The 58762-nt window shown below is 42.6% G+C and overlaps 3 protein-coding genes across 8 annotated transcripts in view; 2 read left to right on the plus strand and 1 right to left on the minus strand.

Moving 5' to 3' along the window:
- The first annotated feature begins 253 nt into the window (after positions 1-253).
- Positions 254-28357, plus strand: EFTUD2 (elongation factor Tu GTP binding domain containing 2). 2 transcript variants are annotated; one of them, XM_016202073.2, is made up of 28 exons: positions 254-305; positions 2876-2984; positions 5381-5546; positions 6095-6173; positions 7551-7626; positions 8105-8170; positions 8930-8965; positions 9984-10074; positions 11206-11288; positions 13571-13737; positions 15492-15616; positions 17102-17165; positions 17541-17631; positions 18782-18917; positions 20100-20227; positions 20957-21150; positions 22092-22203; positions 22619-22759; positions 23387-23488; positions 24449-24531; positions 24990-25076; positions 25346-25472; positions 25671-25758; positions 26368-26486; positions 26574-26668; positions 27139-27292; positions 27472-27579; positions 27900-28357. In XM_016202073.2, exons 2-28 carry the CDS (start codon positions 2880-2882, stop codon positions 27993-27995), a joined length of 2919 nt encoding a protein of 972 aa, XP_016057559.1. In that variant the 5' UTR covers positions 254-305; positions 2876-2879; the 3' UTR covers positions 27996-28357. The 2 variants fall into 2 exon arrangements, with proteins under 2 accessions (XP_016057559.1, XP_016057560.1); XM_016202074.2 differs by lacking the exon at positions 254-305 and adding an exon at positions 576-782.
- Positions 28358-28856: 499 nt separating this feature from the next.
- Positions 28857-30439, minus strand: HIGD1B (HIG1 hypoxia inducible domain family member 1B). The gene is made up of 3 exons (XM_016202075.2): positions 30340-30439; positions 29599-29733; positions 28857-28963 (listed from the first exon to the last, which is right to left on the minus strand). The coding sequence occupies exons 1-3, from the start codon at positions 30437-30439 to the stop codon at positions 28899-28901; spliced, it is 300 nt and encodes a 99-aa protein (XP_016057561.1). The 3' UTR covers positions 28857-28898.
- A 10099-nt stretch (positions 30440-40538) lies between these two features.
- Positions 40539-58762, plus strand: part of GJC1 (gap junction protein gamma 1) — a 25693-nt gene continuing 7469 nt past the window's right edge. Inside the window, exon 1 of one of the 5 annotated variants that reach the window (XM_016202076.2) lies at positions 40539-40716. The gene's annotated coding sequence lies outside the window, so the exon portion shown is untranslated. Of the gene's footprint in view, positions 40717-40758; positions 41049-58323 lie in introns of those variants that run through there. The other 4 variants (XM_087826055.1, XM_016202078.2, XM_016202077.2 and 1 more) reach the window with 4 other exon arrangements.

The following is a 58762-nucleotide window of genomic DNA, read 5'->3' on the forward strand; positions in this document are numbered from 1 at the left end:
CCCGAAGGCCCCCCTTTCAGTGCGGCCCCGAGGCGCCTGATCAGATTCAGGCCTCTTCAGGCCTCACTCTATTTGGAGTAGCCCACGCCTCAGTTTTGGGGCCCACAACTCCACATCACCCGTTCCTGTGTCTACGGTGGCCATTCTTCCGAGCTGGCCCTCAGGCAGAGGGCTGTCCTTCGCGTCAGAAACGCGACAGCGGCGTCGGCGGGGTCCTTCCGGGCAGCGGGCGCAGGCGGTGCGGCGGCGTGGGCCGGAAGCGCGGTCGCCGTTGGGCTTGGAGGTTTTGGCTGAGCCGGAGGGAGGTGAGCTGACGGGGGTCAACGGCCTGGGAAAGTTGCTCCGGGTGGGATGGGAAATTAAGTAATGTCAGATCTGGAAGAGACTTTATATGCGATCTGCCTCTTTCACTTTACAAGTGAGTAAATTGAGGTGCGGAGCGGGAAAGGAATGAAAGCCCCCCCCCACACACACACACACACACACACATTCCAGGATTCCCTCAGTGTCGGCTATCCGTAAAACCCCTTCCCTAGGCAGGGGTCATTCTCTCACTGTTCAGTCCCCTCTCTCCGGTTCCATCTGTGCCATCTTCGCTCCTCTGCCAAGCTCCCTCCGTGCCTGCATTATAGCGGGAAGCTGCAGTGAGGTTTGGTACCTAAGGTTACTAGCTTTGTGCAACTGCAGGCAAGTCAGCTATCTTCTCTGCTTTGTCGGCGTCATTCATTCATTCATTCAACAACAACTACTTATTGAGGCCCTGTATTGTGTCAGGCACTTTTGTAAGTGAAATCAAATTAAGTCCTTGCTTAAATTGTAGTTAAGGAGCTGACTGAACCCATGGATGTATTTCAGCTAGTGATAAATGTTAATAATAATAAAACAGTGAATGTGGGGGTTGAAGAGTGTGTGTATAGGGGACTTTTATAGAGTTACAAGTGCAGGTTTCTCAGAAAACGTCACACTTTCATAGAGACTTGAGTGAAATGAAGGAACAAGGTATGAATATCCAAAGGAAGAGCATTTCACATTTCGAAGGAGAATGCGATAGCTTTTTGGAAGTGTAAAGAATCTCTATGCATATTGAAAGGTACCATAATAATTTACATTAGTTACTGGTTCTTGTAGCTCTTAATTCTCTATTTTATCTACAATCAGCACTCGACAGGGTGCATTGAGGGAGGTAGAGGGATTAACAGTGCAAGAAATAACAGTATCTTAAAATTAAATATTCCATTCACTTAATATTTAACAGTACCTACTTATGCAAGGTGTACTGGCAGGTACGCACAAGGAACACAGGGTTCCTGTATTCAAGAATAGCCAAAAAATAATGCTAGCTAACATTTATTGAGCCTGGGACTCTGATAAATTCTTTACACAGACTATTTTGTTTAATTCTCATAACCCTTCATGCAATGAAAGGATTCACATCCAAGTCTTTCAACTGTGGAGCCCAGGCCCTTAACCCATGCTCTGGTTTGCTGCATATTACTTACAAGCTGTAGAGCTGTTGGTGAGGGTAATTAGTACAGTTAACTACCATTCAAGACAGTTAAATGCTAGTAAAGGAGCAGAAGGCTATAGCAGCATAGGGGAGTGAGAAATTGAGAATGTGGAAAAGCTTGAAAGAGGTGGCATTTGAACTGTGCTTTGAATAGAATTTCAATAATTAAAGTGGAGAAACCCCACAAAAAACGTATTAATTAAAAAGAGAAAACAGATAACTTTACAATAGAAAAGTCTGGCAGACACTGCTGTAATCAGGTGGTTAAAGTAACATCACCACTAATGGGACAAATTAAAATCATGTACTCCCTGATAGAAGATGCACTAAAAAGAACACATCACTTCTGAGATATTCCTGCCAGAAATGCATAACCTTAATCAATCATTAGGAAACATCTGACAAACCCAAGTTAAGGGACATTCTACAAACTCACTAGCCTATAATCTTCAAAAGTTTTAAGTCATAAAAGTCAAGGAAAAACTGAGGAATTGTTCCAGAGTGAGAGAAACTAAATACACGGCAACTAAATGCAAACATGCAATCCTGGATTGGATCCTTTGCTATGCAGGACATTATTAGAACAACTTGTGAAACTTGGGGTCTGTGAATTAGGTGGTAGTAATGTGTCTGATTTTGATAGTTGTATTGTGATTTTGTAGGGGAATGTCCTTGTTTGTAGGAATGATACACACTAAAGCAGTAGTTGGCAAACCTTTCCTATAGTAAATATTTTAGGCTTTCTGGGCCATATGGGCTCAGTTGTAGCTACTTAATTCTGCTGGTACAGTGTGAAACCAGCCATAGATAATATAAATGATTGAGCGTGGCTGTGTTCCAATAAAGCTGTTTTTATAGACATTGAAACTTGATTTCATGTCATTAATTTTCCTATATCATGAAATAATGTTCTTTTGATTTTTCAACTATTTAAAAATGTAAAAGGCATTCTTAGCTTGAGGGCTTTATAAAATCAGGCAGCAGATAAATTTTTAAAATAAAATTAAAATCAGGCAGCAGGCCAGATTTGTCCACAGGCCATAATGTGCCAACTCCTGCAGTAAACTTTTAGGTGGTGATGATGCATTGTGTCAGTAACTTACTCTCAAATAATTTAGGAAAAAGAAAGTTATTTGTACTGTTTTTAAAATCTTCTGGTATTAAGTTATTAAAAAAATTTTTAGTATTAAAAGAATATGTAAGCAGAGACAATGAGAAAAAAGAGGAGGGGGAGCTGTCAGTAGGTTGGTGTAATTGGAGAGGAGATGTGTGAAGGGATACGGTCAACTCTAAGCCTAGACATGTGGGGCCATGTCGTGGAGGCCTTGATTACCTTCTCAGAATCTAACTCCTCTTCTTGAATTTTAGCATCATGGATACTGACTTGTATGATGAGTTTGGGAATTATATTGGACCAGAGCTAGATTCTGATGAAGATGATGATGAACTGGGCAGAGAGACCAAAGATCTTGATGAGGTAAGATAATATATTGCTTTTTTCTTCTCTCACTTTTAAAAAAACAACAAAACTTTTAGTATTAAAAGAATATGTAAGCAGAGACAATGAGAAGAAAGAGGAGGGGAAGCTGTCAGTATGGGAATCTCCTGTGCTCCCATAATACCTGTGTACATTATAATATAACTTAATTGGGGTCTCACACTGCCCCTAAGAAAACTTTGCTACCAAAGTTCCAAAAGGAAATATAAGGTAGTTACCTTTGCCAAGTGCAGCTGTACTGGGACCACCCTCATAAGCTCAGATTTTGAAAGATGAACAAAAACAATAGAGAAAGAAGGTACAGGTTCCTGTGCCTCCCTTCAGGAGAGCTATGGAAGATGAAGTCTGAGGCTTGCAAAAGACACCGAAGGTGGCTGTTATGATTTAGCAGAGTTCAGAACGAGGGGTAGGTGGGCCCCCTGCTCATCAGTGGAGGTGTGACATTAATAAAACAGCAGAGAAGCAAAACAAAAGTCCTGGCTGCCATCGGTAATCTCCATCATGGAAAATGTCTTTCGAATTAGATAAAAGTAGAAAGGAAAAAAACACTGGAAAAAGAAAACTGAAGCCATATAGGTGAGGTGGAAAAAGAGCATCTTGCGACTTTAGATGCATTCAAGTCTCCAGGCCCAGATGCATTAGGTCCTGGATAGGGGAGATCTTGCAGAGGTAAGCTGAAAGCCACTGTGGTCATCTTTAAGAAACTGGGACTGGCTGTGGTGCTAGAAAGGGAATCAGGGCCTGGTCGACATGGCTTAGCGGTTGAGCATTCATCTATGATCCAAGAGATCACATTTCGATTCCTGGTCAGGGCACATGCCCGAGTTGCGGGCTCAATCCCCAATAGGGGTCATGCAGGAGGCAGCCCCCTCAAATCAATAAAGTTTTTTTTTTTAAAGTGAATCAGAGTCTCATCAGGCTTTGTAAAGATGGAGATAAGGCACTGCATTTCAGAAACTACAGGCTAGTAAGTGTGGTATGTGTGCATGGTAAAAATTATGAAAGGAATTTTAAGACAGGCGACGTTGAACACTTAGGAAGCTCGTGTGAGTTTTAGATTTTTTATTTTATTTTTTAAATATATCTTTATTGGTTTCAGAGAGAGGAAGGGAGAGGGAGAAAGAGAGATAGAAACATCAATGACGAGAGAGTCATTGATTGGCTGCCTCCTGCACACCCCCCACTGGGAATTGAGCCTGAAAACCCAGACATGTGACCTGACAGAGAATCGAACCTTGATCTCCTGGATCTTAGATCTATGCTCAACCGATGAGCCATGCCCAGCCAGGCATAATTAACCTATATATATATAATTTTTTATTTCATTCTCATACCTGTTACCACAGTAATTGCTCTAATGTACGTATGCTTTTTTATTTGTGTGAGTTGCAAAATGTGTAGTTACATTGTGCACATGTGTTAATTTAAGTAAATGGAATCATATTATCTGCATCATTCTGTTTCTTACTTTTGCCCACTCAGCGTGTGATGAGGGATGCATTTTAGGATCCATCTCTGTTGCTGTGTGTATGGCTAGTCTATGGCATCTGACTGATGCTCAGTTTTCCCTGTGTGTTAGTGATGGGGACCAAATAACCTGCCATCAGCCTTCCCTCAACACAAATAATACTGCAGCGAATAGTCTCACTTTATGCATCATGTGAAAATTTCTTTGTGTTATATTCCCAAAAGCAGAGTTGCTGATCATAGGATCATATATATACTTAATGTGTTTATACTTTGTTAATGTGTTTATACTAAGTACTGTCAAATTACACTTCAGCATGGCTGCACTAGTTCATGTTCCTAGCAGACTAAGAGTTCCTATAACCTCCTAGTCCACATGGGATGCACAAATTTTTTAAAACTTCTTTATTGAAGGCACATAACAGTAGGAGATGCATAAGATTTTGATAATGGAGACAGGAAAGAAGGCAGGGCATTCTGGAAAAGAATATAGTGAGCAGGGGCCCAGAGATTGTGTGTTAAGAGGAAGTGATTTCTCCTCCTGATTTCTGAAGCACAGCTGCTGGAGGATGGCTGTGGGTGTGAAGCAGAAGGGGAGGGGCCAGACTATAGAAGGCCTTGAATGGCGAACCAGGAATAAGGGGTGACATGATCAAAGCAAGACGCTGGCACTGTTCCTTTAGTGAAGGGAGTGTTGACAGGCCTGCAGAAGTTCATCACAATGAAAGGACGCAGGGATGTAGATTTGGGCCAGTGCTTGAATGTGGGGCAGGGAGAGAATGAGGGGAGCTGGATGACCAGATGAACACTGAAGCTGTCATGCATGGGAAGTCATTGCTCTTAACTCATGTAATGTCAGCTATTGAGCAGGAAAAGTGTGTGCCTCTTACAGCCTCTCTTTCTTTTAGATGGATGACGACGAAGATGACGATGATGTAGGCGATCATGATGAAGATCACCCTGGGATGGAGGTGGTGCTGCATGAGGACAAAAAGTACTACCCCACAGCTGAAGAGGTGTATGGTCCTGAGGTGGAGACCATAGTTCAGGAGGAAGACACCCAGCCTCTGACAGGCAAGTCAGGAGGCACTGGGTTGTGTACGGTGACAGTAAAACTAGAACTCTTCATTTCACAGCATTCAGCAATCTTGAGAGTTCTGGATTGAGATTCCGTTAACCCTGTTTTAATATTCAGTAAAACTCATAGCTTTTTCCTAAGGAAATAAGAGTTACTTATTTATCTAATATCTATTTAGGTGCTTGAAGACTCCCATCCAAATAATCTCAACTCCTTTAACCAGTCCTCATGATGCTTATTTTCTAAGTAGTTGCATTTTATAAATGCAAGGAGAGTTTTTGAAGTGACATTGACCTCAACCTATATCCGGTCCCTCTCCCTTTCTCCCACAAAATGAAGTTCAGGCTCAGTCCAAAATTCAACATCCTTTACTGTTTGTGTGAAACAGCAGTCTCAGAACTTTCTCAACATCTGAGTGATTCTTGAGAATAACATAAATTGATATCATGTATCAGACATTCTGAAAGCTCAGCCTAATGGGATAGAGCTCTGTATTTTTATGTTTTCTGCCTACCTGCACATCACTACTTTTTTTTTTCTCTAGAACCCATTATTAAACCAGTGAAAACCAAGAAATTTACTCTGATGGAGCAGACGTTACCTGTCACAGTGTATGAAATGGAGTAAGTTATAAATAAGGTCTCTCAGCCTCTCTTCATGAATAGTGTAGGTTCGTTTTTTTCATGGGGATGTAGGAGGTGGTTTGTGTTTGAAATAGCCAGTGAATTGCAAAAGCAAAATCTCTCCCTACAATTTGTCAAGATTTCCTTTCAGTTTATCTGGTTTCTGGGATATTTAGTTTCATTCTTAACTTTTCTCTTGGCTGTCATTCATATCTCAGCTGTTTTCTCTTCTTCCAAATTTTTAGTTTGGTATTGAAAGCCAGCCTTTCAGACAGTGAGTACTAAGTAGTATAATTGTCATTGGGCTACCAGAGCCTATTTTGACTCAGCAAAATTGCTAAATATTTTGGAAACATGATTCTATTTTGAAAAGAAGGGTACAGGTAGGTAGATATACAGGTGGGGCAAAAGTAGGTTTATAGTTGTGAGGACACGAAACAGTTTATTTATATTTTGTTATTATTATTTACTGATTATTGTATTATTTTCTGTGCGAACAACTATAAACCTACTTTTGTCGAACCCTGTATGTATAGAATAATTTAGACTCTTCAGTCTGTTTTTGAAAATATTTAAGTTGATGAAATGCACTGGTATGGCCCTCATATATTAAAGTGCTTGTGACTCAATATTCGATAATGAAACCTTTTTTAACCATGTTGTCATCTCATATGTCCAAGAGTGTGGTCCCTTATCAAATGTTCAGTTCACCTACCATCATTTAGGCATTTTTGAAGCAATTTTTCAGTTATCTTCAGAACTCACTTCATGTTCCTTTCTGTTCTCAATGGTGATGTTTTAAAATCTCCTGTCTTTGAAAGCAGACTTGATATTTTTGAAGAGCCAGTCATGTGAAGGCTACTTACCGTGAGTAATGTGGGTGCTAAGCAAGAAAAACAGTGCTGATTTTGGTAAAGATGAAAGTTCTCTGCTCAGCATTGTTAATGAGATGGCATTTTTTTATTAACTAGCTCTGATGACAGTTTCAAAAGAAAAGCTCCCAAAGTTATTTTAAGTCCCCTTAGCATCAAAGGAATAAACGATAGCATTTAGCCTGACGATTTTGAAAGGGACAGTACTTGTGTATGTGTGTTAGTTCTGGTATTCGTTTTTGTTTTGTTTTTTCCTTTTTAAATCTCATTATTATACTGTTGAAATCCTCATGACATTTCATGGACTGCGTCACCCTCATGGAGAAGTCTATTCCATTCCCAAAGCCAGAACTGTATAGATGTAGAAATTCCCATCTGCCCCTAAGCACTCTCTTGTTGGTCTGAAAGTTGATCCTGAACAACTAAAAATACCTAAGACACTTTTGCACCCCTTCCCATTTGAAAACTTCCAAATTTCCTTTTCTCTTTTCCTTCTTCCTTTCAGTTTCCTGGCAGATCTGATGGATAACTCGGAGCTCATCAGAAATGTGACCCTTTGCGGCCATCTCCATCATGGCAAGGTGAGAGAGCTTTTAGCTACTTGGAAGAGGGTTTCTCTTCATTCCTGCTCATTTTTTCAGCCCTCAGAGTCACAGGTTGGGATTTGAGCCCACAAGGCTGGAAATCCTGACTCTGGGGGCCTCCATGCTTATTGCAAAAGCTCTAAAATTCTAGCTTTTCCTAAGCAGCATGTGGAGCCTGTTAGTAAGCCACTTGCATGCTTGAGCCCTGTGTCTACAGCTGGACAGAAAAGGGAAAATTGAGCCTTACTCTGATTTTATACAAGCATCCCTGGGGATGCTTGTCCAAGAAAGATTGCATCTTTCATTTGAAAATAATCCTGTGGCTTCAGTGTTAATTTTTTGCTGTCCCATAATCCTCCTTGTTTTCTTCCCCCTCTCCTTATCCCTAAATGATGTGGTGTATTGGGAGCTGGGGGAAGGATAAAATAGATTTTCCTCTGTGGTTGGCAGGTCTTAACATTCTCTTTCCTTTCAGACTTGTTTTGTAGATTGTTTAATAGAGCAGACTCACCCGGAAATCAGAAAGCGCTATGACCAAGATGTAAGTAGAAATTCTGTTGAGGATTTAGGGTGAAGCATTCAGAATATACAGAGTGTGTCTCTCTCCTTCCCCTTCCTTTAGCCTTCCCACTCATTGTAAATAATGACACCTACAAAGTGCTCTTTATGATTGTAATCTCTATTAATTGCTTTAAAGAAAATAATTGCAACTTTCTCGGAAGCATAAAGAATATTAATCTGCAGTAGTTTTGGATGATCTATTGGGCACTTGGGATCCCATCTCTGTTCTGATATATCCTGACTTTTATAGCCTGTTCTTTCCTGTCATAATATTAAAAGCTTCTTCTGTAAATCTAATACAATTGCACTTTGTTGTTTGTGTGATACATTTACATGCCTGTGAATGAGGCCAATTGTGGCTGCAAGTCTCAGTGCAATAAGTTATTCAGTCTCTGCCCGATTGACTGTTTTGACATATGGGGGTTCCATGAAAGCTGAATATGTTTCCTTTACCAAAGAATTTGGTGATTTGGTGCATTTGATATAATTTAGCTCTCCAGCCCTACCTGGTCTTCAGTGGCCACCCCCACCCTCCCAAAACACACACATTGAGGAACAGTTTCCATCTGTGAAGGCTCTGGTCTCATTGTCTGGAATTTCTGTAGGGACACCCTGCTCTTTTCAGCCTATCCTCCTGAGGTAGAAACCTTGAGTTGGGAGGTGGTGAGGGAAAGTGATTGATGATTTGTGTGGGAGAGGAATCTGAATTCATTTGGTAACAACAGTTTATTTTTTTCAGCTGTGCTACACTGACATCCTCTTCACAGAGCAAGAGGTAAGTGTGCCTTGGGAAATCCAACTGTTGCCCACACCAGACCCAGCAAGAGCTTTATAGGGAGTATAGGGAGCCTTTATGATAACACTTTGGTCCATGCCGCAACCCTTCTCTCACTCCCGCCACTTTATCTCCCTGCTTCTACCAGTCATCCCATGATCTGTAACTTGAAAGAGCTGGGTAGGCAAGCTGTAGGGTAAAGGGGGGGAACCCTTCTGTCCTTGACTGGGTTTAATGTGGCCTAATGGGGCAAATACTAAGAGGTGATGTGTACATTTATGTTATAAGTTATGCAGAAGCACAACATGATGCTTTAAATGACATCATGCTTAAAATCTGTAAGATGACTTCCATATGATGATGCCTTTTTAGGAGTAGCTTCTCTCTTTTATTCTTTTATATAAAGCTTTTTTATTATTTTTAGAGACAGAGAAACATCAATCGGCTGCCTCCTGCATGCCCCTTACCAGGGATCTAGCCCACAACCCAGGCATGTGCCCTGACCAGGAATCCAACTGGTGACTTCTTGGTCCATGGATTGATGCTCAACCACTGAGCCACACTAGCCAGGCACTGCTGTTGTTTCTTAATATATTTATTTGACTAGAGTTTAATAATTACTCCCTGTTAAAGCTGTTATTATTTTTTTTTATCCTAAAATGCCCCCAGATTGTTTCTTTTTACTTACCTGAAGCTTGGCTATTGTTTTTGTTTCCAGTGCATGAGGAGAAGACTTTTAGGGCCCTGGATTCTCCATTAAGGTTTAATATTGCTTTGCTTGCTTGCTCATTTTTAGTTTTACTTTTTTTGTGTGTTTGAAGAAAACCCCTCCAAAAATGCTGTTTAACATTAAGATACTTCATCTTCAAGGTCATTCTGGTTGGATGCTTAGATACAAATCATATCCACTACAAAGAGAGAAGTCAATGTAATTTATTAGCAACTGGCAAGCCAAGAGCAGAATGAACCCGTCTTGCATAGGAAGAAACCTTGAACACTCTCATTTTGTGACTTTCAGAGAGGTGTTGGCATCAAAAGCACTCCTGTGACAGTGGTTTTGCCAGATACCAAAGGAAAATCTTACCTCTTCAATATCATGGACACGCCAGGTAGGACATTCTTTGGCCCTATCTCCTTTGTTTCTTACTAGTTAATTGGCAAGCTCTGTGCTCCAGGCCTTTCATTTTGTTCCTCTCTTTACTCTTCTCTAGGATATTTAAATTTTAGGGAATCTCATTCATTTATTCACTTGGGCCTGTGTCAGGCCCCATGCTAGACACTATGGTAACAAAGATAAGTCAGGCATGGTTCCCTGCCTCAGGCACTCCCAATCTTTTGAAGGAGACTATGGGAGAAGCACACCAACTGCTTGCTGGTGGACACACAGGTTACCATGGGAGCAGCATGCCTTGCCCTATAGCTGACTTTTTATCTTTTGGCAAAGACCAAGTGTGGCAGATTTTTAAGTAGGAAAATTTGAATCTTTACAGATTGGCCTTCCTTGCCCAATACCCTCATACCTGTCAGCCCTGCCCCCCACCAGCATCTTGCCAGATGCTGTCTCCCATGTTCCAGGTCCTCCTTTGCCTTTTCTCCTGCCTCCAAATTATCTTCTGTCCCACAGAACTCTGCTTACTGCTGATTAGACTAAGCTGGTATGTGAATGTGAATATGTTATACCCTCCTAGGTCAAACACTTCCTTCTTTTTGTTTTTTTGTTTGTTTGGGGTTTTGTTTTGTTTTGTTTTGTTTTAAATCCTCACCCCCGGAGTGAGGATATTTTTTTCCATTGATTTTTGAGAGTAGATGGAAGGGGAGAGGGTATTTTAGAGAGAGAGAGAAAAACATCGATGTGACACAGATACACCAATTGGTTGCCTCCCACACATGCCCTGACTGGGGGGCGGATCAGACCTGCAACCCAGTTATGTGCCCTTGACTGGGAATCGAACCCTCGACCCTCCGGTGCACAGGCCGATACTCTAGCCACTGAGCCACACCGGCCAGGGCCACTTCCTTCTTTTTGTTTGGGGATCTCTTGTATAAAAGTTTAATCCAAGGATGTGACTCTAATGGTGGAATTTTATATACTGCAGGGAGCTGTGGGGAGAAGGGAAAGGGATACTGGGACTTCACATGCTTTATAGTACCCCTCAGACCATCTACTAGTTACTGTGCCTTATCCTGCCACCGTACAAGTGGCAGCTTAGTTGGTGACTTAGTTGGTATTTGCTTTACAGGACATGTGAATTTTTCTGATGAGGTCACGGCTGGCTTGCGCATCTCAGATGGAGTGGTCCTTTTCATCGATGCTGCCGAGGGTGTGAGTCTGGGCCCCTCCTCCCCATTAGGTTTGCCCCACACAGTACCCAGAGCACTGAGCAAGATGGGAGCCAGAGAACATGAGAGTCTGTGGGATTAGGGCTCACATTTGCTCTAAAACGAAGGCAACAAATGAAGGTCAAAGTTAGTTCTCAATGTGAGTTCCTCACCCCCTGCCCAGTGAAGCTCAAAATGATTGATAAGACCCATTGCCATTCAGAAAACACAAAGATAAAATGACAAATAAAAGGGAAGGTGGAGAGTATATTTGTATAAGTGGATTTTAAATATTAATGAGTTTTCTAATCTCAAGAGAGATTGGAGGCCCAGCGTGTCTTATATTTATTTCTTTTTTTAAAATTTCTCTTTATTGATTTCAGAGAGAGGAAGGGAGGGAGAGAGAGAGTTAAAACATCAATGATGGGAGTCATTGACTGGCTGCCTCCTGCAGGTCCCCCATCGGGGATCGAGCCTGCAACCCAGGCTTGTGTCCTGACCGGGAATTGAACCAAGGTCTCCTGGATCCTAGGTCGATGCTCAGCTGCTGAGCCATGCGGGACAGCTGTCTGTCTTTTATATTTCTAAATTGAAAGATGAGGTAATTTGGCTAACCTCATTCATGTTGTCATTAGTGAGATAGCCAGCAGAGGGAGCCAGAATTGCCTTTTTAAAATTGACTTTGTTTTGGAATAATTTCAGACTTACTGAAAAGTTGCAGGTACAAAGAACTCACCCTCATTTGCTTTGTCATTCTTTCTGTACATATACACACATACTCACACACATGTGTATGTTCTTCCCTTGAACCATTTGAAAGTAAAATATTTCAGAATGTATTTCCTAAGAACAAAGACATTCACTTACATAACCATAGTACAGTTACCAAAATCAGGGACTTTAACATTGATACACTGTTATTATATAGATCTTTTTCTACAGAACTTAGTCTCACTAGCTGTCCCGGTAATGTCGTTTATAGTATTTTTTCCTAATCCAGGACGCTGCATAGCATTTAGTCTTCATGTATCTTTAATTTCTTTTAATTGGTTGGAACTGTTCTTTTATCTTTCTTGGCATTTTATGACATTGGCATATAGCATATATACCGTTTATTTTGTAGACTGTCTATTTGGGTTTGTCTAATGTTTCCTCGTGATTATGTTTAGGTTATTTTTAGCAGGAATACTACATAAGTATAGCTGTGTTCTTATTACTCCATCTTCTCAGGAGGTCCATGATGTCAGCTTATCCCATTGGTGATGTTAACATTGATCACTAGTTAAGGCAGGTCTGTCAGCTTTCTTCGGTGTAAAGTTACCATATTTCCCCCTGTGTAATAATTTGTGGGGGATATCTTGAGTCTGTTATATATTCTATTCCTTATCCAACTTTACCTACAATTTTTATCATCTATTGATCATTCCTAGCTTGTTTCTATAATAGTTGCAAGTGGTGATCTTCTAACTCTTACTATTCCTTCTGTATTTATTGGTTGGAATTCTTTTGTAAGGAAAAGCCTTCCCTTCTCCCCCATTTGCTTATTTATTATTAGTATGGATACATGGATTTTTATTTTATTCTGTGGGTTATAATCTATTTCTGTCCTTATATATTTTGATACTCTATCCTAGACTTGGCTAGTGAGAGATCCTTTGGGCTGTCTCCTTTATCCTTTTGGCGTGTCCCATCTTTTTTTTTTTTTTCTCCTTTTAATACTTCCTACTTTTAGGCACAAAAAGACGGTCTAGACTCATCTTGTACTTTCCCTGTCCCAGTCCTGGAATCAGCCATTTCTGCAAGGAACTCTGGCTTCTTATAGTGGAGACTGGTATTTAGAAACAGATCATTGCTACTGGGGTGCATTGCATCTTGGTCCTTTCACTGAGCACAGATCATATACATCCATGCATATCTGTAACTATTTTTACTCATGTATATTAAAAAATCATTAGCACAACAAAAGAAAGAAGAAAAAAGAATTAGTTTATCCTAATTCTGGCAACTGCATTTTAGCACCATAGGTTCTTCCTAATTCTTCTGTTTCTTCTCTAGCTCTGAGAAACCTGGCTCCCAACATCATCAGTGTATTTATTCATTTTTCAGTCCTGCTGGTACCTTCTTAAAGTTCATCAATCTGCCTTTGGCAAGATAACATCTGTTTCCACCCAACAGTCTATTTCCTCAGGTCCTCTTTTCCTCATGCTTCATATTTTAAAATAGTACCCTCTTGAGTTTGCTCTGGACTTTTCTGCTCTCTTTGCCCTGACCACCTTTGTCTCTCAGGTGATGCTGAACACAGAGCGGCTGATCAAGCATGCAGTGCAAGAGAGGCTGGCAGTCACTGTGTGCATCAACAAGATCGACAGGCTCATCCTGGAGCTGAAGCTGCCTCCCACTGATGCTTATTACAAGCTGCGCCACATTGTAGATGAGGTCAACGGATTAATAAGGTATATGGACCCTGGCAGTGTCCTCAGGGACTCTGGCTTTTATAAAGCTTAACCTTGAACTTTGGGGGCAACTCTGATTTCTTGGCATGTGTTGATGAGCTTGTTGGGCAGGCCTAGAGGCTCATTCCATGGCTCTTCAGGGACTGACTCCACAGCCTGGCCTCCTTCATTTTCTGTCTCAATCAGTTGTGCACACGTCTTCACACATCTTCAATTTAGTATTGTGGTCAACCCCTTGAACTCTAGAATCAGTCTCCTCTTCACCTTATACCAACTGTGTAAAGTTGGGCAAATTACTTAAGCTTGTAGAGCCTCAGTTTCTGCTTCTGTAAGAGGTAGATAATAATATTTGCCTAATGAGATGTCACAAGAAATTAAATAGATATCTGATGTAACATACTTAGCACAGTGCTTAGCAGTAACTGATCCCTGAATAATGCTAGCTGTTATTATATTATTAGCATTCAATAAATGAGGGAACTGTTGGCTGTTGTTTCTGGATATAGCTGCTTTACCAGATAGGTTTACAAGGGATTCATTAATAAGTATGAGTGGTGATTGGGGGACTTTAGAATATAGTATCAAGGTGGCTTTGAAGAATAGGTTAAATATGTCTTAAAGACAGTTTCATCTGTAGGCTGAAGAGTGTACTGGATGACTTCTTGAGGCCCCTCAAAGGGCATGGGAATAGACCGTTTGAGAGAACATCTCTCCAGTTGAGGACTGAGGACTGTACCTACGTGGCCAGAGACAGATTTACGTTCATCAGCTTCTCTGGTTGCAGCACTGATTATCAACAGGGATATCTTCTTCCTGTCTCTGGAAGAGCTGAAAATGACTAGAGCCCAATGTAGTATCAGGAATTTAAAATATGAAGTGATAAACTTCTTCAAAAAGGGAGATGGGGTGGGATAGGGCTAAATCCCGATCTACCAAAATAGGAAGTCATGATGTCTCAGCCTCTAAATAAGAAATAGCAATATAAACATATTGTCTAGAAATATGGAGGTAAATACTCTAAAAGCAGCTTTAAAAGAATTGAAAGCAGTTGCCTCTGGGGAGCATAACTTGGGAGTCGGGTAGAGTGAGGTAGGGAACTGCTCTAAATTAAGAAATTCCATAAAACATTGTGTAGTAAGGTTAGGGTTGTGGGTTTGATCCCTGTGTACAACTGATTTTGTTACAAATATTAGTGAACTTGTGATGCTGTTGCTTCTACATGGCTTTTAAGACACAAAGTTTTAACACAAAATTGTAAAGCAAGCCAAACAAACAGAAGAAAGAAGAAAGAGGAGCATGGTGGGAGCAACATTACTTTTTCTTTTATTTATTCATTCATTCATTCATTCATTCATTCAAGCAATCATTTATACTGGTGTTTATATCTATTTGTGTTTGTAAGATTGAGATTTCTCCAGAATGTATATCTCTGCAATCACATCAGATTCATTTCCTGTGTTCTAAGACCTTTGTCTCTGTCCTCCAAGTTTTCCCTTGTCTGCCAGTGTAGTTAACTCCTCCAAGATCATGCAGAGTGTTCCCAGCTCTAGGAAGTCAGCTTGTTACTGGGAGTTAGGGAACAACTCCATCATGTCACTTTCTTGGACCAGGCTGTTGGCAGAGCTGACAGTACAGTATTATGTAAGCCCCATTGGAGGGCAAGGGCTGGAGAGAGGCTGTGATACTGAATCCCTGCCCTTTACCCTTGGCAGTGTGTCAGCCTGGCTGTGCGCTCATGACTGTCTCTGTTTCAGCATGTATTCCACCGATGAGAACCTAATCCTGTCCCCACTCCTGGGCAACGTCTGCTTCTCCAGCTCCCAGTACAGCATCTGCTTCACATTGGGCTCCTTTGCCAAGATCTACGCTGACACGTTTGGTAAGCTCTGGCTGGCAGTCTCTCTCACCAGCTTCTCCAGAGTCATGTGTGCCTTTCCTGCTGAATGGTTTAGAAATTGGCTTCATGCTGGAGTCCCTGTTTCGGGGAGCATTTTATCAACTGTTATTCTCACATTTGGGGCTCTTTTTGGCCCCTAGGCCCTTTCTTCAGGACGAGTGGTTTCTAAACAATGGAACAATAAGGGTGACTAGGAAGGAAGAATGAAGAAAGAGCTCATTTAGGAATAAGGCTCTCTCCTAGAGTTAGACAGATTTTGTCTAAAGGGAATCAGCCATGTTCACAAAGCCCCTTCAGCTCTTCCTTGGAAATGGACTCTCCCTCAGTAGTAGTGTTCTAGCTGTCTTTCCAGCCATGTCTAGCAGGTAAAAACTTTGTAGGCCTACTTAACTCATGTTGGATGTCCAGTCAGCACAAACGAGCCTCCAGTGGATGCCCAGTTGAATGATTTTATGGGTCTCTGGAGCCTCGACACCAGAACCCTAAGACCAGCTTCCCATCTCAAGAGGCTCCTGCGCTCCTCTCCACCTCTGTTGCCTCCCCAGTTCCTTCAGATTCCAATGGGAGCCATGCCCTGAGCGTCGTGTGTCAAATACTATACTTCATTAGAAGGGCATTATCATCCTGGGTTTTAATTCTCACCCAAGGATATGTTTCCGTTGGATTTTAGAGAGAGGAAGGGAGAGAGAGAAACATCGGTCGGTTGTGCGCTGTATAGATGTACTATCACTTACCACTTTTCTCATCATTAAACATATATTTTTGTTGTTTCCAGATGATTCTTTAAAAAAAAAAATAGATGGACGATGAGTGCATTCATCTGAACAGGATTCCAGTTTATGTGTTTCTCAGTGTTTTCTTGTATCAGCATGTAAAGCAAAATCCAAGACCTTTTTTTTTTTAACATGTTTTTATTGATTTCAGAGAGAGAAGGGGAGAGGGAGAGAGATAGAAACATTGATGAGAGAGAAACATCTATCAGCTGCCTCCCGTACACCCCCTACTGAGGTTCTAGCCCGCAACCTGGACATGTGTCCTGACCAGGAGTCAAACTGGTGCATGGTCAGTGCTCAAACAACTGAGCCACAGTGGCCAGGGCTAGGTCCATCATTTCCGGAAGATGGGGTTTAGGTGCAGACAAAGGGTTGCATATAGGCTGCAGTTGAGCCTGTTCCATCAAAGGCAGAATAAAAACTGTACCCTTGTCTGTAGCCCAGTCCCATGCTTGCTGGAGATGGAATGCTACCTGGGGGCTCATTTTGGCTCCAGCATAGCCTTGTCAACTTTGGGCCAGTCTTGTCCTTTGTGCGTCTGTGTCCTTGTCTGCCTGCCTGGGTAGAAGGAAATGTCTGGACCTCGGAAAGAAAGGTGCAGAAATTTCTCAGCTACAAACTATTGTGGCACCTGAAAGAGAATTTTGAACAATAGTTTGCTAAGTAGATTATAATTGTATGGCTTCTCTTATAGGTGACATTAATTACCAGGAATTTGCTAAAAGACTCTGGGGTGACATCTACTTCAACCCCAAGACGTAAGTAGGATGTGGGAAGTGACGCTAAAGGGGTGATCCATTTTCCCAGTAAGTGAGGGCAGTCATAAGAAAGTTCTGAAGATTAAAACCTACTTTTTGTTAGACATGAGCTACCATGTTTCCTCCTCTAAGTGAGCTGGTTTCATGAGCTCTAACAGGGTGAGCGGTTGTTTCTCTTTAGGTTTTTACAGTTTAGTGCAGGCATCCATGAAAGTAATAACCGTATGCCGTCTCAGGAGTCTGGAAATTTATGCTCTCACACACACATTTCTTCCCCTTGGCCCTGTTCAGATTCAGAACTTAGGAAATACACCCTGGAGGTCAGTAACACTGCCTTCTTTCTCTTGGATCACCCGTAACTCTTTTTCTCTTTAGGCGAAAGTTCACCAAAAAGGCCCCAACCAGCAGCTCCCAGAGGAGCTTCGTGGAGTTTATCTTGGAGCCCCTGTATAAGATCCTTGCTCAGGTAAGTGTGTTGGGCCACCTGGTTTAGATCTGCCCTTCTAAGTACTGTTGGATTTAAAGGGGGAATGTATGAAAGAAAGAAAAGGCACAACCAAAACAAATTTTGTGCAAAGATTTTGACTGCTCAAAAGAATGTGACACTTGAGAACTTATCAGTTCAGTTGTGGAATTTAAATTACAGCTGTAATTGTGAAAGTCCTCCAGTTTTTAATATATTTGTTTGTTATGGCATTATTTATAACAGTAGAGAACATTTTTTTTAAAACCTGGAAATCAGTTAAATGTTCATTAGTGAGTGGTAGCATGAGCTTTGTTCTAGGCACACAGGTATGCAATGTTTGCCAGATTGCATAAGATGCATCAGACAGTGGTAAGGATGGAGTTAAACATATGGGATGCTCCAAAGAAAAGAGGATAATGTTGCATTTGTATGAATTTGTACTCCCTAAAAGGCAGAACTAAAAGTAATAATGTACAAGAATTTTCATACAGACTTCTCCTGAGACATTTATAAAATATGCAAGTGTTGAATAAGTACTGTGTACAGTGAACACACGCATATATACAAAATGTGTGGGGCCATTCCAACTTTAAAATAGTAAAACATAGCAACAAGACAAAATAACATGATTGAAATTTATTAGTGCTAAAAAATACTATCTTGTGTCAAACTGTAATGGATTAATAAAAGAAATTTATAGAATCTGTCTTGGCAGAGACCTGGAGTCTGCTGAGGATGATTTAGCTTGGCCCTGTCTTGACAGAGGATGGACTGCTAGGTGACCTTTTTTGGTTCCTTCCAGTACAGCGATCCTCTAAATCCAGTCTCTAAAATAGGGAAGGGTAAGGATTGCCAGAGTAATGCTGCTTTTTAGACACCAGGGGGCAGCACTGATAGCAATCCATCTAAGAGTGCCCGGTTTATTGGCTGGTGTGGGTCTTTAACCAAGCCTGCTTCACCCAGGGTTGGTTTGAAGGGTAGGTACCAAAGGTTTCCTTGAAACTAAATTGTTCTTGCTGAAAGCTCTCCCTGTAGACAAGAATCTAGTACAGCGACCCTTCAGATTGCCCATTGGCCTTTCCTTGGCCTCCTCCGTAGCACCACAGTGGGGCTATCACTACAACTGATATGGTGTCTGGTACTGTCACAGGTTGTGGGTGATGTGGACACCAGCCTCCCGAGAACGCTGGATGAGCTTGGCATCCACCTGACCAAGGAGGAGCTGAAGTTGAACATCCGTCCCCTTCTCAGGCTGGTCTGCAAAAAGTTCTTTGGCGAATTCACAGGTAATAAAGAGCTCATGGCCTCCTTAACATCACCATCATTACGTCCTGCCACGTGTTGTGGAGAACTTTTCCCTAACCCACAGTAGTGGTCAGAGATCTGAGGCTCTTTCAAATAAACTACAGGTCTGGATACAGAGCACTTGGGTTTTTCCTAGCTGCTTTCCTTAGTGGATGGTACCAAGAATTCTGTGCTGGGAAACAAAAGCAGTTAAATTTCCCTACCAGGAGGAACATGTGAGTAAAGGAAATGGGAGCGCAGATCCGAGGTTCTGGCATTTTTGCCAGGAGACAGTCAAGAAGGTGGACTAGTAGGTGATGTGAAATAGTAGGAAAAGCACCAGGCTAGGATTTGGGAGACAGACTGTAGATTCAAATTTCTCTTTCCCCTGAGCTTGTCTCTCCCATATTTTAGTTACACGGAAGGCAGGTGATACAGAAGAACAGGCCTTGGACTGCTCTGGGCCTTGCTCTTCCACGGGGTGACCATAGGCCAGTCATAGAGTTCTTCTATGACTCTAATTTCTCATCTGTAAAATAAAGGAGAGTAAAACGCGATGGCAAAGGACCCCCTCAGCAATTTCTTGATTCTGAGTCTAGTGGGATATTGGTGTCTGAGTCTGCGCTGTACATAATTTTAGTAGTTCACTCTGGGCTGGCCATCAGTATGACATGGGAGACACCACTAAAAGTAGACATGCCTACCGTAGGGTGGTAACGGACGTTCTCTTTCGCATGGCTTATTGACTGTTAGAAAAACAAGATAACTTAGTGAACAGAAACCTATGTGATGTTTGCCAAAGGGGAAAAGTCAATTCAAGGATTGTTCAAAGTAGATCTTGGAAGGAGAGATGGGATACTTACTCAGTTTCATGTAAGTGCTCGTAGGTTCTTATATTTAATAAAAGGTCGTGGATTGATACAGATAACTGAAAGTTTTTGTCAGCTGAGTTCCAAGGAACCACTGAGACCTGCTTCTTGTTCTTCCTGGCATTAGTGTGACTGCAGCCTTTTAGCAGCATACTCCCAGGAAATAGGGTATCACTTCCCCTTAGAATCATATTGTCACAGCTTTCAGAGCAGAAAGTCCTCTCCCTTTTAGGTTTCTGACCATCATGAGCTGATAAGTCACTGCTCACATCCCCCTATGAGGGTGTAAAATAATGGCTTTCTCTTCCTCTGCAGGCTTTGTGGACATGTGTGTGCAGCATATCCCTTCTCCAAAGGTGGGCGCCAAGCCCAAGATTGAGCACACCTACACCGGTGGTGTGGACTCCGACCTCGGCGAGGCCATGAGCGACTGTGACCCTGATGTAAGGGAATGTGGCTTCCCGGTTCTCTGATTTCTTCCCTCCTGTGCGAGGATACTGTTTTCTGGTCACAGAAGTAATGCCTTTTTCCCCTCCCCATGAGCACGGTCAAACTTCCTGAATTCAAAGCCTGATGTTACTGCTACTAGTGGTATGATCTTGGGAACATTATTCAGTCTTTGAGCCTCAGGGTTTTGGTCTGTGCAATGAGTTAATAATATGTGTGTGGTCATTATGAGACTTAAATAAGATTAAGAAAATGTTATGTCACCCACTAGGTAGTAAAGATTCAATGAATGGTTGCTAATCTGGTCAATCCTGGCTCTTCAAAAACTCTTTCCCGGCCATTCTTTTGGCAATCTAGTTTCTCAGCATAAACATACAGCCGATTAAAGTTTGTGAGTTACATCTTCAGAGGAAATTTGGGGCAAGTTAGTCTCATAATCTTGCAAGTTAACAGTGCCAATCTACCATCCTAACCCTGCTTTTCCTCCCTATTGCCCTCATCCCAGAAAAAAAGGAAAAGTGGATTTTTTTTGCTATGCCTTTGACATTTATTAATAAGTAGGGGGAAGAGCATGGTTGGAATTTTCCCAGGAGATTGTCACATTTTCTCTACATCTGGGCTGCCTCCTCATAGCACTCATGTCATTGCTATGAGGAGAGGTGGAGACAGTGGTACTTACCGAGAGAGTATGTGTGGTTGAGGCTGCACTCTGTCCCCTCCTCCAGGGTCCCCTGATGTGCCACACTACCAAGATGTATAGCACAGATGACGGAGTTCAGTTTCATGCCTTTGGCCGGGTGCTAAGTGGCACCATCCATGCTGGGCAGCCTGTGAAGGTGCTGGGAGAGAACTACACCCTGGAGGATGAGGAAGACTCTCAGATATGCACCGTGGGCCGCCTTTGGATCTCTGTGGCCAGGTACCTCTAACCAAAGCCCCTAGGGGCCTGCCTTGTCCTCTACACTGGAACTGCCCCAAACAGCTGGAAGGAGGTGGTCCTCCCTGGAAACATAGTTGCTGCCTGGCTCCCCCCAATAGGGGCTAAGATGACTCTCCCTCAGCAGATCTATTGACTTCTAGTTCTTGCTACCCAGTGTTGCTAGGGCCAAAGGCAGCCGCTGTTGGGATAATGCCAAGAGCCTTGCCTTTGTTTGGATGGCTTATATGAACTTTTGTAGCAGCATTTCTGTTTTTACTCATCTTAATCCCCTCTTCCTCTTCTGTGTTCCTTAAGTCACAACCGTTGTGTTTCTTCCCAAAAGAAATTGTTTCCCAACCTCCACTGACTATTCTTTGACCAAGAGAGAAGACTTTGCTGGATCCCTTGTAGCATCCCCATCTGCAGAATCAAATTTAGCTTGGGCCTCTGGGCTGCTTATCAGTTCCTAAGTGTAGCACCTCATCTGGGAAGCAGAACTGGGCAATCCTATTCCTAGTGTGGCTGCTGCACCTCGTCGAAGCCCCTTTTGCCTCCTCCAAATCCACCCCATTCGCTAGAAGGCAGAAGAAAATAGAAGAACTAGGACAGCTGCAGTATGTTCTGCGGTGCTTTTGGCATCTCCTTACATCCTGTGCCTTTGAGAGCAGCTTGCTTACCACCAACATCCAACTGGAATATAGTTTTCCTGTCTTGTCCTCTTTTAATCCCTTGCAGTTTCTTTTTATGGCACTTACCAGTTTGTAATGACGTATATGTGTGGTTATATGATTGTTTATTGCATCCCTCCCCTGCTAGAATCTATCTGTTTAGCTGGCCCCTGCTCCTGGCTCAGGGCCTGGCACGCAACAGGCACTGAGTACATTTTTATGGAATGAAGACTCTGCCCAGGTGTCATTGCTGCTTATTGGATGTTGCTTCAGGTACCACATTGAAGTGAACCGAGTTCCTGCTGGCAACTGGGTTCTGATTGAAGGTGTTGATCAACCAATTGTGAAGACAGCAACCATAACTGAACCTCGAGGCAATGAGGAGGTAAAATTTCTGAAGAGGTGGCTGAACTGGCTTAAGCTAGAGGGTCACAGGACCCACGGCACACGTGAGCAATAAGCAGCAGAACTGGTAGGGAATTAACCCAGAGCCACTGCTACTTCCTGGTTCCAGTCCTCAGCCCAGGCTCAGCCTTCTAGATCTGAGCCTGCTGCAATCTCCCTGTACTCTGCTCAGGTGCTAGAAATTAGGAGGAATGCCTTTTATTCTTTCCCTTCTCTCTTTGTTCTGCCAAAATACATGGGAATAAATCCCCCTTCAGTTTGCCTCCAAGCAGCCCCGTGGCTCCTGGTTGGAGAAGAGTCTGCCCCTAAGTAGGTCCTCAGTTTCTCTCTTACCTCCACACCGTCTGTACCTACTCAGGCCAGGTGTTCTCACTCCTCTGCATTTTGGATCGCAGGCTCAGATTTTTCGGCCCTTGAAGTTCAACACCACGTCTGTTATCAAGATTGCTGTGGAGCCAGTCAATCCCTCAGAGCTGCCCAAGATGCTGGACGGTCTACGCAAGGTCAACAAGAGCTATCCATCCCTCACCACCAAGGTAGGCTCAGGGCCTGCAGCAGCTGCCAAGCCCTACTTGCCCCAGCTAAGTGGTCTGTGCTGCCTGCTGCTTCGTGTCCATCAGGTATCTGATCTGCTTTCAACAGTTTGTGTCAGGACTTAATCCCTGTCACTGTCATTTAAAGGCAGGGTGAGACCCATTTGGGGGAGCTCACGTGTGTGCACGCACACAGCTTTCACAAGTGTCTAGGTAGAAAAGATATGTTCTCTGTACAGTATACTTTGAATTTATTTTCCAGAAAAATTGAGAGGGAAAAGTGAGTCACTCTGACCCTTCTACACTCTTGAGCCTGCCAACATACCTTTCTGAGTAGTTTGCCAGGGCTAAAAGGTCAGCTTATGTCCACAGACATAGGGCATGGTTTTCCCTAGATGTCTAAGATGGCAGTAAAATTAGTGACCTTATCACACCCAGTAGCACTGTGCTGAGTGACCCAGGTGTCTTGAGGACTTTTCTTGAAGAGGCCAGGACCGATGGTGAGCAGTGGTTGTTTATGAAAGTGGATTCAGATACCTCCTCCTGGGGTCCATTCTTGATTCTGTTTCTATCTACTGTTGCTGGCACAAGAGAGTCCAGGCTGTGACCACCAGGGCTGTTGTGTTTCAGGTGGAAGAGTCTGGCGAGCATGTGATTCTGGGGACTGGGGAGCTCTACCTGGACTGTGTGATGCATGATTTGCGTAAGATGTACTCGGAGATAGACATCAAGGTAAAGCAGCGGCCCCTTTCTTTCTTGAGTGCCTGCCTGACCAGGGGGCTTGGTTCATAGCTTCAGACTGATTTCTCAAGCAGCTAAACCCTAGATTCCCCTGGAAGGCTCAAGGGAAGAGGGGTGCCCTACTAGAGGAGATCTGTTTCAGAAAACCATGATCTGTTGCTCCCTAAATGGGAAGGTATTTGAGATCTGGTTTTCCCCCTTTTACAGGTTTATTCTCAGTGTCGGACATTTAAAGTCAAGTCTCCCAAGCCAGAGTTATTCTTGGTCATTTGTTTAAAAAAAAAAAAAAGCAACTTATCTGTGGTGATTAAGGCTCAGAGTGGATTGTTCCAAGGAGGGAATGGGGCCTGGCTCTCCTGGATTCATTGTCAAGTCTTAGCCCCTCAATTAAATTGCCCATTTCATGGCTTCAGTCTCCCATTTGAGAGACACATTTTCTCCAAGGCCCTAGGGTGGTGGGAATGAGTACCCTCAAGTACCCCTCTTAGACTCTTCTACTGATGTGCCCAGGACTGGTGCTATAGAAGATACTGGATTTCCTGGGTACAAGAACATCAGGGAAGAGTTATGCTACCCAAAAGTCACAGTTTGAGAACAGAATGGGTACTCCCCAGTCAGTCTCTAGTACCAGCTCTGACAGACCTGCAGGAGTGATTCAGTGAATGGTGATGGGACGGCTACATGGATGTCAAAGGATACGTTGAGGGATTGTAATTTAGATCGAATTTGATCCCAGATACTCTTCGCTTCAGAACATAAATACTGTGCTACACTAAGTTTTGTCAGGCTTCTCAGTGATAGTGACTTTTAGCCTTCTATTTGTCACTGATGCTGATTAAGGTGGGGGCTTCTCACAGAGGTAGTGTCAAGGGGCCCTCGGAATTCCCTTTGGCAGGAGGTGGTTCTTCCAACAAAATGAGACCTGGCCTAATAATTTATTTTGTTTCCCAGGTGGCTGACCCCGTTGTTACCTTTTGTGAGACCGTGGTAGAAACATCCTCCCTCAAGTGTTTTGCTGAAACACCCAATAAGAAGTAAGCTGGAGGCATAGTGTCCCTTGGACTGACATGCTCCCCTCCCCACCAACTCCACCACAATCACAAACACTGTGGAAATAGAGACCCTGAATTCTTGGGATGGGGGTGCTTAGGATACTTGAGTTTTAGCTCAGGCCCCTGATCCATTATGCCTTTAGACATGATCCTGTGAAATCCTTTGCCATAAGACTTTCTATTCCAGGATGACTTGCAGTTGTCACTTCTCCTTTCTTTATAATATGACCATCTTAAAGTATTTCCTCAAACCTTACTTTTAGGAAGAGTGGTAGATGCTAATGAAAGAAGACAGAAGATGAGCTCTTTTGGCTCTACTCTGCTCCTGTGGTTTTCACTGATGTCATTGCCTTAGCTGTTCCTTTGTCCCCCTTTTCTTAGGAATGGCCCTTCTGCTAGTCCTGCTCACCCACCTCATTACTCATTTCCTTTCTAACTAGGAACAAGATCACCATGATTGCTGAGCCTCTTGAAAAGGGCCTTGCTGAAGACATTGAAAATGAGGTGGTCCAGATCACATGGAACAGGCGAGAACACAGCTCTGATTCCAGGGCTAAGGGGAGATGGGGCAGGGTGCCATAGCTTACCTGCTGGGTCTCTAATACCACACATCCTTCTGGGAAGTAATTTTTTTCTCCCACTTTGCTATTGTCTTGGACTATAGCACTTTGCTATTGTCCTTTGCTATTGTGGGCGGTGGGGTGACTTGACTGTCTCCAGAAAGGCAGGATCCGTGGCCCCAGGAGCCAACAATCACAGAGCTGGCTGAGCCCTCCATTGTCTCCTCCTTCCCCAGGAAGAAGCTGGGAGAGTTCTTCCAAACCAAGTACGATTGGGATCTGCTGGCTGCCCGTTCCATCTGGGCTTTTGGCCCTGATGCCACTGGCCCCAACATCCTTGTGGATGATACCCTGCCCTCTGAGGTACAGGAGAACTGATGGGAGCCATGTGGCGGTCTGTTAGCTCAAGTGGAAGAAACTACAAAATGTTCTTTTTTTCCTGAAAGTATTTTGTGTCTTCTGGTGAAAGAATATCCTCTTATAAGTGTACCTACCTTCTCCTCCCTCTAAACTCTGGCTATTGCCAGGGTCACTACTAAAGAGCCCTTATGTTCTGTGCAGGTGGACAAGGCTCTTCTTGGCTCAGTGAAGGACAGCATTGTTCAAGGTTTCCAGTGGGGAACGAGGGAGGGACCTCTCTGTGATGAATGTAAGTCTACCAGTTTCTTGCCTGCCATACCTTAGTCCTCTAGGGTCCTTGCACCTGGGTGTAGAAGGTGTGGTGGGCTCATCTTTGGGACCTGGCAGGAGAAGCAGCAGGGCCATCCAGTGTCCTGAACCACCTTCCTGCCTCTCTGCCACCCTATCCTTTGCTAACACTTAGTACGTCCTGGAAATAAAGTCATTTCCAGATTGACATTCGTTCCTCATTCCTGAGAAGGAATATATTTGAGCAGATGTTTCAAGAGGAAGATGGGATTAGAGTGGTTTATAGACCAGGATTGGACTTAATAGGAACAAATATGCAATTCCTAGAATTTATTCTATACCCAAAAATAACTAGATGTCTGCAAAAGAAGCACGTAAACTTCTAGAGAAGCTTTATGATACCTGAAACAAGCACTACAAATGTGTGCTTAAATGTTTGCTACAGGCCTTGCATATTCTATCAGAACACCCATCTGTAGGGCAATTTTGTACCTTATCTTCTTTGGCCACAAGATAGCTGCAGAGCTATAAGAAGCTCCTTGCTGCTCTGGCTGTGGACCCTTAATTGGCACCAGATCCACTCCTTAATTAGCTGTCATTTCCTTTTCAGTGATTCGAAACGTCAAGTTTAAGATTCTAGATGCAGTGGTTGCCCAGGAGCCCCTGCACCGAGGCGGGGGCCAAATCATCCCCACAGCCAGGAGAGTTGTCTATTCTGCCTTCCTCATGGTAAGTGAGTGGGGCTCTGCTGCTCCAGGGCATTAAGTCCTCAGCCTTCCCCAAGCTAAGGATCCCTTTCTTGTTCCTCTGTTGCAGGCCACTCCTCGCCTGATGGAACCTTACTACTTTGTAGAGGTGCAGGCCCCTGCAGATTGTGTCTCTGCTGTTTATACTGTCCTGGCCAGGCGCAGGTGAGCAGCCCCAGGCCTGTTTTAGGGAGAGCACAGAGAGGAAGAGCAAAGCAGGAAGTCAGTTGGCTACCATGGAGGGATCGGCCTCCCCACCCTCTCCACTCCTGAAACCTAATGAGCTGAGTTTTCAGAAGGAAGTAGAAACGGGAATGAGGCAATCCCCCGCTTTCCTGCAGATTAAAATTTGAGGTTCCTTATTGGGCACCCCTTCTCAGAGCTCATGGGGAAAGTACTGCAGTGTGTCGGTGGTGGGACTGTCTATAAAACCTTGTCCATCAGTGTTCTCACTCTGGCCTAGAGGTTGCTGCCCCTCTGACCTCCACAGGGAATTACACTGAGAGCCCCAGCCTTTTCTGTCTCCTGTAGTGCATTCACAGTTACTCTTTCTTTGACAGTAATTCTGTTTTGGGGTGTATTTGGGGGCAGATTGCTTCTCTGCTTTTGACCCAGCCTTTGTTGTTCTGTCTCAGGGGGCATGTGACTCAGGACGCACCCATTCCAGGCTCCCCTCTTTACACCATCAAAGCTTTCATCCCGGCTATCGACTCTTTTGGCTTTGAGACTGATCTGCGGACTCACACCCAGGGGCAGGCCTTTTCCTTGTCTGTCTTTCACCATTGGCAGGTGAGAAAATGGTGCATGCTGGCCAACTTGGCCTCCCACCTGTACAAGGCCAATCCCTTCTGACCTGTTCCCCTTCCAAGTCCTGACTGAGATTTTCCAACCTCCTTGAGAAGAGTCCTGCTTCCAGGCCCAAATGCACTGGAGGTCTGCCTGGATCCTCTGAAACCCCTTTTCTTTAGATTGTTCCTGGTGATCCTCTGGATAAGAGCATTGTCATCCGCCCCTTGGAGCCACAGCCAGCTCCTCACCTGGCCCGGGAATTCATGATCAAAACCCGTCGTCGGAAGGTGTGTGTCCCCTCAGACCTATGACTACCCCTCAACCAGCAGGGGTTTCAGCAGGAGTCCATTTCTTCCTTTTGGACCCTTCTCCCAAAGACTAAGCAGTTTACTTACAATGTAAAGAGATGCAATCTCTACAGGCCCTAGGCAGCTAGACCTGCTCTCCAGGGACAGTTCCCTAAAGGCAGGGATCCTCAAACAGCCTGGTTGACATTCCACCACCCCACCACCCCCAGCCTCGCACTAAACCACAGGTCTCAGATAGCCCCCAGCTCATTCAAACACCACACAGGACTCATTCTTGCATTTGCCCCCACCCTCTGCAGGGCCTGAGTGAAGACGTGAGCATCAGCAAGTTCTTCGATGATCCTATGTTGCTGGAGCTCGCCAAGCAGGATGTTGTGCTCAATTACCCCATGTGAATGCCAGGACCCCTAGCAGCTCCTGCTCCCTGCAGGGGGCTGCATCCTGGACTAGAAGCTGGGACCTGGTGTGATTTGGACTCCATGTTGTCAGAGTGTCTGGGAGCTGCTGTGGCCGTCTGGAGCAACCCAAGAGCCTCCAATGCAGAGCCCAGTGAGGGGGGCACATTTGGCCTCCTGGTTCCTTCTGTGGCCTCTGCCTGGCTTCATTCCCAGGGAACAGAGAGGAACTTGGGCTCAGGGAAGAAGAGGATAAAAGTGTTTAACCCCAGGGGACCCTGTCCTCAGAATTTACATGGAATTTTTTTGTACAAGTTTGACCTTAGACATGGTTTATAAGTGAACAGAACATTCTAACCTCTGCCTTTCTCTGTTTCTTTCATCCACACCCTTTCCTCCAGCACAGTCTAGTCCTGGCACTTGGGTTCTAAATCTATGTCGTTTCCCATGAGGCTTCACTGCCTCTGCTCCCGGCTGCAGCCTTCTTTCTGCCTGGGTCTCCAGGGAAGCAGCCTGTGGTGGGGGAAGTGCCTGCCTCTTAATTCAGTGTCCCGTAAGCATGGAGGCTTATTTACTGCCCCCACTCCCACTCCTGGCATTCTGTTCTCTCTACCATCCTTCTCTAGGTGGGACCTGAGCTGGCTTGGGAGTTGTTGGGTTTATGGGGTTGGAGGTCTACTGCACCTCCCTTTCTGCCCCCTGAAAGTCTCTGTTGCCCTGCAGTTGGGGGCCAAAATTTGATTTCCAACCCTTTGCTCTGAGTTCCCCAACCAGCCACTGCCAATCCCTTACTTTGTTCTCCCCCAGGTGAAGAAGAGACTCTCAGTTTTTCACAAAACTCCTTTATTAGGAACATACCAGGGATTGATGTGAGAGTGTCTGACTGCCCGTGGCTATAGGAACCTACTTCTCCCTGGCATCCTGTGCTGTTCTCTTGATGTAGTCTCTGTACATTGTGTACACAGCACCTGCATGAGGGAGAAGGCAAAACACCCCTTGGCATCGAAAGCTTCACCCATCCTCTGACTCCCCCAGTGTCCCAGAGAGAAGTAGCTGCAAAGCCCCAGGGATCTGACTCCAGCCGACCCCTTGAGAGTCCAGTTTACTGCTCATTTTTCCTCTCTAGGGCTCAACAGCTATTGCAAGCACCTGGCCGCACAGCCTAGAAAACAACCCATTTAACAATTCACAAAGCATTTCAAGTGCAGTTCTATCTAAGAAACCTCAGGTTTGCTGCAACCTCAGGTAGGCAAGCCAGGGGTGGTTATTAGGTTACACATGGGGAAACCAACAGAGAAGGATTTGTCCACTGTCACACAACTAGTAAGTAGCTGCCTGCCTTTTGATCCCGAGAGGAAGAGAAGTTCAGCCTATGTTCTGTTGCATGGTTTTTCTCACCTTTAGGACAAACTGTCATGAAACAGACTGCACACTGTCCCCACAGGCCTGGGACAGGAGATTAAACAGGGAACCCTGAATATGTCTCAGTATGGGGATTTCACCAAGGACTTGATATGGAGCCTTATATAGGGAACAGGGACTGAAATCATGGACCCTTAACTGTCAGGACTCCTAGCTCACATTCTCCTGTGACCCCACTTACCTAGCAGGATGGCACCCACAGCACAGGCCTGTGCTGCCACTCGAGTATGAATCAGGTGTATGGACATCTTGGTGGAACCACGAGCCTTCAGCCGGTAAATCCTGTACGCTGCTACCACTAGGCAGCCTCCTAAGCCTGTAGTCAGAGAACATGACCCTTGAGCCTCATCTACAAAGCACATTACTCTTGAGAGAGACCTCAGTAGGCAGACTGGGCATCTCGATGAAGAGGGGGTTGGGGGGGTTATTAGACTACCGAGTTTCCTCTGGATGGTGTTTTCAAAGTGGCTGCCTCCCTCCAGTGACTCCCGTCCCCCATATACAAATAGCCCATCATCATGAATCCCCTACCCGTTAGCTCTGCTCTCGGCCCTTCTGAACCACTGTTGGCTCCCACATCCTGATACAGCTGTTTTCCTACTTTGCCAGGGTCTTAAAGAAAGCCCTAGGGGATCCCAAACTTCCCCTTCCCCTCCTGACATTGGTGTTGGTGCCCCACATTTCCCTACATCCCATGCACTCAGTTGGCCAGCACCTCCACCCATCCAGAGTCCCTCATTTCATTGTAAAGGGTTGTCCCTTTATCCCTTAGCACCTCTGCTATCGGTTCTCTCTTCTAGCTGTTGGTTGTTCAGTGGGTAGGACCACTTGAGTTCTCTGCTTTGTTCTTTGAAAGGATTAGGAGAGGTATTCTCTGAGAGAAGGCCCCTCCTTGCCCCCCATCCCTTCCATTCCCACTCACCTATAGGCACCAGTGGAGACTCCCTGGTCTTCCTCAGGAACTTCTCAGACACACTGTCTTCACCTTTGGGTGGCGCCCACCACCCTTTGTTAGCAGACATGATCCTGCCCCAGATGTTAGCAGCTAGGGCTCCTAGGTTTCAGCCCAGCCCTAGAAGGAAGCACCCCACAATCAATTCCAGTGCTACTCAGTTTGGGGTGGAAAGGAGAAAGTCGCCTGCTGAGACCCTCTCTTAACCATGCCCTACACAGCTGCTACGTAAAAAGATGTCCTGTCTCAGAATGGCTGGACCACTAGTGCCATTTCTTCATCTTAATATCTGCCTCTTCCCTAGCTTGTTCTGACCTCACTGTTTTCTCTGCTTCCCCCTCTCCCATCTGCATCTCTATGGGTGTCATCCTTGGGCCAAGAAAAGCAGCTGGAAAAATCCACAGATGAGGGTGGAAGGAAAAGGCCTTGAGCCTTGGGACCCCCCCCCCCCACTGGCCTTGAGTTTGTGACAGTTACTCCTAAGGGAGCTACAGAGCAGGATCTGGCCTCAGGGAACCAGAGCCATCCCAGGCAATGTTACAGCATGATTACCCAATCACCAGAACCAGAGATTGAAATAATTGTACACGGATTTGTGTACACTTCAGACATTAATACTAAGAACAAATTCTGATTCCTGAGCTGTTCCCACTTTCAGGTCCATCTTTTTCCAGGTTCTTTGCAAATACCAACCCCCTGCCTCCATCCCTGGGTTGGTGACCCCTATTCTACTTGCTAACCTCTATAAATGTCTGCTCTGATCACAAACTAGACGGAGTTCCAGAGTCCTGGTCCTTAAACCAGGGGTTCTGCCTGTGGGCCTCCTAAGTCTAACCCTGAAATAAACTCCCTGTCTGAGGCAACTTCTATACCTACTTGCCCTCCTCTCCTGGAGGAGCAAGACCTTTTGGCCCCACAGGTCCTCAGCATGCTGATGCTTACCACAGGAGACGACCAGAAAGTGGGCTGTGAGCAGCTGGGCCAGGGCACAGCGTCTGTTTTGAACTGGCCAAGAGCTGATGACAAAGCTACCACTGTGGGGTCAGAGAAGCAGTGGCAGGCTTTATGGAGACTTTAAAGTCAGGAACAGAGAGGGGAGGGGATAGGACAGGGCATCAGTCTTAACCCCCCATCTGCTGAGTTTCAGGCTGGACTCCAAGGCACTGGAGAGTAATGAAAGGCTAAATGGAAAAAGGCCCTTAGCTAGATTTAATCTTTTAATTCTCATGGATGTAAGTGGCTGGGTCAAAGATGGACTTGATATGGAGAGCAGATCAAGGATGGACAGAGATCCTGGCTTCTCCTCTGAGTTATAATGCCTCGAATACTCTCATGAACAATGTGGGATGTAAATAAAATGCTCAGATTGTGGGAAGCAGGCTCTCTGGTCTTGGTTTTGATACCTTCAACGATGCTTTCTGGACCAAGGAGATTCGTTAAGTTTGAAATAACTGGGACTTCCCTCACATCTTCAGAGCTCTTTATACTGCCTAGGGGAGTTACAGAGATGACAGTGACCAGCATTAGTGCCTCTTCTAAGTATTTACATCGCAAAGCTCTCAACTATTTTATATGGTAAGTAGCAATTTGTTTATAGACAAGGAAACTGAGTTTCCCAGAGGTTAAATGATTTGTTCAACTAGTAAATGGCAGTGTTGTGATCTGAACCCAGGCCTGGCTGGCTCCAAAATTTGTACTGCTAACCTGCTTTCCAGGAGGCTGGTCAAGCTGAAACCCTCTCTGGATTGATATTGAAGCTTCGGAATGCTAATTGATCATGCCACCCTTGATTAGGAAAAGAAGAGCATCTTCTGGCTAAGCAAATGGAGAAAGATTGGGATGCAGCCTGGGCAGTTCCACTCCATCCCATGCCTTTGTTCCTTCCCTAGATTACTCTCAGTCCCATGTGTCTGCCCTAAGGGGCTTTTCGGCACTGGAAATTTGTCCAGCAGCTGATGTCTCTCTTTTCTCTCCCCAGCACTCACTGCTCTAGGAAGAGATCCAGGGTCACAGCAACTCCCCAGGGCCTTCACATATCCCCAGCGTCCATGGGAAAGCTCCTCTCAGTCATTCACACACACTCTCCCATGCTGCCTCTCCTGGTCCCAACAGTGGCCTGAATTCTCAGGAGACGGATGATCTAGTCCAGAGGTGGGGGTTGGAAATGTCTGGATAAGATGGCAAGAATCAAGATCAACTCCACTCCCTTTAGAGACTGGGACTAAGCTCTAGAGAGTGAAGTTCAACTTCTCCCTGTTGAGATCATGTTTGATGCTCCACAATATCCCAGCCCAGAACTGAGAAAATAATAATTGTTGCTATGATTTACTGAGCACCTGGGAGCCAAAAATATGCTAAATGCATTAAGTAGATTATTTTATTTAATCCTTACAAAAACTATGAAGTACTATTACTATTATTCTTCCCATTTCACATTTAAAAACAGGCTAGGATTAAATGTCTTGCCCAACGTCACAGTAAGTGACAGAGAGAAAAAGGCCCAGACTTCTCACCATTCCTAAAAATCAAATCTCACTACTTTGGACTAATGGAAGAATGACTGTAAAGTGGAGGGGAAGTCCTGAAATAGAAGAAATAAAATGGCTTTTTATTTTCAAAGACCTCTGAGAACACACAGAAATATTTAGGGAACAGATTTCTGGAGAGTCCTGCTTTAGTAAACAGATAAGATAAAATTATGATAACATTCTTGTTAATATGCCAAGTCTTTACTAATTATTTTGGTTTTGGCTTTTCTACATTAGTAATTTGCTTAGTAAACTTCTTTCTTCCAGATCAGGTCACACTAATAGAAATTCTAATTTACAGGGCTCTAAATGAGTGATGCTGACGGACTTAGGGGATCCAGAGTGTAGGCTGGAGTTAGACCTGGGGTTAGTTAGTTGCTTCACCAACCACCCTCTAACTTTTAGAGAGGGAGAGAGAAAGAAAAACATGGATATGAGAGCAAAACATCACTCAGCTGCCTCTTGCATACCCCCTACCAGAGATCCTGCAACACAGGCATGTGCCCTGACCGGAACAGAACCAATAATCTTTCAGTGCATGAGACAACACCCAGCCAACTGGGCCACACCGGCTAAGGCCCAACCACCCCCTAAATACTTAAATACTTAGTCTTCTGCTGCTCAATCTCTTTGAGTCTATATCATCTGTAAAATGGAGACTGAGCAGGTACCCATAAGATCATTGTAAGGGCACCCTGGCCGGTATAGCTCAGTGGTTAGAGTGTTGGCCTTTGCACCAAAGGGTCACAGGTTCAATTCCCTGTCAAGGGCACAAACCTGGGTTGCAGGTTTGATCCCTGGCCCTGGTCAGGTTGACGTTTCTCTCTCTTTCTTTCTCTCTCTCTCTCTCTCCCCATCCCTTCCTTCCACTCTTGGAAAAATCAGTGGAAAAATATCCTCAGGTGAGGATTGACAAAAAAAAGATCACTGTAAGAGTTAAATAAGATGATCGTTAGAATTCCCCAGCACATTGCCTGCGCCTCTTTCTCCAGAATGAGCAAGTGGCAGGGAATAGCTAGCAGGCTGGGGGAGAAGTGGAAAGTCCCTGACAACAGATGGGAAGGTCACCGTGTTCTGGGTGGTCCGCGATGCAGCACACCCTTTCTTGTCCCTCTACAACTCCCCGCTGCCACTGCCTCTAGCTGGGCTTCCCTATCCTGACTGGGAGCTTCAGGCTTCCTATTGCGTTGAGGGAGAAGGAGAGGGGAGGGGGGACTGGGACTTGAAGCGCTACACAATCTAAGGCACAGCTGTGCTAAATATAGCCCAAGGGAGCTGAATGACTAGACAGGGGAAGGGAGGGACGTGCAGCTTTTGCCTTGAGCTTTTGAGCTACAGAAATCTGTGAGTGAGGGGATGATGAAGAATAAATTGGACAAGGGACAGAGATGGGTTTGGAATGGGAAGGACCCAGGCTGAAGGGCTGGGGGAATCACGGGAGAAAACATTAGGCCATATAGTAGTGTCAGGGACTAGAGAGGCAGAGAGGGGGGGTAAAAGGGACAGGCAGGGGCAGTGGAAGTTTCCAGACAATGTGGCTAGGCTGAGGCAGCCTCTAGAAGGTGCCTGAGGTGGGGAGGGTGTGACATCTTCTTCTAAAAACAGGCCGAGTTCCAAGGACCTTGCAGCAATTGTCCAAGGACAGCCCCAAGAGCCACCCGCCTGGGGCCAGGAACATGTTTTTGGTACCCACTAATCTTTCTGGGGAGACTGCTCACATATCTGAAAAAATTCTAAGAGGGTACGGATAATAGTAACTGGAAGACTGAATCAGACCATAGTGATGCTGATGTTACAGAATCATGTCTTGTGAAGGAACAGTTCTGAGCTGCAAAAGACAGCAGTAGACACCACTCTCGCAGGTGACAAATGGGTGTTTTGCTAAGGTCCTTGTGCGGATGCTTTTGAATACCCAAATACCCAGCTTCCTCTAAAGCACACTATGGGAAGGGACTACTGTCTGGACAGCCTACGAAGTTTAGGCTCTTTATGTATTTTATTTAATCCTCACAGTAGCCCCAACAGGTAGATCTCATTATCTCCATTTACAAATGAGGAAAGCAAAGCTCAGAGAGGTTAAGTAACTTAGCCAGGTCACACAAGTAAATGGCTGAGCTATACAACCAATAATGAGAAACACTATAGATCATTTGACAATAGGAAATTAACAGTAACAGCTAATAATGTGATTTCATGTACATTTCATCATCTCATTCTCACACCATCTTAGAAATATGAGTAAATGAGTATAAACAGCTGGGCCGAGAGGACTTCTGAATCCAGGGCTTCCAGTCATTCGAGGGCTGAGCACCTACCCCACTGCCTATCACCAAGGCAGGGTGGGTCCTGGGCCAGCGCATAGTGTCTTGGCACGTCCAAAAGTCCTTGCCTGTTGCAGGCATCAGAGTAGGTCTCTACATCTCCCTCCCATACCCTTCTTCCCACCCCCAACTCCTGCGCAGACTTAACTTACTCCTCATTTGCAGGTAAATTAATCTTAATTTAAAATTCAGCATTAATACACAAGAAACTGATAACCAGGCTGTGGGAAACACTGGTAGGGAGAGGCTCATCTTACAGTTCCTTCTATGCTACTTGTGTTACTTATTTAAAAAAAAAAATTGACAAAAAAAAATCTGCTTCAGCCAACATCCCCATGGCAGGGAGAAGCGGTATAAAGTGTCTCACAGGTTAACTGAAACTGCTGGGGATTATGGGGGAGGAGTTGCAATACTCCACTTCCCAGTCCCACTTTGTAGAGTCATCAAGAGCTTCTTTAACAATTCTTATTATCGGCAGGGCAGGCGGGGCTTCCGGTGGCCAGCGGGGAGCCTTCTCAAATCCTACCTCTCTGGGCCTCTGCTCCCATCCCCCAGCACAGAAGAATCTGCTCCAAGTTTACCAGCCAAGTGGAGACCCTGGAAAATGTGTAATGGAAATAGTGACAGTCTGCAGTCTTCAAGTTGACCCTACAGTTCCCGAACCACAAAGCCCCAGGGTGAGTTTCAAAGTTTTCAAACTGGGTTTTGATCTTTTCCTGCCCGGGCCCCATGTGAATAAAAAGTGATGTTCTCACAGCACTGGGCTCTGCTCTCTACTCCCTGCCAGAGGCTGGAAACTAGACCCATTTCCTTGCATGAAACTGGGGCTTTTCTTTTTCTTCCCTCTAGCAGCCTTTTTGTGCTAGGAATATCAAGCCTTCCTTCACTCATTCACTCTGCATATACTCTCTAAGCACCTACTATGTGCTGGGATCTGCTCTAGAAGCTGTTTTGGATGCTGTGGTCCTGCCTTCTAGGAGCTCACATTCTAGCAGACACCCTGGTTTGCTCCGGACCCTGGTGAATGCCTGGTCCAAAAATCCTCTGGCTTAGGTTTCTGGCCTGTTTCCCACCTGTAACTGGATTAAAGGATTTCATTAGCTGGCAGGGTGACAGAGGAGCAAAAGAAGAGTCCTGAGTAGGAAACAAGAGCCTTTGGTTATATTTCTGGTTAACTGTCTGCAGGTAAAACAACTTAGCTGCCTTAGGTCTCATTATTTCCATCTTTAAAAGGTTGCTCCACCAGCCCTGGCCAGCATGCTCAGTGGTTAGAGTGTCGGCCTGCACACCAGAGAGTCCTGGGTTAGATTTCCGGTCAAGGGTATGTACCTGGGTTGCAGGTTTGATCCCCGGCCCCAGTCCAGGTGCATGTGGGAGGCAACCAATCAATGTGTCTCTCTCACATCTATGTTTCTCCCTCCCTTCCACTCTCTCTGAAAAGCAATGGAAAAAATATCCTCAGGTGACGATTAAAAACAAACAAAAAACTAAGGTCCAGTGCATGCTCTCCCTCTGGGGAGCAGCCTCTCCGCCATTTCCTTTCCTTTCTTCTTCCCTCCCTTCTTCCCCCACAGGTATGCATCTCCTAAACTCTAAAGGACCCCAAGAGGCTTGCAACCAGGAGAGCAATGGGCAGCAGCAGCTGGTCCCAGGCTAATCCCCTGAACCTGTCCCCAAGGCCCCCTTTTCTCTGACTTCCCAGAAAGCTAAGGCAGCCCAGCCTAGGCTCTCCTGTTGCTTCTTCTATGTTAAGCCCTTTCTTGCTTTACTGTCCCCAGCTTTAATAAAAGTTCCCTCATAGTCACCTGCACAAAGTCAAGAACCCACATGCTGACCCTAGGCAGACCTGCTCAGGTTCAGGTTCCCTTTCCTGTAACAAGGTAACAGATATAGAAAGTGTATCGTTCCCAGTCTCCATGAAGAATGGGCAATGCTAAGAGATGAGAGGCCTTCCCCTGCAGATTCATCTATGAATTTATAAGAAAATATTTAATAAACATTTGATTATATATTATTTATATATATATAATACATAATACAGGGTGGGACAAAAGTAGATTTACAGTTGTTTGTATGGAAAATAATACAATAATTAATAAATAATAATACAAGAATAAACTCTGGCCCTGGCCAAGTAGCTCAGTTGGTTAGTGTCATCACCATATACCAAGGTTGTGGGTTCCATCCCTGTTCAGGACACAAACAAGAATCAATCAATAAAAGCATAGATAAGTAGAACAATGAATCGATACTTCTCTCTCTCAAATCAATAAATTAAAAATAAAGAATAAAGTCTGCCTAGCCAGGTGTGGCTCAGTGGTTGAGCATCGACCTAGGATCCAGGAGATTGTGTTTCAATTCCTGGTCAGGGCACATGCCTAGGTTGCCAGTTCGATCCCAAGTTGGGGGCGTGTAGGAGGCAGCTGATCAATGATGACTCTCTCATCATTGATGTTTCTCTCTCTCTCCCTGTCCCTTCCTCTCTCTGAAATCAATAAAGATAAATTAAAAAAAAAAAAGAATAAACTCTGTTTCACTTACAACGGTAAACTTACTTTTGCCCCACCCTGTACATATTCGTTTATATGTGTTTTTTATATTCAAGAGTGGGCAAAAGTAGGTTTACCGTTGTAAATGAAGCACAGGAGTTTATTCTTTTTTTTTTTTTTTTAAATAACCTAATCATGGATGTGACATTTCATTACTTTTCTTTTTTTAAATTGAATTTATTGGGGTGACATTGGTTATAAAATCATATAGGTTTCAGGGGCAGAGTGTATTCCTGTATTATATATTTTTTCCATACAAACTGTACACCTACTTTTGCCACCACTGTATATGCTTTATATACATATATATAATCAAATGTTTTAACACCAAAGGTTTTTATTGAAGTCCTAATGTGCCATACAAAAAGTGTACAGCTCAGATGTGGCAGCTGAACACATCTGTGTATTCAGCATCCAGATTAAGAACAGAACAGGACGAGCTCCCAAAAGCCCCCTCATACTCCCTTCCAGTAACTATCCTTCCCTCAGGTTAACTACTACCCTTATTCCTAACAGCGTAGGTTAGCCTTGCCTGTTTTTGAACTTTATATTAGTGGAAGGTTTTGTGAGATTCATCTGTCTTATTGTGTATAATCGTAGATTGTTCATTCTCATTGCTGCATAATGTACCATTGTGTGAATATAATACAATTTATCTGTCCTTTCTACCGTTGATGGACATTTTGGGTAATTTCCAGTTTTTTGGCTCTTACAAATAGTGCTGCTATTAATACTCTAGTACCAGTATTTTGGTGAACATTTATACACATTTCTGTGGAATCCCCATGGAATTGCAGAGCCATAGTATATCCACAGGTTCAGCTTTAGTAGATATTGCCAGTTTTCCAAAGTGATTTGTACTAATTTATACCTGGTTTAGCAATATGTGAGAGGTTTAATATTTCAATCAGCATGTACAGTGATGTTTCACCTGTGTTACTTTTGCTAACATGTTTATTCCAATTTTCATAAATTTAGTCTTCACACTTGTCATTTTAAATACATTTGTAGAGGTAATGTGATAATGGGGGGTTGGGGGAGACTGGGGCATGACAAGAACAAGGAAAGGAGCACTTACAGAGTTCAAGCAGCTGAATGGGGACAGTGCCTGCCCTGGATAAACCGATGTGATCAGAAGTAGCTGCTACTTGAAAATAGAGGCTCAAAGTGAGCAATTTTTTTGACATTTAGTGAGAAGCCAGAAATACTGGTTTTTAAAATTTGGCGATTCATTCATATTTTTGGAAAACATGGTACTGGCCAAACAAAACTTTGTCAGTAGGCCAGATGCCCAGCCCTGGTTTTCAACCTCTGGACTAGCTGTTAGGGCCCAACAGGGCTAGACTTTCAGGGTGGAGGTAGGGGGTTGACCTGTAGCAAATTACCTCTCTTGTTTAGAGCTTAATTTCCAATCTGGTCAAAAAGGGAAAAATAAAAGCCTACCCTTTTGTTTAGTGGTCAAAAGAGACGATTTAGAACTATGGGAGTTGGTAGTTATCAAACACTGTACAGAATACTTTCCCTTCTCCTCAGTACGTCTTCTGTTGTGCACTGACGCTACTTAAAAGTATTTGAGGAATTTTCAGATTCCTACCAGGCAGTTTAAGACTGGAGATTCCTATGCATACAAATTTTCAGGAAGTCTTTAGACTATTGGGATGCAAGGGGTTAAGAGGAAACGGCCTATTAGGGTCTTGCTAATCGGAAAAGTCCAGGACTTCAAACGAATGTTGAAACGCCACTACTTAAAGGAGCTAGCTAGGATGGTTAGCCCACCGAGGGCTCCTAGGATCCTCGAGTAGCTGTAGAGCAGAACCTAGAGAGGGGCATCAGCATCCTACGCTGCACAGGACCAAGGCCTTGCCCAGCGCGCAGAGACCTCCGGGACTGGTCAGACCCACCCAGAATATCCAGGTAAGGGCGTGTCCTCAGCTGCACCGTTAGTCGCCCGCTCCAAGTGAGGCAGGCGCTCCGGCCCTGGGAATCACGCTCGAGGAATGCACTGACTCAGAGAAGTCTGCGTCCACGCCAGGTGCAGACTCCACGCCGGTGGGTTCTACACGCGCCGCGCCTGCGTCGCGTCCCGGGCCGCCCGGGAGCGCGCACGGCCCAGACCGCGGAAAGTTAGGCGCTCGCGCCAACGCCCGCGCGCCCTGGGACGCCCTCTCCCACCGAGCGCCACGTGCCGCGCGCCCCCCGCTCCCAGGCCGCAGCGGGACGCCCCCGCCCCCATCGCGGTGCGTAGTGCGCAGGCGCCTCCCCGCGGGTCCGGGCGGCGGCGGGAGCGGCTTTGGCCTCGGCTGGAGACTGAGGCGAAGGCGGCGGCGGCCAAAGAGGAGGAGGAGAAGCGAGGGTGGCGGCGAAGGCGATGGCGACGCGGGGCACATGAGGCGGCGGCTGGCGGGACGGGCCGAGGCCCGGCGGAGGAGGCGGCTCCGGGGGACCCCGCCGCCCGGTAAGGGGCGACCGCTGGGCGGGCTGAGGAGAGGCGGACCGGGGGTGGGGTGGGGACGGGAGAACTTGTGGGAGGACGGAGCGGGGGGGCGGGAAAGAGGAGGAGCTGGGGCTCCCCCGAGGGGTTCCCGCCGAGCCTGGAGGGGCGTCGGCGCCCGCGGCCCTCCGCCGCCCCCGGCGCGCCCTTCCGCTTTGTCCCGAGGCGCGCGTTTTCCAAATTGGGAGGGAAACGGCTCGGTGGCGGGTCCCGGCTGCGGCGGCGGGAGGGGAGCCCGGGGGACCCTCTGCGCGCACTTGGGCGGCACTACGGCTGTGCCCCCAACTCCGCGGGGCGGTTAGGGGCGCAGGGCCGCGCTGGGCGCTCCGCGGACTGGTCTTTGTCTCCGACGGCCGGCCCCTGACGTTTCTCCGGGCGGCGTGGGTTCGTTGGACTCTTTCCTCTAACATCTCGCCGCCAGGTCTCCAGCCTCCCGCAGATGTTTCAGAGAAGACTAGGTGCGGGGGCGGGGAAATGGGATAGTTGTCTTTTGATTAACGTTTTCTGAACTTCAAATGATTTCTTCCCGCGTCGTGAAACTTTGGAAGACTGTTTTGGTTTGGTCCCCCGCCCCCCCCCCCCCCCCCCCGCCGCCCCCATCTCCAGATTCAAAATTTAAGAGAAGGCACTGACGCTGTGATTGTGGGCAGTTGTGTGGTTGGCCGCAGCGTTTGGAGCTTTGAATTGAAAAGATTTACGTAAATGTGTGGTTTAGAATTTTGTTCTTGTTACTTTTTTTTTTTTTTGCAATTGTTTTTAAGGTTGGGATTTCTTTTTCTTTGCGAAATGGGTGAGTTTGATTTTATTGTTGTCAAGAATTTTTGTTCATTGAGAAGTGGCACTGGTACATATTTCTTTGTGCTCACACTTCATTTTGCTAGCATCAAGACAATGCTTTGGAATCGGATAAGTCAAGTTAGAATAAGTTCTGGGTAAGCGTTATCTTGTATGCCTGGTAAGTCTAAAATTGTCATACGTTTGCGTTGTTTATACTTTAAGTGAGTACATGAGAAAGCGCTATAAAAATCAAACTACAAATGAAAGGGATTTTAATTCCCTGATAGACGGAGAACAGCATATCTTGAATACATTGATATCTATAGAAAAGGGGATTAATAATGTAACTTAGAGGTCAGATCCTTTACCCCCCGCAAGAGGGTTTAGGTATTAATATTCAGAATAACAATGTAGAAAAATAAACGTAATTACAGAGCTCCTGACTAAAAATATCTTGAATTGTGGTTATGTTTGCTGGGGTTTTCTGGTTTCATTTTTTGGCATTTAGCATAGAGTTGTATATTGTAGTTGCTTTGTATTTCTTAAGTGCAATGTAATGGCAGATTTTAAAAAGCATGAAATAACTTCTGGGTAAAAGATAAAAAGCTCTGGTAAGCATATCTGTGTCTTAATGTTCTCCAGATCTTTGTGAACAGTGTTGTAGGCGAAGGACATTTTGAAGAGAATATATGCAGGTTATATGGAAGTTCTTTTATTATTTGTCCTGATTTGTAATGGTTTAGTATTTACTACTTGTCTTAAACTGTTGTGCACTTTTCCAAAGCATTTCAAACATCTTTCAAAAAGTCAATGCTTTTAGCTTCTTTTTAGGTTGTATGACTTTAGAATTGGTTTTCTACTTGTGCTAGGTAGCCGCCACAGTTTTCTTAAAAAGAAGCAAAGTAACTTTCTATTCAGTTCATGAAGGTAGAATTGAGTTTTAGTCTTTAATCCAAAGGATTTAACAAGTTAACATTTCTTGAACATAACAATCTTATAAATGCTGTTACCCCTTAATAATTATTTTTTACTCTTATTTCATATTTATATAAATTAGCCAAAGGAAGGGATACAGGGTCTATCTCTGATTAGCCCCCCAGGCTCACTTATCAATTTTGTAGTTGGCATCCTAGAATACAAAATACATAATTAAAATCCAGAGCCACAGTCTCTTAATAAATGCCTAGTTTGTTCCATGCCTAAATAAGTGTAAAGTGATAGGTTCCAGCATGGTTTTTTTTAAATTTGAAGTTTATTCACATTTCAAAATAAACGAGATGTGTTCAGATTATTATTAATCTGGATAGTTAAGTGCAACTGGGTGTCTAATTCTTATTTCTGAACTCATGCTTTTCTTGTAGCGTAGAATCATGCATGGCTCCAATCCAAAATATCTGATGCAGAGTTAGTCAAGGAAAGGATGAGCTTACTTCTTTTGCTTTTGTAGACCATTCTTTTGAGAATACATATGAGAAGATAGATTTTAGCTGATATCATTAATCTGAAACTTAGACGTAGAAACAGTTTTGAACTGTTAATATCAACTGAGTGCCAACAATTGTTTTTCAAGCATACTGCTGCAACTGATGAGTTTAGTTTGTGTGGACATGAGAACCTATTCTGTTAAGTCTGAGAGCATTGCTATTTTATGCAACTCTCAAGAGTGAATGACCAGACAGTATTGACATATATCCTTGAGTTTTGCAGATACCACACTGACTGACAGCACTTGGGTTTATCATTCAGACCTGTGGAATGTGTTGCCCCAACCCTCCCCCCCCAAGACAAGGATGAGATCTCTTTGTACATAGCATTCTATTTCTAAAGAAATGAAGTGTTCTGTGGAATGAGTAGAGCCCTCATTTGAAGCTTGTTCTTTGAGGCTATATTGCTGTAACGCCAGCACATTTTCGACAGAAGTGTTCTGGTGCCCACACATCATTCAGTGAACCTTTATTTTTCTTTTTCAGTCAAGTACTGTTAGGCACTAAACTAGATGCTGAAGATTCAAAGATAAATACTATGTGATTTTTGCTTTGAAAATGCTTATAGTTTAACATGCTAAAAAGGTTTAACAGTCTGGAAATTGTCTAAAATCTTCCAAATAAAAGAAATATGTAGTATTTCAGAGTAAGTTTTGACGTTTTGTCACTGTAAAATGGAATAAAATGCACACATCCCTGTTCTTATCCTCTCATCTCTAAACTGTATTCAAATCTCATAGTTACAAAGATTATTTTTATCTACATCTTTGTAGAACTTAGCAGTTTTGACTGAATTTGATGTTACTTTGCATTGTAACATTTCTTTTGGGACTGTTCAGAGTAAAGTAGATCTGGACTCTGTCTATTTTTAGGGAATTCTCTTTGACTCATTCTTGGACCTTGGTTTCCTCGTTACCCATCCAGAGTGGGTGTTTATTTTGATTCAAAGATTTCCCTCCTGAAATACTCTGTTCTCTTGGGTTATGATTTTCCCTCCTTGCTCTCTGGGTGTTCCTTCAGGCTTTCCCCCCCTGCTCTTCTATCAGATCTTTAATTGTTCTTTCTCAAGTCTGGGTTCTTAGTCTTCCTCTCTTCCCACTCTAGTCTTATCTATTCTGTGGCTTCAGTTACTGTATATATTTTGAATATGCCCCAATTTTTATCTGTAGTTCAGATCCTTTTTCTCATCCCAGCTGTCCATTCAGCATCTCTGCTTAGGTACTCAGTACTTTGAATTAAGTTGCCCGGACTTGATCTTGGCTGCAAACCTAGACCTTCTTCACTGTAGCCTGTTTTATTAAGTGGCTCTGTCAACAACTTACTGAGGCCAGACTCTTGCCATTTCTCTCCACCTCTAGTCTCTCCATCCTAGTCTAGGCTACCATTTCCTAAGTCTGTTATAGTCAATTCTAAGTGTTTTTCTTGTTCATGCTTGTAAAAAGAGAAAAAGTAATATGAAATGTTTAGGACATGAGTGAAATAAGCCAGGCAGAGAAAGACAAACATCACATGATCTCGCTTATTTGTGGAATCTAAAGAATTTAATAAACTGATGAACAGAATAGATTCAATGACATGGAAGCATAGATCAGACTGACGAGTGTCAGAAGGATGGAGGAGGGTGGGTGGGTGGAGGGGGAGAGAGTAACCAAAGAATTTATATGCATATTTGCACAACCCAAGGACACGGACAATGATGGGGAGAGGGATTGAGGAGGGGGATGGGACGGGGTGGAATGGATCATTGGGGAGAAAAAGGGACATCTGTAATATTTTAAACAAAAATAAAATAAAAATAAAAATGTGTAGGACAGAAAAACAATAATACTACAATAAATACTTACATACCTACCTTGCTGCTTAAGAAATAAAATATTACCAGTACAGTTGAAGTCTTCTGTGTTTCCCTACCTGATTGCATGCTCCCCGCCACCTCCATTTTAGGCTTTTTTAAATCAGAGGTTGTCAACTTTATTCCCTTACATTTCTTTTTACTTTTACTATTATGTATATTTCTCAAGCCATATACAACACATTCTCACTTAATGTCATTAACAGGTTCTGGGAAACTATAACTTTAAGCAAAACAATGTATAATGAAACCAATTTTACCATAGGCTAATTGATATAAACAAGAGTTAAGTTCCTACAGCATATTTCTGGTCACAAAAACATCACCAAACTTCTAAATAAAGACCCAAAACACTTGTAATATTAAACATTGAAATAAATGTGAGCTATACATACATTTAAGAAACAGTAATAAGAACATAAGACAATTATTTTCATCTTCCAACCTGCTTATTCCACTTATTCCAGTTCAGTGTCGAGGGTGACCTGAGTCTATACCAAAGCTCTAGGCAGGCCCCACCCTGGACCAGGATGACCTTCCATCACAGAACATTTACACCATGCCCCCCCGCCCCCGCTACTCACTCAGACTGGGACATTTTACTTTTTCAATTTATCTTTATTGTTGAAAGTATTACAGACTTCCCCCTTTTTCCCCCATTGATCCCCTCTGCCCTGCACCCCTCCCCCCAAGCCTTCACCACACTGTCATCTGTGACTATGGGTTATGCATATATGCATATGTTTTTAGGTTACTCTCCCCCACCCACCCACCCACCCACCCCACCTTCCCTCTGAGATTCATCAGTCTTTTCCATGCTTCCATGCCTCTGGATCTATTTTGTTCATCAGTTGGTTTTGTTCATTAGATTCCACATATGAGTAAGATCATGTGATAATTGTCTTTCTCTGACCGGCTTATTTTGTTTAGCATAATACTCTCCAGGTCTCACCATGCTATCTCATAGGGTAAGGGATCCTTCATTTTTACAGCTGCATAGTATTCCATGGTGTAATTGTCCAAGAAGATGCTTGATATGATTTCAGTCTCCTTGAACTTGTAGAGACTTGTTTTGTGTCCTAACATGTGGTCTGTCTTTGAGAATGTCCCATGTGCACTTGAGGAGAATGCCCATTCTGCAGCTTTGGGGTGAAATGTTCTGTTTGAAGAAATAATGTCAAATCCATCTGGTGCATCATTTAGAATCACTGTGTCCTTGATTTTTTGTCTGGAGGATCTACCCAGTAAAGTTAGTGGGGTATTAAAATCCCCTACTATGACTGTATTGCTGTCAGTCTCACCTTTAAGTCCTCCAGAAGTTTGTTGGGTTTTTTTCTTCTCAGCCTGTGAGTCTTTTGTTCTGAGGTGTGGGCCTCTTGTATACAGCATATATTTGGGTCTTGTTTTCTTTTTTTTTAAGAAATAGTTTGGGTTTTTTTGCTTTTGTTTTTTAATATATCTTCATTGATTTCAGAAAGAGGAAGGGAGAGAGAAACATCAATGATGGAAGAATCATCATTGATAGGCTGCCTCCTGCACGCCCCTCACTGGGGATTGAGCCTGCAACCTGGGCATGTGCCCTGACCAGGAATCAAACCTTGATCTCCTGTATCCTGGGTCAGTGCTCAACCACTGAACATTGACCAGCTGGGCTGGGTCTTATTTTATCATTCATCTACCCTCTGTCCTTTGATTGGAGCATTTAATCCATTTATCTTTAAGGTTATTATTGATAAGTACTTATCTAGTGCCATTTTATTTCTTTATGCCTGTGTTTCTTGCTCTCTCTATTTCAACTTCTTATTACATTAACATTTAACATTTCTTGCAGTGCTGGTTTGGTGGTGATTAACTCCTTTAGCCTTTTTTTGGTCTGGGAAGCTCTTTATTTCACCATCTATTTAGAATGAAAGCCTTGCTGGATAGAGTATTCTTGGTTTCAGATACTTGTTTTACATTACCTTGAATACTTCATGTCATTCCCTTCTGGCCTGTATAGTTTCTAAATGAGAAATCAGCTGACAGCCTTATGGGAACTCCTTTGTAGGTAATAGATTGCTTTTTTCTTGCTGCCTTTAAGATTCTCTCTTTGTCTTGAATTTTTGGCATTTTAATTATGATATATCTGGGCATGGGCCTCTTTGGGATCTTCTTGCTTGGTACTCTCTGTGCCTCCTGAACTTGTATGACTTTTTCCTTCACTAGGTTAGGGAAGTTTTCTGCCATTATTATTATTATTTTAAATATATCTTTATTGATTTCAGAGAGAGGAAAGGAGAGGGAGAGAGAGATAGAAACATCAATGATGAGAGAGTCATTGATCGGCTGCCTCTTGCATGCCCCCAACTGGGGATGGAGCCCGCAGCCCGGGCATGTGCCCTGACTGGGAATCGAACCCTGATCACTTGGATCCTAGGTCGATGCTCAACCGCTGAGCCACGCCCGGCTGGGCTCTGCCATTATTTTTTCAAACAGGTTCTCTAACCCTTGCTTGCTTTTTACATCTGTGGGCATTCTTATAATGCGAATATTGTTAGGTTTCATTTTGTCCCACAGCTCCCTTAAACTGTCCTGTTTTTCAGTTGTTTTTTCTTTTGGTTCTCTGATTGATTTTTTTTTCTTCTACCCTGTCTTCTAATTCTTTGATCCAATCCTCAGCTTCCCCTCATCTGCTGTTTATTGCTTCCGATGTTTTTTTTTTTATTTCTACTATATCATTCTTAACTTCCTTCAGAGTTCCCATTTCTTTTCTCATGCTGTTGAGCATCCTTATGATCAGTATTCTGAACTCTATATCTGATAGATTGCTTATCTCCATTTCATTTAGCTCTTCTTATAGAGAATTCTTTTGTTGTCTCATTTAGGGCATGTTTTTTTATCTCCTCATTTTAGCTTCCTGTTTGGATTTGTTTCTGTGTATTTGATAGATCTGCTAGGACTCCAGTCTTTTGGATGGTATCTGGTGCACACCAATGTCAGATGCTATTTGTGACTGGCCTTGAGTACCCTGTCTGAAGTTTTCCATACTCCACAGCTTGTGGTTCCCTCTGCTGGGGCAGGGCGTATTTGGACAGGACCAAGATAAGCACCAAGGTCTGCTTTTCCAAGACCTGGGTCCAGAAGCAAATCAGGCAAAGGTTCAAAGCACCCAGAGGCTGATTGTCATTAGTTACTTAATGAACCTCAAGCTGTAGAAACTCAACAGGGTGGGGCGAAAGGTTTTCCAACAGGATGGGACAATTGCTTCTACCCCAGGCACAAGCAGTCATTATGTGGTCTTCACTTTTCCTCCTTGGTGATGAGGGTGCTCTCCAGCTCGTCTTCAGTTGCAGTTGATTATTCCAGATGGCTTTTCTGTATTTTAGTTATAATTCCAGTTTGGTCCTGGGAGAGTGTCAGTATAGCTTCTACTCAATCTGCCGCCATCTTGGAATCCATTAAACAATTATATATTTCAAGGAAATATTGGGTATATTACTTTTCTGTGTTGCTTTTATACCATTTTAGAGTGAGTCTCTAAAGAAATGAGAAGAGCAGCATTATGATACTAAGTTGCTATATAAGATATCATGTCATAGTACTGCTATCTTTTGGTATATCATTACAAATTAAGAATTACACTGTAGACTTACCATTTATATTTTAATCTGGAGTAGAATTTTATATGAGTTCTGTTCTGGACCCCCTTATGCAAGGAGGTGTGATAACTATGAGATAACACTTTTCTGTGTTATATCTGCTACTTAACTAGGTCTTTATGAATGTATGTAAGCATTATGAAATTTGTACCCTGGCCTACTTTTAAATTTCTCTTGGGGCTTTTGCTGCACAGTAAAGCTTTGCCAACTCCATTATTACGTGTTTATTGTAGAATATACTAAAAAGCAAATAGAAGAGAAATTGTCCATAAGCCATTGTTAATGGTGTATTTCTTTTACTCAGGTGTATTATTTTATTGGGTGTGTTTTTTTTTGTTTGCTTGTTTTTGTCTTTTTACTACATATGAGCATTTTCCCACATAATGAACTATTCTTTTAAAACAGGTCGCAAGTTGGCAGACTTTATTCAGCCGGTAAGATCTCTAGCTCAGTATTATTTAAATGTTTTTTCCTGTTCGTTGTCAACTTGAAAAATAAAGGAGATAGGTAGGAGTGTAAGCTGATACAACCCTATACATCCCTATGGGTAGCAGTTCTGCTTCTAGGTATGCAACAGAAATGCATACATATGTTCACCAGAAAACATATGTGGAATATTCATAGTAGCATTATTCATAATTACCCCAAACTGGAAACTGCTCAAATACCAATCAGCAGTGAATAGATAAACTGTGATATATTCACAGAATGGCAATACAATAAAGCAAATGAACAGACTAGAACTAAATGTAACAGGATTGGTGACTCTCAACAGATGTTGAACAAAAGAAGTCAGACACAAAAGAGTATATTTTTTATGATTCCAATATAAGAGTCTATTCTTTATGATTCTATTTATATAAAGTTCAAGGACAGGTTAAACCAATGGGTCTCAGTGTGGTGTGATACTGTTCCTCAAGGGGCATTTGGCAACTTCTAGAGACATTTTTAGTTGTTACAACTGGAAGAGGCCAGGGATGCTGCAAAACATCCTACATTACATAGGACAGTCTCCCACAAGGAAGAGCTATACAAAATGTCAACATACCAAAGTTGGCTCTGGGATGAACTAATCTATGCTGTTAGAGGTACGGGTGGTGGTTTCTTTTGGATATGAAGGGGCATAATTGTGGCTCTAAGTGGTTAATATTATGTTCTTTATTTCAGTGCTGGTTACATGGGTGTGTTCAGTTTGTGAAAATACATTGAGCTGTACACTTATATTTGTGCACATTTCTGTAGGTATTTTAGACTTTGATAGAAAATTTACCAGAAAAATCAGCCTTCACGTAAAAATCCAGGTTGAAGTTCTTTCAGAAATCCTTTTGAAAGATATGACAGTTTGTTAACTCCCACAACTGTAGCCAATAAGCAGTAGACCCCGTTAGTTGGTGCTTATTTTTTCCCGGCCCCATTTTCCTGTTTCAGTTACATACTATATCACCTTTATTGAGATTTACTTCAGACCATATAGTTCACCTATTTAAAGTATACAATTCAGTGTTTTTAGTATTCCAAAGGGTTGTGTAGCCATCACCACAACCTAATTTTAGAATATTTTTGTTCCCCCAGAAAGAGGTTTAATACCTTTTAACAGTCATTCCTTATTACCCCCATCCCTAGGTAACCACTCATCTGCATTTTGTCTCTGTATAATTATAGACATTTGAATTTTGTGATCTCTATTCTAAAACAAGATTTATAATGCTTGTACATTATTTTATCATACAGGATATATAATAAGTTATGTAAAATTATTTTATTGGGCATTTATTTAGGATAAGTTATTACATAGGCAATTATTGATCAAAGGATATAAACATTTCTAAAGTTCCTGATAACTGTCACCACAATACCTTCCAGAAAGATTGTACCAGACCATCCTTGCCATTAGTGTATGACAGTGCTTTTTTTTTTTTTGAACTTTGTATTGTGAACCTAGTAATATTGGAATTATACATTTATTTTTATTTTGTCATATATTTGTTTTCCTAGACTGATCATTGTTCAGACAGTTGGTTTGACTTAAGCTTAGTTTTGGAAAAGTATGCCAATATTGTTGTGTTTTTGATTTTTTTTTTTAAGTATATCTTTATTGGTTTCAGAGAGAGGAAAGGAGAGGGAGAGAGAGAGTTGAAACATCGATGATAAGTCATCGTTGATCAGCTGCCTTCTGCATGACCCCCACTGGGGATCAAGCCCAAAACCCAGGCATGTGCCCTGACCAGGAATCTAATGGAGGTCGTCTGGATCCTAGGTTGATGCTCAACCGCTGAGCCACGCTTGGCTGGGCTGTTGTGGTTTTTTTTTTACATGAAGACAGTACCACTTACGGTGCATCATTATCTCGGGTTCCCCATATTTCTCCAGCTGGTTCCTGATGGTTCTTATATTCAAATAGGATGGCTTTTTGCCAGCACAAATTGACACTTCAACTCACAATAGTGTATTCTATTTCCTTATTGGTTAATAGAGCCAAGATTTCAAACTACTTTTTTTCCGTTAGGTTTTATAATTTGATTCACAATAAAGTATATTTTGTGTTTCCAAATATTGTCCATAGCCAAGAGTTCTTTTGAAAAACAAGTTGTTTTCATGTTTGTAATACATAAATTACTGTTTGCTAGTTAGCTGCCATAATGCTTTTGCTTAGAAATTGTCACTAGCTAGTTATTAAACATCTATTATCGCTCATGCAGAATTAACTTCCACTTAAAATGTTCCAGTTAAACAAAACTTCATTGTAAACCCTTTAATTGATTCCTTGTCTCGGCATATAAAGCAGTCTCATTCAGGAGTGTGAGTCACTAGCACCATTCTTAGAGGATTGCTCAGCTCATGATCTAGGAGGCCCAGATAGTTAATACTTTAGAATCATGATGAGTCAATATTGAGACTTTTTAGTCCAACCACAGATTTCCTGGGATGACTGGGAAATGCCTTCTTGGAAATTTGACATCTTACTGTTGTTTAATTTCACTGCCACTACTTCAGTTATTTCCACATACATAATTTGTTGTTTGCTCCATGAATTTTACTCTGCCTGGAGTGATTTTCATCAAATGTTAATAGAAGCGACCTTAGAAATTATCTAATCTGATATTCTCAACTTATTTCACAAATGAAAAAAATGGAAGTACTCCTGCAGCACATGTTTAGAATCTTTTGGCTCCTAGTTTAGTGCTTGCTCTGTTTGTTTCACAGACTTCAAAGTTAGAAATCCCTTTCTTTGAATATTAATTTTAGTTGATCCTGGATTTTTTTCTTATTTAGAAAAGAAGTTAAGATTTTTAAAATATGTTCTACCTATTGTAGGCTTTAGGTTTGTCATTTTTTAAATTAGAAATTAAAACTTGGCTCTGACTCATTTGGACTTGGTTGTTGCATTTGCAAAACATTTAGAATAACACTACTTATTTAGAAAATGTTAATTTCCTGATTATTATAGTTTAGTGAGCCTTAAAAATTGGCAGTGGACAAGTTATGGGTTTTTTTAGTTGATCTGAAACCCTTGGGATTTGTGTGTTTTTTTTTAACATGAGTCTATTAGACTTTTCCAAACATACATATGAAAGCGGTATTTTTGGATTGGAAAAAATGAATCAGATAAACTGGAAACTAAAGCATTTCCCTATAGAGTCACTATGCTATAAAATATGTTTAAACTTTAACAGATGATTTCAGATACCTTCCTCTAGTCTTGTGTTGCATAGCATATATAATTATACATTGTTGTGCAACCATCACCACCATTCATCTCCAGAACTTCTTTACCTTCCCTAATGAAACTGTACCCATTAAACACTAACTCCCCATTGCTCCCAGCACCATATAAGTAGAATCATATATTTGTCCTTTGATGACTACCTTCTTTCATTTAGCGTAATGTCTTCAAGATTCATCCATGTTGTAGCATGTGTCAGAATTTGCTTCCTTATAAGGCTGGATAATAATCCATTGTATGTATATATTTTGTTTATCTGTTCATCTGTCATTGGACATTTGGGTTGCTTCAAAATTTTGGCTATTGTGAATAATGCTGCTGTGACATGGGTGTATAAATATATGTTTAGTGTCCCTGCTTTTGTTTCTTTTGAGTATATATCCAGAAATAGAATTGCTGGATCATATGGTAATTCTATATTTAATATTTTAAGGAAATCGTAACCATACAAGGCTGTACCATTTTACATTCCCATCAGCAGTGCACAGCAAGGATTCCAATTTTCTTGTCACCTCTTTCTCTCTCTTAAATATATATATATTTTAAACATATCTTTATTGATTTCAGAGAGAGGAAAGGAGTGGGGAGAGAGAGATAGAAACATCAGTGATGAGAGAGTCATTGATCTGCTGCCTAGCCTGCACCCCGGGCATGTGCCCTGACCAGGAATCGAACCCCGATCTCCTGGATCCTAGGTTGGTGCTCAACCGCTGAGCCATGCCTGGCCAGGCTCTCTCTCAAATATTAATGTGGGTTTTTTATTTGTATTCTCTAATAATTGATAGTCTAAAACTTCTTGTAATTTAAGTTCAAATTAACTCAAGCCTTGTTTCTTAAAAAATATATTAAAGCCATTGGTGAGGGAGTAAGGAAACCAGCATACTTATACTCTGATAGTGGAAATATAAATAGTTAATAGCTTTTTGGAGGGGTAATTTGGTAATACATTTCAACAGCTTTAGAATTTTTGGAGAGATAATGGGCAGAGTTGACCTTTTCTTAATACACACAAAATTTTTTCACAATTCATACAACTGTTGACTCAGCAATTCTTTTAGAAATTTATTCTAAATCTATTTGGGGATATAAGTTATAAGTATTCTAGGAAATCATTGTGAATAACCGAAATGTCTAACCATAGGTGGGTTAAATTTGATTCAGTGGTCCTGGGAGTGGGAGTTGGGTAAGTAGGACCTGGGAATTGACATTTGACACGCACTCTGGATAATTTTGATGAAGGTGGTCTGTGAACCACATTTGAGGAACATTTACTTACCATTGCTTTTACGTGCTTTAATTTCGGATTCCATGGTGTGCTAAGGCTCTCTGCAAACTGGTCTTTGACTTCCCTGTTCAGCCTTCTCTACAACTACTTCCCAAACATTCTCCATTATGTTCCAGGCTAAGAGCCTTCCTATGCAACTTTTCACTCAGACCATTTTCTCCATCTGCCTTGCCTCTACTTCCCACTCCAGCTCTGCCTGGTGAAATCATACCCATCCATCAGAGACCCACTTGTCTTCTGCAGTAAGCTCTATACTTTCCCCCCACAGCTTTATGGAGGTATAATTAACAGCTTATGTTTTTTAATTCATAAGAATTAGTCTTTCCCCGTCTCTTGAGTATTTTCACATTCTGTACTTTTATCCCATTCATTGTATTCCTCCCTGAAGTCTGATTGTAGTAGTGAACATGTTTTATATTTTCTGCTTCCTACAGATTCATTCAGATTTTCTGTTTAATATAGCACACATTCATTGAATGCTTTTTTGTGTCCTAGGCAGTATAGTAGGTGCTAGAGGCTCAAAGAATCTTAAAAAACGTGGACTTTCCCCTCAAGGAACATATTTCAGCAGGAGAAGCCAATACTAGGGGAAGTCCTGATATTGGTGAAATGAAAAGTTATTATGGGCTTTCTGGGGAGATTAATTGAGGAGGTCAAGGACACTTGAACTGACCTTTGGGCTAGATCTTAAAGAATGAAAGTTTTTCCAGGCAGGAGGTAATGGAAAGATGTTTTAAAGTAGGAAAAAAAAATCAATGAGCAGATATTCAAATTTATGAAATCACTCAGTGAATAGTTGTTCCAGGTGCCAAGGATACAAAAACAGTCCTTGCTTAAATTCTATTGGGGTCACTGATAATGAACACATTAACAAATAAATGTGTTAGATAATGTTAAGTTTTCTGAAGGAAAAAGGCAGGGTAAGGGTATAGAGAGTGATGGAGGGATGTTACTGTAGGTAGGTGGTCAGGGAAGGCCTCACTACAGGAGGTGCACCTAAAGAGAAGAATAAAGAAGGGAGGGAGCAAACCATGAAGATGTTCAGGAGAAGTGGGTTTAATGGAGGGAAATAATTGCATATGTGAAAAAATATAGTGTCAGTTGGTGTACCTATGATATTTAAAATTTTGGAATAAAAGATGAACATTTGAAATAAAATAATTAAAACAAAGTTATTTTAACTTTAAAAAATTTACAAGAGGATTTTTTTTAATCCTCACCTGAGGATATGTTTTATATTGATTTTTAGAGAGGGAGGGAGGGAGGGAGGGAGAGAGAGAAACATCGATGAGAGAGAGAAACATCGATCATTTGCCTTCCGAATGCACTCCTACACATCGGGGCTCCCAGTACACTTGAGGTGACAAGGCAGAAAAATGCAAGACCACTGGTAGTAATGGGAATAATGGTGTTTGCCTTGAGGTCAGGCATAGCTCTGAGCACCTCATATGTATACTATCTGTGTATAACCCCTTTAACAAATATTAACATCTCAGGTGTGCCCTGAACTGAATTTACAAACTTCTCTAGTCCCTGTTTTCTGTCTTTCTTTTTTTAAATTTTTTTTGTTTTGTTAATCATCACCTGAGGATATTTTTTCCATTGCCTTTTCAGAGAAAGTGGGAGGGAGGGGAAGGGGAAGGGGGGAGAGAAACAGATGTGAGAGCCACATTGACTGGTTGCTTTTCCCACACATGCCCCGTCTGGGGGCAGGGAGCAAACTCTCGACCCCTCAGTGCGAGGGCTGACACTGTAACTACTGAGCAACACTAGCCAGGGCTCTAGTCCCTATTTTCAATTCCTAAATAAGTTATCCTTCTTAGTTAAATCATTTTTCTTAAAAGACACCATTTTTCTTTTTTGATTCTTCCCACCCAACTACTAAGAAACTGTGGTTCTATTGGGTTTTGAAATTTTCAGTTCTAATTCTACATATAAGATCTTAAAGTCTGAAATTTCTCCCTTTGATCTTTGCAAGTTTAGTTTATTATTTAGCTTAATTCTCATCCCAAATAATGGGATAAGGTCTCCTCTTCTATGTTCACATGGAACCTGTACATAGCAAACTTGCTCCAGAATCTGGGCTCTTAACCACCAGTAAAGAATTACACTACAGATGGAAATATGTACAGGCTGATCTCAGATTCTGGCTTCACCTCTTAATAACTGGATGACCTTGGGCAAATTTTAGAAACTTTCTGGACCTCATTTCTTCAATTTTAAAGTGGATCTAATTAGCCCTTGCGGGGTAGCTCAGTTGGTTAGGGCGTCTTCCTGATATGCCAAGGTTGCAGGTTTGAGCCCCGATCAGGGCACACACAGGAGTCAACCAATGAATGCATAAATAAGTGGAACAACAAATTGATGTTCCTCTCTCTCTTTAAAAAATAAGTAAATAAAAATAAAATGGATCTAATTATGTAATTTACCTCCTGAGATAATCTAAATAATATGCTTTACATTTAATCTTCAGAAATCCAATGAGTTCTGTTTTACAGAAAAATGCAGTAACTTTTACTTGATCCTGTTAGGATGTAACTGATAGAAAAGTCTTCAAATATAAAGAATTTGGGAGGGAATTACATAATTTATTACCATGTTGATGCCAACTAATTTTTTAGTTCTATTTTCTAGTGCAAGACAGGGCAGATATGTAACTTTTGTTATTTGGAAAATAGGCTAAAAATAGCACATTTGGTTTCTGTCCAATAAATGTTATATAAGCAAACATGATTTTCTTCAGTATGTTTTGTGTGTATCCTTTTGAATTATGGGCTACAGTGAATTGCAGTATTATTTATTTAAAAAGCCACCCTACTTGAATTATCAGGGGGATCACTTTGTAAATTATATAATTGTCTAGCCTCTATACTATATACCTGAAACTAACATAAAATAATATTGAATGTAAACTGTAATTGAAAAATAAAATTTTAAAAATATATTTATAAGAGATTTTTTAAAAGCCATCCTTGAAAGAATAACTTTTCCATCTTTTAATTTATTCAAGAAATTGACTGATGTGACTATATAAAAATAAAATTTGAAGGAAAACAGTCAAATGAGGTGTTTATATTAAATGTCAAATAGTTAATGTCTGTACTATATTAAGATTACATTCTGCAGATAAATGGGCAAAAGGATAGAACAAGTCCACAAAGGGGAGAATGTGGAGGATGTGTATCCTGTTGGATTAAAAACGTACAAATTTACATAATTTTGAAGTACCACTTTGCATCTAGTACAGTAGCATAACAGACTGCTGATGAGGTTGAGGTGAAATTGTAATCATTTATTCCAGGCATTGTAAATTGCTAGGACCTTTATTGACAGTCAAGTAACAGTACAAAGCAAGAACCATGCTGATTTACATTTCTTGGACCTAATAATATCACTTCCTAGAATTTGCCTGTAGATAAATTCAACCAAAGCTTAAAGAATATATTCAAGAAGATAATAAGTATAAAAATATATATAAGTCAGTTGGGGCTTTCCTAAACATTTGGGTGTTTGGCACTCATTCCCCCAGCTCTCACCAGCACCTATCACATGTTCCCACATTCGTTTTCCATTCATAGAAGGAATATTGAAATGGTTTTTATTTTTTCATGAGAGCAATTTATAGGTTAATTGCATGCTCTTCTCTCCCTGCTCTATAACAAGTCTGTTTGGGAGCCAGAGAAGACTATGTCCTGAATCTTAGGTTTCTGATAACAAAGCAAAATAAAAAAAGTTCTGTACACTAGTGGAGCAAGAACACAAGGAGACCACACTTGGCAGTGACACATTCCACTTAGAAATGTTAATTCCAGAACCTACCATTCTCATTCAGTGTCCTCTCCCCTCTTTTTTTAAAATACATTTTTTATTGATTTTTAGAAAGAGGAAGGGAGAGAAACATCGGTCAGTTGCCTCCTGCATGCCCCCTACCGGGGATCGAGCCCAAAACCCCGACCAGGAATCGAATCAGCACCCTCTTGGTGCATGGGTCAATGCATTGCTAATCCACTGAGCCACACCAACTGGGCTTTTCCTCTCTGTCTCCCTCTCACCCTCCTTTCACTTTTCTCCATCCTGTTGGAATAATATTCTCTATTTACACCATTCTCTTAATGTTTGCAAGGAACAGAAAGGTAAGAGTATCAGAAAAACCTACTGATGCCACAGGAGATAGAAACAGTGTTGATGCTGCCACTTAGGTTAGGAAGCCCATGGTTATTTTATTTTATTTAATTAATTAATTAATTAATTTTTAAAATCTTCACCGAGGGTATTTTTTCCATTGCTTTTCAGAGAGAGAGTAGAAGGGGGAGGGGGGGAGAGAAACATCGATGTGAGAGAGAAACACATTGATTGGTTGTCTCCTGCACTCACCCCAACTTGGGCCTGGGATCGAGCCTGCAACCAGGGTAGATGCCCTTGGCCAGAATCAAACCTGGGACCCGTCAGTCAGCAGGCCAGTGCTCTAACCACTGAACCAAACCGGCTACGAGCAGCTCAGGATTATTTTAGAAAGAAAATTGTCCATTGTCCACTTTGTGTTGTAACTCAGTTACTAAACACATCATTTATACTCAAGATGTGGATATAAGGTGCTGTGGCACTTATGAATGCCTGTGGAAAATCAGACTCTAGGGTTCAGCATTTTCTAGGCCTACAGCATAACCAGTATACAATGTGTACTTCTGGGAGTGGTTAGATGGCTGCTTTATAACTTATATAAACCTTGAAGAGCTTATCACCAATTTTTCCTTTCCCCCTAAATGTTAGATTATTGTATGAGATGCTGAACTGTTAAGAAATTCTTTCATAGCAATAATTATTTTAAAAGATATCTTTGGTATGGATGGATGTGTAGAGGATGAGTTTTCTAAGCAAGAAACAATTGCACTTTTATGACCTTGGCATATTGGAACAAATAGAATTTCAGACTCAGGGGAAATGCTTTAGATGTGGTATTTGGGGAAAATCTGAGTCTGAATTTGTGAATGTGAATAATTATGGAGTTCTGTGTTGGAAACCTAATTTACGTCACCATTTGTCGATTGCATATTCTTTTTGTTTTGTGGTTTTATATCTTATGTATTCAGTGAGAGGAGAAGTGGTGAGCTCAGTTGGACATCAGGGCTGGAAATGGGAGTTGTGCTTGAAGTCCTATGATGAGATCTTTGTATGGTCAGATATCTGTATGTAAATCTTGATACTTATATGTTATGTAGGTGACTGCACTTTTTTATATATATATATATATACATGTATATATATATCTTTATTGACTTCAGAGATAGGAAGGGAGAGGGAGGGAGAGAAAGAGACAGAGAAACATCAATTATGAGAGTCATTGACCGGCTGCCTCCTGCATGCCCCAGACTGGGGATTGAGCCCACAACCCGGGCATGTGCCCTGACTGGGAATCAAACCATGATCTGGATCCTAGGTTGATACTCAACCGCTGAGCCACACTCGGCTGGGCTGCTTGCACTTTTTTTCCTCTTTCTCACTGGGCTCTTGAAAATTTTGAAAATGTTCTGGGTTTTTCTGTATTTAACCCCCCACAAAAATATTTTTAAGTTACTATGAACACATAACAGTCAGGAATTGTTTAAATTTTATTTATTAATAAGTGAACAAAGTTGGCACTTAATGGATGAATCTTGGCCAGAGTTGGCAAAACTTGATCGTGAGCAATAATTTGTCTTGGATTTTTTTGTTGTTGTTAATCCTCACCAGAGGATATTTTTTCT

The sequence above is a fragment of the Miniopterus natalensis genome, chromosome 17, assembly GCF_054644295.1.
Source record: "Miniopterus natalensis isolate mMinNat1 chromosome 17, mMinNat1.hap1, whole genome shotgun sequence".
In the NCBI taxonomy this organism is placed as follows: Eukaryota; Metazoa; Chordata; class Mammalia; order Chiroptera; family Miniopteridae; genus Miniopterus; species Miniopterus natalensis.

Bases quoted from the DNA above. Each gene is read 5' to 3' on its own strand.
- EFTUD2 (XM_016202073.2), top strand. From the start codon at position 2,880: ATGGATACTGACTTGTATGATGAGTTTGGGAATTATATTGGACCAGAG. The intron at 5,547-6,094 runs GCAAGTCAGGAG...TTTTTTCTCTAG, and splicing joins AGACACCCAGCCTCTGACAG to AACCCATTATTAAACCAGTG. The intron at 8,966-9,983 runs GTAAGTGTGCCT...TGTGACTTTCAG, and splicing joins TCCTCTTCACAGAGCAAGAG to AGAGGTGTTGGCATCAAAAG.
- HIGD1B (XM_016202075.2), bottom strand. From the start codon at position 30,439: ATGTCTGCTAACAAAGGGTGGTGGGCGCCACCCAAAGGTGAAGACAGT. The intron at 29,734-30,339 runs GTGAGTGGGAAT...CTCTGACTACAG, and splicing joins GTCTCCACTGGTGCCTATAG to GCTTAGGAGGCTGCCTAGTG. The intron at 28,964-29,598 runs GTAAGTGGGGTC...TCCCTCATGCAG, and splicing joins TGTGGGTGCCATCCTGCTAG to GTGCTGTGTACACAATGTAC.